General features: G+C 35.7%; 2 protein-coding genes and 1 pseudogene across 2 annotated transcripts in view; 2 read left to right on the top strand and 1 right to left on the bottom strand.

Annotated features, from left to right (window-relative positions):
* Positions 1-1,722, bottom strand: part of LOC132606852 (expansin-A3-like) — a 3,290-nt gene extending 1,568 nt beyond the window's left edge. The window contains exons 1-2 of the mRNA XM_060320508.1: positions 1,466-1,722; positions 125-443 (exon numbers count right to left, since the gene is read on the bottom strand). Coding sequence (XP_060176491.1) covers positions 125-443; positions 1,466-1,619 — 473 coding nt within the window. The 5' untranslated portion in view covers positions 1,620-1,722. The remainder of the gene's footprint in view (positions 1-124; positions 444-1,465) is intronic.
* A 32,099-nt stretch (positions 1,723-33,821) lies between these two features.
* On the top strand, positions 33,822-53,749 carry LOC132608197 (scarecrow-like protein 9; annotated as a pseudogene).
* A 4,315-nt stretch (positions 53,750-58,064) lies between these two features.
* Positions 58,065-62,002, top strand: LOC132606851 (scarecrow-like protein 9). The gene is made up of 3 exons (XM_060320507.1): positions 58,065-58,222; positions 58,607-61,038; positions 61,135-62,002. The coding sequence occupies exon 2, from the start codon at positions 58,669-58,671 to the stop codon at positions 60,949-60,951; it is 2,283 nt and encodes a 760-aa protein (XP_060176490.1). The 5' UTR covers positions 58,065-58,222; positions 58,607-58,668; the 3' UTR covers positions 60,952-61,038; positions 61,135-62,002.
* The last annotated feature ends 10,087 nt before the right edge of the window (positions 62,003-72,089 follow it).

Here is a 72,089-nt window from a genome sequence, read left to right as displayed (position 1 = left end):
TAGTATATTTTGATCCTGTACGCAAATCTCTTCACATAAATTGGGACAGACGGAATACTTGATTTAGCAAATAAAATCCCGAAAAGAATGAAGGAAAGTGCATGATCAAAAAGGGAATTTATACCTTCTGTAATTAACAGGAACAATACCAGAACGGTAGACAGCAATTTTGAGGTACATTGGCATGGCAAGGTCGAAATGGGACCTAGGTGGATTGCACCATCCTCCATTGTCGTTAGGCAAAGCGAAGTTTGGTGGGCAGAAATTAGTACCAGTTACAAAAATGGAAGGGTTTCCAGGGGTGCAATATTCCTTAGAGTTAGTACATTTTATCTCAAAGCAAGCACCACAAGTCAGGCCATTGTTGAAAAGAGCTGTACTTAGTGCTGCGTTGTTTACTCCATAGCCCTGACTGTACAAATTTCCATAGCCACAAGCTCCACCTACAAATTTAAAAGATAGCCATTATAAAACCATTAGTAATTAGTGATAATAATGGGTTTAATAGGGCTTGGAAAGTCAGCTATTATTAATATTCTGATTTTGAGGAGAAACCAGAGGGCTCATTAGGGTTCCTTCTGCCATGAAAATTGCGAAATTTGAAAAATAAACAAATTGGAATTGTTTTGAATTTTGTGAGTGATTTGAAGTAAAAATAAATTCTTCCGAATTCTGGAATTCAACTTCGAAATTTTCCGAATTTTTACGAACATACATGATTTGCAAAAATATTCATGACCAAACGGCCACTTAAATTTAGAGATGAATGTTATTGTGGGATTCACGTGAATAGTAGAAAACAGAGTAAGGTAAAGAATACACCAAGGAGCCGTTTGGTTATGAGAATGATACACTTTTTCCAGAACAAATTTCCATTTTATTTCAATTAAAGTGAAAAATATTTAAAATCTATGGCCAAAAGCCTACTAAAAAGTTAAAGACTCACACGAGTATATTAAAATATGTGTAATACTACTTATTACTACTGATGGTATTTGACTGAGCATCAAACTTAAGAAATAAATGAATACTTTTGCAATCAGTCGCCTAAAATAAGCTACTATGAGTCTGTTTGGTAGCTTTTTTTTTTTTTTTTTTTTTTTTTTTTTTATAAGCTGTTTTAGACAAGCCAAGCCAAATGAGTTCAATTATTTTTTTGGGCTTATTTTAAGCACAAAATGACTTATAAGCTGACCAGTCAAACACTTAAAAAAGCTGAAAACAACTTATAAGCCGATCCAAACGGGCTCTATATATATTTGTGCAGATAGAAATAATCTCAGTAAAAGTAAAATAATCATTTTCAAGTTAAATTATCACAAAATACAGAAAGATGACATTTTTTTTTTTAGGATTGACTAACCAGAAAAGAGTGTCACATAAATTGGGACGAAGAAAATACTGAAGTGAAAACACGATGAAATTTAGCGTAAAATGGGAGAGAAGAGAGAGTAGAGGTAGATACCCATGGTGCCAGAGGCATCAGAGCCACCATAGAAGGTGGCGTGGGCACTTTGCCAGGGGCCACCAGCGTAATTGCCGGGGATCCTTCCGTTAACGGCTGTCAGAAAACAGAAGAGAAGACTAGCAATGCAGAAGACTGTCCAATTCACTGCCATTTTCTCACTGTGCAAGTGTTCAGTGTGAAAGAGGAAAAAACTCAGAGAGAGAGGGGGGGAAAATGGGATTTGGGGTGTTAGCTGAGAGTGAATTGAGAGGGAAAGCAAAGTGGAGTGGCTATTTATTGACGAGTTACAATGGCAGGGTATGTAATTAACTGCTCTGTTTTCGTTAGTTTAATTTTTGACTTTTAAAATGTCAGAGGTATATGAAGTTTTCGTACGGATGGGACTTCAAACTCATTTTTTGTTGGTCTTTAATTTTTACCGCTCGTGTGTTTTTTAATTTTTACCCCTGTTGATTATTTAATTAAAATATATTGACTTACTTCGTTAGGCATAAGTTGTTTAACACTTATCTTCAGAAAACTTAACTTTTGCTTGGCTCAAGTTCTATAGGAATTAAGTTATGCGGTATAAGTTGTGTAGTATTTTCAGAAATTATTGTCGTGTTCAAAATTGCAATTATACGCAGGGGCAGCTCAATAAGATCGGTGACCTAAAGTCAACTTTAACGAGAGGCCTAATTTTTTCTACTCCATTTGAAAAACTAACCTATAAATTTATTATAGGTAAAATTTAGGCCTCATCCTCTGGTTATAAGTCTTGGGTTTGGGTCTCAGAACAAAATTAATTTTGTTAGACAACGCTTCCCTCTTTAATTGTCGGCCTTGCGTGTCTCGAAATTGAATTAATTGAAAAATTCAATACGAGTACCGAACACCGGATGAAAAAAGGGGGGTCCTAAAATTTGGGGGCCTAAAGCCCCTGCTTTAGTGGCTTGGCCCTCTGGCTGGCTCTGGTTATACTTTTTTTGGGTACACGTTCTTTATCTTTTTTGAGTTGAATATCGTGCCTGATTTTGTGAAATTTGATGCGTTTTTAGCCATTTTTATGTTGAGTTTTGAAAATTTTGCCGTGTTCAAAATCACTTGTGGAATATTATGATATGAAAATACAAACTTATGTCGCGAAGAGTGCTGAAGGACAAAAATTAAAAATCACAGATTTGTGAGCCAAAAATTCAAGACCACCCGAAATAGGGGCATCAGTGCGAATTCGACCCGTAATACATTTACTCATACATTTATCATGGGCTTAAGTATGAAAGGGGAAAAAATTGAACAAAAATTACCGTATGACGTACAAGGATACATGTGAGGTGCACGTGGTCCTGAGAATAGCTAGCAAGCTCAAGCTAAGGCACATGGAAACATGGTAATGGAGTAATTCAGGCTAATGATTCATGCTTAAACTTATGGCAAAGCCTAAAAGGAACTTTGAGCTTCTTGATTTCGTGTTAGTAAAACTACCTTAAGTGCTAGTGAAACAAGTTGCTAGTAATGTGATAGGAGTAACTAATACTACTAGCTACTTGCTAATAATAGGTTACCAATTGGCAACTTGCAAACAATGAGAGAATAATATAGTGCATCTTTAATTTTCCTAGATGTATATAAAATTTTCAAATTACTTAAATGGATTTAAACTAACTTATTGTTTATAGTTCATATGAATATGTACGCGATAATTCCTAATTAAAGTTTGATTATAATTTCACACAACCTGAACTTTAAATCTAATTGAACGATTTCTCTATTATTAAATTAAGAATAAATAGGAATACATTAGAAATTTAATTTTACAGAGAGCACATGTGGGTACTTCAAGAGATTTGCTCAATACGTACGTACGTACAAATTCAAAGCTTGCGCAAACATAAACAAGATCTTCAATTTTAGGCTACCAGGTTTTAGATAAATGTGTTGGTATATTGAGTCATGCATACAACTGAAACCATGTGATCTTGTAAATGATAATGATATATTCATATTTCTACTATATTATAATAATACTTGTTTCCGCAAACGGATAGAAAGAGACGAGTTGCTTTCTCGAATTACTTTTTCCATTTTCTACATTTAGCAAGTCTTGAAACAAACATTTTTACTTTTTTACCTTAATGACATTCGCTTATAAAAAATCACATGTCATGTTTTAAATCACAAAATTCAAGGAGAGCGTATTTTTGTTATGTTATGTACACACTTTTAGTTTAAAATCTCAAGATTTAAAAAATCCTTTTTTACGTTTTGAAATTTTGTGTCCGACCAAATTAATTAAGATACATAAAATGAAAGGCAAATGATTCTCTGAACTATGTAAAATGGTCTAATTTTGCTTTCCTTTTAAAAATTAGGATCGTCCATGTCTTCACTTTTACAATTTTGGCTTGAAAGTTAAATCATTTCGCATAGTTTCTCTTTTCTCGACATTTTTGGTAAAAGGGGGCAACAAAACAAGAAAACCTCTAGAAAAGGGAAAGAAACAAAAAGGAAGATGAAAAGTCGAAAACCTTAAAGACACACTGAACTGAGCTCCGAATATAGCAACTAACCGACTATAGATCTCAATTAACATCATGAAATGGACTCGTTAAGTTCCTGTATTTTCATAAATAATTAAAAAAAAATGCTCCATATTCTTTTAAGCTAAGTATAAAAGGGATATAATAAGAAGAGAAAAGAAGGTCTTTCTGTCAAAACCCAAAGTTATAGAAAATTGTAAATTCAAAATTGTTTGTGTGCTTCAATTCTTGTTTGGTTCATGAGGTAAGGTGAGGTATTCCATGATTAAGTTTGCGTATAAATTTATACTTTGTTTGATTGAAGATATAAATTTATTTAAAAATAAATAAATTTATACTTTCAATCGAAAGACAAATTATACCAAACTTATTCCTGGATATCTCACCTTATCCAATCAAACTAGGTACATTATTTTATCCTACCTCTCAAGTGGGATAAATTAGTCCGGGATTATAATCCCGGAATAACTTAGTCCGCGAACCAAACGAACCCTTAAAAGTACAATTTTCTTTGGATACAATTTTATTTGAGGGAATGATGTTGCAACTTTGAGGATAATACTTGTAGAGGTTTTGCTCTTAAAAAGCTCAAACAATATACTGAACTAGTTGTATGTTGTACCTAATTTAGAGAGTAATTAAATGTAGGATCAATTTAAATTAGGCCTTCAATGAGCCTTTAGGTTGGCCTGATTGCACAAGTTACAAGCTTTTATAAGAACAAAATGAATGTTAAAAATGGATCTTGATCGATTCTAGCTAATTCAATCTCAAAATCTAATTTGTGAAGCGAATATTTTTCAAAGACCATATAAAGATGATAGATAATACTATTTTCACCGATAAATCCTAATGGCAAATAGCCATCCAAATCCAAACTCACATGTGAATTGAATAACTCATGTAGAATTATTCATCATCCATAGCCCACTGCTTCTTCCCTTTTGTTCTTCTATAAAACTGAAAACCCAAGCACCCAACCTCCCATGTGCTTACACTTATTGCAGTCTTTTCTCTTTTTGTTTACTTTCTTATTAAATTATTATCACTATAATATGTTATTTTGGTTGACGTTGTATGATGCAATTTCTTACGTTATTTGTTGTTCACCCTTTGACCTTTGATACTTTTGTCATAAGAAAGCACATAATTATGAAGCGGGCAAAAGTTAATCATGGCAAAATGCTGTACTGTCACGTCTAAAAATTTAATCAAACATGATACTACTTGGTTTTTTTTCTGGCCTCATATTTGAAATGGTAAATACTAGGTAAGTCCATCACCAGATCATTAACAATATGTATACCTCAGAGGCAACAAACATTTGTTTCATTTTTCTAAAAAATACACATGTTATCAGCTATACCTTATACTAGATGTTTTTATTTTTTATACATCATCGATTTAAATCTTCAAATGTTAATTACACAAGAAGAATTAAGTTTGATTAGCAACTTGAGATTTAATCAATTTCTATATCGAGCGTACAAGTTGAACTTCCACCATGATGTCATGTGTGCAAGCAAATAGAGATATAGAATAGAAGAAGTATTTTTGTAAATACAATTAAAATCGGGATAACCCAAAAAAGTGCCATGTACCGTGACCAACCGGATCTGGTATATCTGCCAAATCATGAAAAAGGCGTAGTGATAATACCATATTTTACGTGCACATCAATTTAATTTGTCTACAATCCCTTAATTCCAGAAGATGATGAGTCATGATCCCATAAAAATACATGTGACTTTTCCACCAAGCTCACTTAACGAACAGCTTCACCTAGCTATCATTAAGGCCAACATATCAAGCATGACTCCTCTTCATAACTCTACATCATTAAGGACAAAAATGGTAATTAAATACAATTGAACCCAAACACAACACTAAGGTCCGCCCTGTTCCCGGAGGCGGATGTAATGTTGCGGTATCATATTCATCTTAACCGAGTATTTTCGTTGCAAAATATAAATTTATGTATAAAATTTACTAAAATTGCAATAAATAATGAATATGAACCCAAAATTCGGATTAAAAATATAGTAATGTAATGCTAAACACATTAAAGGTTGAACTAAGAGTTTAAATTCTGAATTCGCTTCTGCTTCCTCCCTTCCGGCCCCAAAAGAAAAAGGCCCACCAAGCTAGTGTAGGAATCAACCCCTTATGTGTGTACATGTTTAGGCATGTGAATTTGAAACAACCCTTTGCTGACCAATTTATTATCCTCTCTTGAGTAGTGTCACTTGAAGTTATTGTTGCTTTCCGCACACAGAACACTCGTTTGTTATTTTCTTCAACTAGAAGCCAAAAAGAAGTACAGGTTGAAAGATCTTGTCATACGCTCTAAATTACCTTAACTTATCATTAGGGGCGTACAAAGCAAACAGATAAACTGCACCAAACCGATAATCCGAACCAAATCGAGAAAAAATATGATTAGTGGTTTGATTTGACTTGGTTTGGTTTTAAAACGAAAAACCCGAACACTATTGGTTTGGTTTGGTTTTAACTAAAAAAAGTCAAACCGAATCAAACCAACCCGGCATTACATTTATAAAATTTCAAACATATTTTATACATAAAAATAATTATTTATAATGTAATTTATAAATGTTTCTATAATTTTTCATAGTTTTTTGTATTTTAACATATTATTTCAAGCATGGAATTAGAATTTTAAATGGTCCAATAAGTTTTATAGTCCAATGATATTAGTAACTCAAATAAAACTCAACAAAAATCAAATCAATACTAATGCTAGCAAAAGTAATTCATATCTAACACCAGTGTTTTAAAAGGCGTTTTTGAGGCGAGCCTCGGGGCGAGCCCCGGGGCGGGGCGTACCAAAAATGCCTCGGGGCGATGGGTCGGGGCGCAAGTCCCCAAAGGCGTACGCCCAGCAATTTGGGGCGTACGCCCAGGCGTTTGGGGCGAGTTTTTTTTTTTGTTGGGGCGTAAGCCTAGGCGTTTGGGGCGAGTTTTTTTTTGTTGGGGCGTAAGTCCAGAAAACTTCTTCAAACTAAAACGAAATTTGTTAAATAAGTCCTTAGTATAATGCCCAAATTTTCAAAAGTCAACATGTAATTACTCAAATATTTTAAAAAGGAACTGAAACATTAAATTTAAAAGTCAAGACCTTTTTTTATTGCTAGAATGCCTAATATATGTTCTTTTCCAATTATTTATCTTGTCTTCTACTATCTCAAAAAAGTAACGAGCAGTCACTTATACTTGTAAGTACGTATAATAGATTGTTCTAATTAGTTTTTTTGTGGGGGTGGAGTATGTATATGTGTGTGTGTATATATATATATATATATATATCACTTATTTATTGTTTTCTTCAATTTTTTACGTTATTTAACCAATTTAAAAGTATTTATTATAATTATATCATTTTATAAAATACTAAAAATTAAAGTCCCATGAGGCTTACGCCTCGTGCCTCGGGGCTTACGCCTCGCTGAGGCAGACATAAAACGCCTCGCCTTACGCCCCCGCCTTTTAAAACACTGTCTAACACTAGAATGACAATAACGTTGATATCTATTCTTTAGTTTTATATTAGTTTAGAAAGTGAAAATACATTACTTAATTTTATTTTTTTCTTTAATATCTAGTCATGTAATTAATACTTATTAGCCGTACTTATTTTAGCATGACTTAATACTTTTAGATTATGATCATTTTCTACATGTCTTATAAATTAGTCGTATTTAATGTAGCATGACTTAGTGTTTTTAGATTATGATTTTATTTTATACAATTTCATTAATTTTTTTCGTTGAATATTTTAGTACAATGCCATCTCTTATCTCACATTTTGTGTTATTTTCTTAATAGATATCTTAATTAGATAGTCATATCTTACTAGGATTAAAGAAATATTTGAAGTACAAGTTATATGTTTTGTATGAAGACTTTACCGGAAAAAAACCCGAAAAACCTGAAAACTCGACTTTTGCTGGTTTGGTTTGGTTTATAAATTTAAAAACGCGATGCAATTAATTTGGTTTGGTCTTTAGAAAACCCGAACCAACCCGGTCCATGTACACCCATACTTATCATAGTATGATGTCATGAATGTCATATTGGCATACTCTTTTAGAAAGAAAAGCAAAGGATTTTTGATTATCTAAACTAACATACGCATCTACAAGTAGTCAAGTTTAATTAAACACACCTACTTGTCCTTGTACATATGGGGTATCCTTTTTTTTGTTTTTCCCCCAGATACAGATTCAGGATTTGAAATATAAGGGAAATTCCTTCAATAACCTCAAATTAATATACAATAATAATTGGGTTTATATTCAAATTAATAGATATATATATATATATATTGAAATTAATTCTTATATACATATACATGGTTTGGAAAAAATATACTTAGTTCAACTACGTGAACCCATGTATCATAAGTTAGATTGCCTCCGCTTAAACTATAGCAACTAAATTATATTGCTGGAATTCAACTTCTCAAGTTTTAAATTCTTGTCGTCATTAATTTACTTCTCGTCTATACTGAAAAAAATATAGAGGAAAGAGCATTTAATAAAAGCCTTAGTAAAACAGAGGAAATAACAAAATATATTCTTTGCCAGTATAACATCCCATGGTACATCTATACATGACCTCTAATAGATAATCGATAAGCAAATGGCAGACCGACTAGCTTATATGATACGTATAAGAAGATTTCTTCATAAAAAAGGCTAGTCAAATTGATTCCATATTTTTTATTTAAAATAGAAGATGACTTGATCAAAGATGAATTTATAATGACAAAGCACATTCTAAGCTATGTACCCATCACAACTTGATACGAGAACTCTCGCTTTAAAATTAACGTTTACATATATATATATATATATATATATATATATATATATATAAAAGAATGGAGGTAAGGTCTGGGTACATTTTACCCTCTCCAGACTCCACACTGTGGGATTTCACTGGTTATGTTGTTATATATATATATATATATATAAGAAAACATTGCACTAAATGCTTGGGCAAAATTGGATGAATAATCAAAGCTTATAATTACAGTAGGATAGCTTACGAAATGAAGAGAATATTATCAGTATTATATACCGATATCTATAATAATAAAATTATATTAAGAGTATGTCAAAAGTCAAAACGAGTACGTACCCTGCGGATTGGTCACATTGTACCTTCAAGTAGTTCAATTATTCTCCATGTGCTTTCGCAATTTTAGGGTATTTGCAAATATATTAAAATGTTGAGTTGAACCTCAAAGGGCTTTGACTCTATATATGTATGATCAAGGGATCTAAAATCACATGCAAACGAATAATTTCCTAAAGAGTATTCTTTTAAGACCATAAAATAAGTATACGTTCAATAAATTATTAAGTGCCCTTTTGGATCTACTTGTTAATTTTGGGAGTCAATGCTTCCCATATTCTATTCATCATAACATTAACTAAAAATAAGGTAGTTGCCCCCAATCATAACAGTAATTCCATTATTAAGGCTTCTCAGCAGCCAGTTGGTACTCCAACTGAAATCTTATTTTTATTTGAACAAAAAATGATGCAATATATGGAGCAATGACAACGTAGAATATTTCTATTGTTGATATATTTGATATAAATATCTATAGGTGGATCGAGGATTTAAACTTGATGAGTTTAATTAACCTTCGAGGTTACAATTTATGAGTTTAATTTAGATTTAGTGGGTTTTCTCATGTATTATGCTCGGCGCGCATCAAAAATACTAAGTTGGGATGAACTTGTTATCGAAGGGCTAGATTTGGCCCTAGATTTAAAGTCGTTTGATTGGAGGGTTTTAAGTGAACTATCCCGGTATTATAAAATTTCGAATTAAATCTATCTTGTGTTTTTGGTTTAAGATATTAGTTAAAATCAAAGATAAATTTATTGCACATTTATGGGATTATTTATCCCATATCAGAGATGGTACTGTATTATTTATTCTGCCTTATAATTCCAGGATAATTTGATTTTGAACCAAACGATTTAAAACTAAACTTCACCTTTCAATCAATTTTTATGTCTTCTTCATGTTAGTACTATTCAGGAATTATGATTCCCTGATTACTCATCTATAAACGCTTACCAATAAGTTAAACAAAGCTTAAATGCATCCTTGTTCAATATGTTTGAATCTGACATAATTAAGTAAACTTAAAAATGATCTCAAGTAACTGAAACTGCTATCGAATTGGTTGTGATTTTAAAATTGAAAATGTCAACCCACAGAAATGTAAACATCATCACGTAATCTAATCACAACATGCATGGTAGTGGAGAATCCAATTCAATTTATCTACAGCTAGAGATAAGAGAAAAATAACTTTTGAAATTATGTCGTGCCAATCTCATCTGATTGAATGCACTCATCTAGTCAGTTTTATTTCATATTTCTGCTATTCATATAGGGAAATAGACTAATTAAATTTTCATTCCTTAAAGAACGTTATGGGTTTATTTTTGTGAGTATTATGTAGTGTTCCAGTCTGTTATCTAAGCAACGACCGCACTTGTTCCGTACCACTTTTTCAATGGAAGAGAACGCCCATGTGATCCAATAGCCAAGTAGTACTAATTAATTTGTTCATAAATTAATACGTACTGCGTCTGTTTTTCAACAAAATTCTTAAAAAAACATCAATTTGTTAATAATTTTATGTCATTGTGAGTTGACCATCATGAAAATAATATAATTTTCCTATTTCTGAAAGACTTTATTACTTAATTTATTTTTGTAGAAACATATGCTGTCGTACATAATTCATTACGTCCAAGATTGATCATTGGGTTCCATGACTCGTTGGACAAAAGTAATTCTTTCTTTCTTTCGTTTTTTTTTTTAATACTTTAAGTTCAAGGATCATTTTTATTTTGGTTTGATACTTGGTATATATGACACTCTACTTCTCAACGATTTCAGCTTATAAATATTTTTGGACAAAGATAAGGTTCAAGAAACAAATTAATCAGCATTTATCGTTTTCTAAATGACAAAGATACGTGATATGTAACAATGATGAGCATCAGTGCATTGAAATCAAGAAAATCTCTAAACGCCATTTAACAGTTTGTTGATAATACAAAGAGGCCGGGGACGAAATAGGAAAATAATAGGGAAAATGACATAGGGTACCTAATTAAGACTCTTTATTATAAAATATATAGATAGTTTTTTTTATATACAAAATATAACGATATTTTACGAAACATGAAGGACTTTTATATATTTTTCATTTTTTTTAAATTTTTTTTCAGATTTAAAAAAAAAAAATTCTTGATTTCGTTATATTTTGTCATTTAACGAAAGAAAGAAAGAAACCGAAAAATCTGAAAAAAATTTAAACTTTTTTTTTTTTTTTTAGAATTTTTTTTTGGCACAAAGGCTAAAAGAATTACCTCAAATTTTTGTGTATGAAAGCTGTATAAAAAATGTATGAAATGTGTATGTGTGAGCAAAATTTTTAATATAGTTTTCATACACAAAATTGTGAGTGAAAACTTTAGCCTTGAATATTGTATGAAAATTGTTACAATATTGTTGTAGTTGTATTAATTTTCCAGAAACATAATATGAACTGTATATACAAAAAATGTAAATGAAATTCTAAGTTTTGAGCAAGATATACACATTTCATACCATTCTCATACATAAAATTTTGAGTGTAATGTTTAAGCCTTGATCGAGATATACACATTTCATACGTTTTTCATACACAAAATTTGAGCGAACTTTTAAGCCTTGAGCAAGATATACACATTTCATACTCAAAAATTTGAACGATTATTTTTAGTCTTGAATGTTGTATCAAAGTTGTATACAATGTTGTTGTAGCTGTATTAATTCTATAGAAATCTAACATGAACTTTATACACGAAAATGTGAGCGAAATTCTAAGCCTCGAGCGAGATACAAATTTCATACCGTTTTCATACACACAATTTTGAGCGGATTTTTTAAGCCTTGAACGAGATACACATTTCATACACTAAATTTTGAGCGAACCTTTTAAGCCTTGAGCGAGATAACACATTTCATACAACTTTCATACATAAATTTTTGAGCAAAAAAAATAATTTTTTTAATTTTTTTTTAAAAGTATGTTTTGTATAGGATTTGTAATTTATGTTTTGTAAATAGAAAACTATCGTCACGTTTCATAAATATTTCTTCTTAATATGTATATATATCTACTTTACCCAAAATAATATAATGAAAAGTTTAAGCTCTATCTACTGAGTACTGACAGTTAAAAACAAAAAATTACACAATCAGATTACTTCAAACCAATTGCAGGAAAATTGCACGTTAGAATTTGTATTGGTGACCTATTAATTATAAAAAGGTTAGTACGTAAGTTACTCCAATAGGTTAAATTGCGCTCATTGTATAACAAATGTTTTACATGATCAATGAATAAACTTACAGTCTATAATAGTTCTCACTAACATTGACTAGAGGTTGAATTGTCAGCATGTACATTATCCAACTTCGCATATGCTAAGCCCTTTAATTTGGAGCAAGCCATATATATAAAATATTCCCACTGATTTTGCTGTTTTCCTACATAAGTACAAGCATAATCTTGAGAGTGAAAGGTTAGTTGAATTGCTTCATTAACCTTAACCTTAACTTTTTTGTGGCTAATTGTTCTTTGTTTGGAATTGAGTGATTAAGGAATTAAAAAGGTAACAAACATGTCAAACCAAGCGAGAGTTCATAATTACTATGTATACCTGCGTTTTCTTGGATTTGGTTAATGGATCATTAGATATTTGTGGCCCAAAATTCATGCCAACAGATCATTTGCTAAACCCAAAGTCAGAAACATTTGGGAGAATTGTCTTGTAGGAACGTAGTTTTTCTTATTGGGCCCTAGCCCAACCAACACAAACTGCTAAATCAACTCATATTGGGTCAGTCCATTTCACGGTACCATTATTAATCGAAGAAATTGCATGGTTGGTCCTTCAAATGGCTGGCCTTTAATGTTTGTCCCTCATTTGTTTACACAATTTACTTTACTTTACTACTATTAATAGAAATCTAAGAGCAGGCAGCTGTTCAACAAAATGCTTGCTTGCCGACATAAGGCTACTTTTGATATTTCATAAGATTTTTGCTTTAACATTCTTGTAATTGATGTATTTTTAGTGCCTTTTCAAGTATGGACTAAATAACTTGTAAAAATGTCCATGCGTCACTTTTAAGCTCCAGTCTTTTGAACCATGCATCATAGTCTTTCTGCTTCTGATTTGTTCTTCCACAAGGAAGTTTTGACGTAAGGGTAATTTCTTATCGTTTCTACATGTATCGTATCTGTCAAAACCACATCGCTCGCGATGAAGATTTCAGCATTAAAATACTCGGTAATCTTTTTCCTTTTCCTCTTTAACCCTCTTTCTTGATAATTGCCATAATTGAGTCAAATTAATCAGGTTTTATAATTAGCACATCAGATACGTAATATGCTTATCCATCATTTTGACGAGTTTACTTAGTGAATAATCATTTCATAAACCTTTGCCTTTTCTTTTGTTAATGAAAAATCAAAAGAAACAATTGAATTTTTCTTTCTAATTTGTTGTGTCAAAATCATTGTCCGATCGACGTATAGAAGATGCCAATGAATCAGTTTACCATATATAATTGAAATCTAAACTTAGTTAAGCGCCAAGGAAGTTTCTTGCACTTCAATATAATTGAGTGTTTACATTATTTTTTTGTTGAATGTTTACTCTCTAACTTCTGTTTTCCTTCAAATAAATTTATGCAGATAAAAAAGTATCAAAAAGCGGTGCAATAGAAATATAACAATAAGAGTGAAAATATGGATTTCCTTGATAATTGTGGTTGAGGACGAGGACGAGGACGAGTTTACTAACAGGGACTGATCTGTTTTTCTTTTTCTTCTTGCCTTTCTTTGGCTGCAATTACACAAAACTTAGAATGTATATGTTACAATCCTACACTTTCAGAGGAGGTATGGGTATATTTCGAGCCCGGCACTTTTATAACCCAATTTTTTTTTTTTGGAACCAAACTAACCCATTAAAAAAAAAAAAAAACTAACCTAGGCTTCACGCACAAAATCTGTGCGTGAAACCCTTGACCCCCACCACATGCATTCTCTTCTCTTTCATTTCCTCCATCTTCACCCTTTCAACACACTTTTGCACTTCCAAAAACATGTCTCAAAGTTTTGAAACTTCAATGTTTCTATACAACCCGATATTTGCGAATGCAGTTATTAATGTAAACTAAAAATATCAAAGACCCAAGATAATCGGGGTCGCCGTTTTTGGAGTTGTAAAGTGCCCGAAGTAAGTGTTTTTACATTTTTTAGTGTTTTTTTTTTCATGTTATCCATATATTTTACTTTAAAAAACTGATTTTCTTGTAATGTTTATAGGATATGAGCGGTTGCAAATACTTTCGGCGGGAAGATAGCATTCACGTGGATAAAACGGTGGCGGCATGCAAAGTTTTAAAATCCAGTTTTGGATAGAGATACCGCGATTTCATGTATCTCTAGAAATACCGCTAATTTGGACTCGGAATTTAAGCTTGTGGAAGGTGAAGAAAAAATTGAAGGTTTGGAGGTGTTGCTCACCGATTTCGAAAAAACAAAACGAAATTTGCTGAAGGCTAAACTTAGAGAGGCTCAACACGAGAAAATAACTTTGAAAGAAAAACTTAAATTGTGGAAGATTATTTGTGCTATCTTGTTGTTGTTCATTATTTATATGTATTTTGTTTATTAAGTTTAATATTTCTATGGATTATGTTTTTTTTACTAGTTGTACCTTTTCCCCTATAATGTAATCCACACCCTTTATGTACTAATTTATTTGTGTTTATTTGTGAAATTGTCAATTAATAATAGACTTTAACAATAAACATTGAAGAATTAAAAACATGCCAAACTAATTCAAATTTATGACTTCATCATAAAATAAAAATACAAATTAACAACCTTAGTCTGAAACTTAAATGACCCATAATCTAAGACAGTGAACCTAAATAGACTCTAATCGTTCTCAGAATAGAAGTCCTCAATATTGTCCTCAGAATGATATTGGCGGTCTCTTAATGCACATCTTTTTTCAGGAGATGTTAGTTCTCTACCGGTTGATGATGCTTGTTCTTCAGCCAACTTTAGCATGTAAAATCTATGTCTTACCAGCATTCTGTTGTTTTCTTTTCTAATCCTTGTATGGCCATCTCGCAAGTTGCTGGACCTACTCGAGGCATGGTTAGTGAGTACCTTGTTGGGATTGGAGCGTTGAGATTTTCCAAGTCACGAACAAGACGTTCTGATTCGGCAATCTGATGTGACCATTCTCGGCATAAACCGCAATAATATTCTCGCGGATCTGAATATTTCACACTGCAGAAATCATCATTACGCTCTACAAGAAGGTGGGGTGTAGCTCGTCTAGTTTGAAATCACTGGTATCACTCGAAAAACTGCTATGATTTGAACTTTCATCATCACTGCTATTTGGTTCTTTTGGAAGGAGTAAAGACCAAGTTGAGTTTCTACTACTCGACATTGAATATGATGTAGTCTAATAACAAAAGAAAGGGCTACTTATATAGTTGCAAACCCCCAAGTACCCTCACGCGGGGGGGGGGGGGGGGTCTTTATGACCCTACCTACTTACCTTATTATAAGAAAAATATTAATCTTCATCGGACAATTCACAGTCCGAATCCCACTTGGATCTAAATCTTGTGCTACCATGTATACCATATTCTACCCCATGGTAACGTATTTGCATCCGATTGTTCTTTTCGCGAAAACGATTAAGAGCAAAATTAAACTCTTGTGGAGTTCCGCGAGGCATTGACATAGCACCTTTTTTTGGGCATTTAAGCCCTATTGAAGCTAACTTTTGCTCCAGTGCTACAACCTCCCTAACACGCCAATTCCACTCCTCTTTCATTGTTTTATTGTATTCATGATTGAATCTTTTGTTAGGTTATTTGAGTAATGAAAATCATCATCATCATCTAGTTCCCATGTCTTACCCATTGCAAATATTTTTGCTGGGGTAAAACATGTAATTGAATCAAAATTTCCAAATTGGTTGTAGAATGTCATGATAACTCGTTTTAAAGTGAATACTAGTTGTTTGTCAATCATGTTATATATAGTACTACATTTTTTGACCGTTTATTTGAATTAAATTCATATTACGCAATGTTCTTGTGCGCAATAGGACATGATTTGACAACACATTATGCATGCCAATTTCAGCTTTTTTTATGACACGTAAAGGACCGATTTGACAACACAATGCTGCATTTTTTACCGTTTATTTGAATTAAATTCATAATTTGACAATACATCATGCATGCCAATTTCAACCTTTTTATGACACCTAAAGGACCGATTTGACAATACAATGCTGCATTTTTGATCGTTTATTTGAATTAAATTCATATTACGCAATGTTCTTGTGCGCAATAGGACATGATTTTACAACACATCATGTATGCCAATTTCAGCTTTTTTATGACACCTAAAGGACCGATTTGACAATACAATGCTGCATTTTTGACCGTTTATTTGAATTAAAATCATATTACGCAATGTTCTTGTGCGCAATAAGACATGATTTGACAACACATCAGCATGCCAATTTCAGCTTTTTTGTGACACCTAAAGGACCGATATGACAACAAAATGCTGCATTTTTTACCGTTTATTTGAATTAAATTCATATTACGCAATGTTCTTGTGCGTAATAGGGGTGAATATGAATCTATTTAAGAAGAATATTGGACGAGGTAAAAACTCATTCATTTCATAAGTTTAAGTCTCTTAAGTCATTCAAAAAAACCTATCTTAAGTCATACAAAAAATGGCTCAAGATATTCCACCAGTTAAGGTTTCAATACATGGGATGGTATTATCCTTGATGGCAATAGTACAGTTCGTTACAATAAAATACCAAACGTTCATATTAAATGTTCACTTGAAATGTCTTATGAATCACTAGTCACTTACATATATGAAAAAATGAAGGTTAGTACAGATGAGTATGAAATCTCTATAATAGGCAGATATCCACAATCAGTTTCTAATGGTATAATGCTTTATGGTAGGCATTATAAAAATGATGATGATTCTTTAAGGGATTATTTGAATGCGCCAGAAGAATTAAAACATTTAGTCGCCCTTAATGTTCTGGAGATGTATGTTGAAAAGATACCCAAAGAGGTCCTGCAAGAACAACCCAGTCAAGCTAACACGTATGGAGATTTTAGTTCTTACGGGGGTATTTTGAGTTGCCAGGTGCCGCTGGAAAATCTTACCCAGCAATTAAATCAAACTTGGTAAATATGCATTCTTATATTATTATTTTGTGTATTAGCACGTGTTTATTGTATGTATTGATAAATAACCATTTTTAAATCTTTGTAGGGGTTATAAACCTGATACGAGTAATATTGGGCAGTCATCTCAATTTAGTGGAGCAACTCATTATTATCAGAACTCTTAGTTCAGTAGAGCTGATTATCACAATAATTCTCAGTTCAGTGGAGCTGATTATTATAATAATTCCCAGTTCGGTGCAGCTGATTATTATCAAAACTCGCCAGTGGTACCAATTGTGGATGAAAGGCAGTCCTCTCAGTTTGGTGGAGTTGATCATTCTCCACACCATGCTCATAATCAATATGTGTAGGTTCATCACCTAGATGCTAAATATATATATATATATATATATATATATATATATATATATATATATATATATATATATTTGTGAATTTGGAATTTAACATATGCTTTTTATCATGTAGGAGGAGGCCTTTCTTAGATGATGCTGATTGTCCAAGTTATGTGGATACATCAGAGAGTGATGGCGATGGACCAACTAATAATGTAGAGGTAACCGATGATGAAGATAGTGAAGGGGATGTAGAAGATACGCATTGTATTCCCCAAAAGCAACCAGAACCAACTCACCACCACATACCACCTCCGATGGCCGAAAACCCAATTCCTAACAGCTCAATGCAATGGCATTCTGACTATATTCCATATCTTGACAGTCTCCAATGTCGTGAGGATGCATTTGTCTTCACAAGAGATGATTATCAAAGTCACCAAAAAACATGGATTGAACCAAAAAATCCCATGACTGATGAATGCATCATTGCAAAGGGAATACAGTTCACATAAACAAAATGTTGCAACAGGCTGTCAGAATGTATTGTATAAAGGATATGAGGGAGTTTAAGGTTGATGACTCAAACAAATCGGTATGGAGGCTGATTTGTAAGCGACATACTCAAGGCTGTCGGTGGTTGCTTCAGGGAATTGCTAAGCCGGATGGTCTGTGGGAAATCACAAAATTCCACCCGAAGCACACTTGTGATATGGGACAAAGTCGAGCAGATCATTTTAATCTAGATATAAACATGATTGCTCGTATGTTACTTAAACACATTGAGGAAACTCCAAGGTAATTTATTTGACCGTTTACATTATATATCTTATAGCAATTAAAATATCATTGTTAAATGTTGTTTGTTTAAACTTATGCAGGATGCCTATCAAAACTTGTATTAACATAGTCCACTCAAAATATGGTAAAGTCATAAGCAAGAGAACGGGATTTCTCGGGTGTAGATGCGCTTTTTAAATGATCTTTGGAACTTGGGAATCCTCTTTTCAGGCATTGTCGGGGTATATGGCGGCTCTACAACATGCTAATCCTGGCACTGTTGTATAGTGGCGGCTTTTAAAGGGCATTCAAACCAAGTATTGATGGTTTTGTTCACTGTCGGAATGTGATATCGATAGATGGGACCCATGTATATGGCCGATATGACATTAAGCTCCTAATTGCAGTAGGTATGGATGCCAATGGGTCAATATTCGCTCTGGCTTTTGCAATTGCCGCCAACGAGACATGGGGGATGTTCTTGACTCATCTACAAACTCATGTTATTAAGGGTCGTCAGGGCATATGTGTCCTATCGGATCGTCATAAAGGCATATTGCACAATATGCGTACTCTGGAAGGGTGGCAGCCTCCACATGCTTATCATCGATATTGCTTAATGTAACACCCCGTACCTTTACCCTAAGCTTTGACTATGATCCTAGACTTAGAAAATCAGATAAAGAATGTGGGAATTGAAATTTCCCTGTTCAGTTGTAAGATGGTGGTTTACGCCCATGAACAGTGACCGTATTTCAGTATACGGCCCATATTTCAAGTCGTAAACTAGTACCAAAGATTTCTGAGCATTTTGGAATTTGACATTTGGAGGCTACATTGTTAAAAACGGACCGTATTTTAAAATATGACCCGTATTTCAAAACGTATTTGGAATTTGGCAAAACTTCCTTGATGAAAGTTGTAGATCTTTGAAATACCTTTCCAACGGTATATTATGGGGGTCAAACGGACATCTGTATAAAGAGTTATGGCCATTTTACTGAAGAGACGCAGTGCAGTCCGTATTTCAAAATACGGACCGTATTTCACAATACGGCCAGTATTTCAAAATACGGCCAGTATTTAACTGGGCCGAAAATCCAATTTTTCCAGAACAGTATATATTCATCCGTATCAGTTCACATCATTATTTTTCATTCCTTGAAGCCTTAGAACGACCTCCTACCCTCTTTCATCATCAAGAACACCAAGGTAAGCCCACTCTAATTATTCCAACTCAATTCTAACATATATCCTAATAATCTGAGCAAGAAATTATTGTTCCTAATCTAGGGTTTTCAAGAAAACCCATCTCAAGGTTCAAGAATCAAGATTTAGGAAATCTTCTTCAAAACTCAAGTCTCTAATTCAAGTTTTGGAGCAATTAAGGTATGTAGAACTTCCATCCACATGTGGGAATCTCTGCGTTCTTCCCTATGATCCGTTTTCTTGATATGCATGAAGTTCAACTCCTAGGGCATTAAACCCAACACATTGGTATCCCGTATTTATGTATTTATGTACATGAATTTTATATCTATACTCGTTATTGTATTCCTAATCTTCCATTACAGTTATTAGGAACCCTAGCTTAATCCATGAATCATGAATTCTTCCTCATGTGTTCTCATTATGTTTATATGAAACTTTATGATTTTATGTAGCAAGTTACAAGCATGTTTTCAAGTCAATTATATATATATATAATTATGAATTATTGTTATTACTTATGAATCAAGAACATGTTTTGCAAGACTATGACAAGATATGTCATGAAACCATAATACAAGATATTTCATGAAACCATGTTTACAAGATATTTCATGAAACCATGTTTACAAGTTATTTCATGAAACCATGTTTACAAGATATTTCATGAAACCATGTTACAAGTTATTTCGTGAAATCATGATTACAAGTTATTTACAAGTTATTTCACGAAAATCATGGGCTTCTTAGCCAACTATATCATGTTCATGTTTTTGGGAATTACTTAGTTAACCGAGAAGGCTCAGATAGCCTGAAACTACGTTGCCACCGTAGGATAAGGGTTGTCAGCAAGGAGGCAACACCTTCATTATGCAGTTTGGATCCTTATATGCTTATTATTACTTAAATCTCATACCCCTGGCAAGGTGTGAGTGTTCTGCTGGTAGGACGCAAGTACCAGAATCATGTTGTCGGTTATACTATAGCGTTCCCCACGTTACAAGCAGTTTTACATACATGTATTTCCATTGATTTACTGTTTTCAGACTTTACTCACGTTTCATGCTCATGTTCAAGTTACATTCAGTTTCAATTCATGTCCTATACCTATGTTGTGCCATGTTCTTCATTTCAGCAGGTTTTACATACTAGTACTATTCACCATGTACTAACGTCCCTTTTGCCCGGGGCCTGCACTTCACGGTGCAGATACCGATTTTCAGGAGCATACATCTGCGCAGTAGGATCACTTCAGTTATCAGCTTATTGGTGAGCCCCACTCCTCTCGGGGTTCAACATGGAGTTTGCATTAGTATTCAGTTATGGTAGTCCAGGGCCATGTCCCGGTAGTTAGTATTCAGACATGTTTTAGAGGTTTCATAGACAAATGTTAGTTCACAGAGTCAGTTATGCTTTCATGTTTGCAGACTATTATGTTTTCATTATATTTCATGCTATGAGATAATTTCAAGACTTTATTCAGCAAATTACATTTTCATAATTTATTTAAATTGCATCATATAGATTACATTGTTTTGATTCCCATGTTGACAAGCAAGCCATGAGGTTCGCTCGGACACATGGAAGCAAGGCCCGAGTGTCGTGTTACGCCCAGGCCATGGTTCGGGGCGTGACACTTAAGGCACTTAAAGGCTAATTTGCAAACAAAGTTTGGAAATAGCACTGTAAACAAATTGATGTGGGGGGCTATGCAGCATCAACAAAGAAAATGGGCTGCAAAAATGGAGCTGCTAAAGGAAGTGAGTGAAGAGGCATATGTTTGGTTGATGAAATTAGAAGTTGAAAAATGGACGCTTTTTGCTGATGGAGGAAGGAGATAGGGGCATGCTCACAACGAACAGCTCAGAGTCTTTCAATGGACTCCTTAAATCTACTCGAGGACTGCCTGTCACCGCAATGGTAAGACTAACTTTCAAGCAGGTCGTGGAGCGATTTGCGGATAGGACAAGGCAGGCAAGAGCTATATTAGCCGACGAGAGAACATGGATGCCAAAACCCTATAAAAAGATGGAACACCATAGAAGAAAGGCAGAGGGTCACCAAATGACCGAGTATGATGTCGTTCAACGAGTGTATGAAGTTAGAACGGGTTATTGCGACGGTAAAAGAGGAAACAAACATATCGTTACTGAGCGTACACAATCATGCACTTGTGGTAAGTGGCAAACGTACCACATGTCATGTTCTCATGCAGTCAAGTGCTTTGAGAGAATGGCCAGAAATGTAACTGATTATGTGGCGGAGGAATATAAGGTTGTAAAATACCTTAAAGCATATTCCGGCCAATTCCGTCCCCTTGGTGATCAAGCTTGTTGGTCAGCCGCGCCGTTTTCTATGATTGCAAACAAGAACCATATTCGTAAATTAGGAAAAAAACAAGTTAACCCGTTATCACAATCAAATGGATGTTAGCGAAGAGACTTACTCTCGTAAGTGCTCGACATGTAAGAAATTTGGGCATGATAAGCGTTCATGTGGGCAAAACTCTCGTGGTGACAGCACATCTGAAAGTAGAAGAGTGTCTAGAACTTGATTTTTTTTAAGTCTATTGTAATTTAATGATGTATTTCGTTGCTAATGGAATGAAATATTTTTCAATTATTATGAACCTCTCGTCTTGAACCAAAAAAGTACTTTCATAGCTTTGGGAGTAAAACAAAAGAGATTAATCAAAACTCTATAAAATATGACACTTAAAGCTAAATGTAACAAGTTTTCAAACGTACTTCGGAGCACTTTATAACGCCTAAAACGACGATCCAAATGTATATGTATACTTGATGTAATGAGCCGATATTATTGTATACTAAAAAAATATTAAGTTCTATATAAAATATTTATATTCCGGTGTTTTGAAACGTGATTAATCTTCGGTCAAAGTACGCAAAAAACCTTGATTTTGAGTTTGATTTTCAAAGAAGAAAGGTTGGGGCGGGGGTTTAGGGACAGGTTTCACGCACAGATTCTGTGCGTGAAGCCTAGTTTGGTTCTTTTTTTTAATGGGTTAGTTTGATTCCAATTTTTTTTTCTGGTTACAAAAGTGCCGGACCCGTATATTTCTAACTAATACTTTTGAACCTCGGAGGTCAATTTTTCAAGTCTTCTTCCCATTTCATTTCCTCTACTTTGGTCCATTCACCTAAATCAACCAAAAGTATATTATCTTCTAAAAAATAAACAGTATTTGATTTAGGTGTAAATATACCCAAATATACCCATTGCTATGTAGAGCGAGAACTTCCAAATGTCAGATATGGTTGTACGTATGATTTCATTTTCTGAAACTTTTTCCTCATTTTCCGTGAACTATCTTTGTTTAATAGTGTAGGAAATTTGGGTCCACCCAAAAGGGGTGCTTAAGGCCCATTAGGGTAATTAAACTTAGCCATAATATTTCCTATATAATAACACTTACGGTGTAAAATAAAATATACTTCTGCAGTATTTTTCTGCTCTTCTCTTCTCTACAATATATTAGGGTTTAGACTGTGATTTAGGGAATTGTTCCAATATATCGTGATAACCACCATCGGCCAGTAATTCCAGCCGCGCTTCGACTTCCGCTTCCGCTACACGAAGAATACGCAAGTTCTCCTTTTATGGTTTACGCGCTATCTAATTAATTTAGATTAATGTGTTATGTGTAAACCTTCATTGGTATCAAGAGCCATAGGGTTGGTTTTCTGGTCTGACAAATAATTATAGATCTGTTCTGATTTACTGTGTGATCTAGAACTGAGTATTTTTTTTTTTGCACTGTGCAATTGGAAATAATAAAACTTTGTAGTATACTAATTTAAAATTACGTTTTAAGTCAGGTTAATGTTTTCTTATATCTGGATATGTTTCGACTCAGAACCTTTATCAATTTTGTTCAACTGATATGAACTAAAGTTTTGAAATCTGTTAAATATTTAGATTTTAACCGATAATAGATTCTGAAATCAGTTTTCAGAAGAAAAAAAAAAAGTTTTTTTGGTTGTTTTCTCAGTAACCGCTCCGTCACCGCCTGAGATCGCTGCCTACCACTGTCAAACGGACGGTGGCTGTGCCGAAGATACGCTTCTTCCTTCCCTCTTCTCTAATGGCAGAAGCAAAATAATAAAAAAAAAAAAAATAGGAACTTTGTGTTCCAACAATGGTGATGGTGGCAGCAGTGAAGAAATAGGAAGAAGAGAAGAGAAAATATGTTTTCTCAATTTTATTAAGAACTGATATATAATCATTCAAAAAAAAAAGAAGGGGAATTGGAACGTGAGCTCCATAGCAGCAAGGCAAAATTTTTTGGGAGGAAAAGCAACTAGTTTAACCTAGCATTACCTTAGAGAAGATATATTCTTTTAATGGGCTTGAGTAGTTTTTTTTTTTTTTGTTGCTGCAGAATAAGAAATCTTGGGCTTAGAGCCCATATCAGTGCTCTGGTTGTTTTTCTTTTGGTTACAGAACTAGTTAATGGGCTAAATGCCCAGTTTAATCATGGCTGATTTTTTTGGGCTAATGGCCTGATTTAAAAGGTTCTATTTTTTTTTAATTAATATCCAGATTAAGAGATTTGGTCATATGGACCTAATATTCAGAATATAAATTTAGTATTTATATTTTCTTAATGACATTAAATTATTATCCCAATTGCTTAAAAAAAAGTTAATTAGTTTAACATTAGATGTATTTGTCAAATTTGTTTAACATGTTCAAAATGTTAATTTGTTTAACATCAGATTTATTTGCTAATTTGTTTAGCAAGTTTAAAATGTTAATTAGTTTAACATTAGATTTATTTGATTATTTTGTTTAGCATGCTTATAATGTTAATTTATTTAACATTAGATTTTTTTTGTTGATGTGCTCAACATGCTTGAAATATTAATTAGCTTGATAATAAAGTTATTTGTTATTTTTTTTCATGCTTGGAAATTTTAATTAGTTTTACGTTAATTTCATGTTAACTTGTTTGATGTGTGCTAAATGCTAATTAGTTTAACATCATTATGGTAAAGTCTATGTTAATATTTTTAAACATGTATAATATGTTATAGTTTAACACATTTTATGTTAATTTAGCATGAAATATATGTTACTTGGTTTAACATTAATCTTGCTTGTTAATTTGTTTAACATGTGTACTATGTTAATTAGTTTGACATTAAGATTTTCATGTGAATTTATTAGCATGCGTATAAAAGTTAATTTGTTTAACTGATAATCCATATGGGATTATAAAATCATGATAGACAATTATGTTGCCTAAATATGATTAAGATGCTAAGCTAGGTAATTGACTAGGCTAATTTTCATAATATTTTAATTTCTGGATGACGATTGGGAACATAGTGAACTCTCGACTCCATGATTAATATGTGTGTTTATTACCTCAGTCAATTGATGCTTAGTTTCATAATATGTATGTGTGTTGAACATAGTGCCTTGCGTTTTATTGTTTTAATGGTTCTCATTATTTTTTTGTGTGTTAAAGAATGACTACTGCTTCGAAAAACATTGTTGCTGAGCTTAACAAAGGGTTGAAACTCAATGGTGACAACTATGACACTTGGAATTTGAAAGTTCAATATGTGCTGGAAGAGCAAGAGGCTCTGGAGGCCATTAACAATGTCATAAATGAGCCTGAGAATGGCAACACGGTTCACCATAGGCGTGACCGTGAAGCGTATTATGCTTGGAGGAAAAAGGACTCCACTGCTCGCATTACGTTGCTAAGCACCTTGGATGATGACATTCTAAGGGAGTTCAAGGATCACCAAAGGGTTATGGAACTTTGGATTGCTTTGAAGAATAGGTTTGGTACCTGTTCTACTGCAAGGCTAAGATCTTTGACGATTAAGTTTGACCATACAAGAAACGCCCAGAGCATTCAATGAAAACGCATCTGAGGCAAATGACAAATATGATCGGGGAGTTAAAAGATGTTGGTCATGTGTTGACCGATGAACAACAAATTCAAGTTGTCATACGCTCTTTGCCTAGTTCGTGGGATCATATGAAGATGCACTTGACTCATAATGAAAGAATCACAACTCTGAAAGATGTCCGGAGGCATCTTGAGTTAGAGGAGGAACGACTTAAGTCTGCAAAGCCAATAGCTGAGTTGCACATGACAACAACCTCCAAAAACAAAGGTGATCCAAAGCGAAAGAACTAGGGAAAAAAGAGAGGGCCACCTCAAACTCAGCCAGCTCAGCCAGCTCAGCCTGCTAAACGAGCAAAGACTGAAAAAGGAAAGAATAGATGTCCCAAACGTGTCAATGTTGCTAAAGTGAAGTGCTATAATTGTGACAAGAAGGGTCACTATGCTAAGGATTGCTCTGAGTCTTCTAGAAAGGTATTTCATAAAATCCGAATTAGTGAACTTTGTGTTTCTAGTTCTGTTTTACTAACTGAATCTAATCCTTTGTGGATTGTAGACTCGGGAGCAACGGACCATATAGCTTGGGAGCGCAATGCTTTTGTTGAATTTCGGCGAGTTTCACGTGTAGCAAAGTGGATATATGTGGGAAACAACAATAAAGTTGTTGTTGAAGGGATCGGTCCATGCAAGTTAGTCCTGCGTGGCGGTCGAGACCTAATTCTACATGATGTCCTCTATGCACCAACAATTCGTCGGAATGTTATTTCTGTCTCTGTTTTGCTTAGGCTAGGATTTAGCTTGTTTTTTCATGACACTTATCTCAAGTTGACTTATGATTCAACATTATTTGGTTTTGGTCATGTGACCCGAGGTTTATTTATTATGGATTTGGATTATGGTTCATTCAATAATAATGCTAGTTTTTCTATGTTTGCTTCTACAAATAAATATGATAGTGATGTAAACATATGGCATGCTAGACTTGGTCATATTGGCCAACAAAGAATGCAAAGGCTAGAGAAACAAGGTTTGCTTGCCGTCATTGAACACGTGGAATTGTCCACTTGTGAAAATTGTCTAGCGGGAAAATCTGCACGAAAACCTTTCGGTAAAGCGACTAGAGCTAAATATCCTTTGCAATTAGTCCATTCTGATATCTGTGGGCCTATGAATATTAGAGCTAGGCATGGAGCAAGTTATTTCATTACATTTATTGATGATTTTACCCGTTTCAGTTATGTCTATTTAATTTCCCACAAATCTGAAGCATTAAGTTGTTTCAAACGCTATATGAGCATAGTGGAAAATCAATTAGACAAGAAGATAAAAGCTCTTCGAACTGATCGTGGCCGGGAATACTTATCGACTCAATTTAATGGGTTATGTGATGAAAAGGGAATAGTTCATCAATTGACTATCCCAAATACTCCACAACAAAATGGTGTTGCGGAGAGAAGAAACATAACGCTCCTAGAAATGGTTAGGTCAATGATGGCACAAGCCAACCACCTAATTAATTTTTGGGGTGATACTTTGCTTACTGCCACCTATGTACTTAACCGAGTGCCTTCAAAATCAGTTGCAACCACTCCATATGCGTTATGGACTGGAAGACATCCTGACCTGAGTGTATTAAGACCTTGGGGTTGTGCTGCATATACACATGATTCCTCTCACAAATATGGAAAATTGGGCCCGAGAGGAAAGAAAAGTATCTTTATAAGGTACTCTGAAACCTCAAAGGGTTATGTGTTTATAGGTCAGCAAAACAGTGGTAGTGTAACTGAATTTGAATCACGAGATGTCACATTCTTAGAGAATGAGTTTCCTAAGAAGGGAGAGGTAGGTCAAGACCTATCATTGTTTGAGCTAGGGGATCAAGACGTACAAGGATCTCTTCATTCGAGTGGGAGTATTTCAGCAGATGATGAATTAGTTTCTCATCAACAACCTCTTCCATCCTCAGGTGCGAATGAAAGTAATCCTTTTACACTTAATGAAAGTGAACAAATGGATCTTGTTCCAAGTGGGAGCGAGATGGTCACTGATCTTGTTCCGAGTGGGAGCAGGTTAAGTGTTCTTGATCTGAGTGGGAGCAACGTTGATCCAAATGGGAACAATGATGAATCACAAACTAGACGTGGTTCTCGTAAAAAGACTCCCCGCCGACGATTTGACATTGAAGGCGGTGAATTATTTATGATGCTCCTGCAAGATGAAAATGAGCCTAAAAATGTAAAAGAGGCTCTCTCATGCCCTTCTAAGGACAAATGGACAAAAGCAATAGAAGATGAGTTGGAGTCTATGAGAGTCAACAAAGTTTGGGAACTAGTTGACCTCCCTCAGGGACACAAAACTATTGGGAGCAAATGGGTTCTCAAAATAAAGCTCAAGGCTGATGGCACAGTTGAAAGATATAAGGCTCGACTAGTGGCAAAAGGGTATACACAGCAGAAAGAAATAGACTACGACGAGACTTTCTCGCCTGCTGTTAGGTTTACCTCTGTTCGTCTTGTTCTAGCTATAGTTGCAAGCTTGGATCTTGAGTTACATCAAATGGATGTAAAGACTGCCTTTTTCAATGGAGAATTAGATGAAGAAATTTATATGGAACAACCTGAATGTTTCATTGAAAAGGGCCACGAACAAAAGGTTTGAAGACTTTTGAAGTCTATTTATGGCCTCAAACAATCTTCAAGGCAGTGGTATATACGTTTTCAGAATGTTGTCGTATCCAATGGTTTTACCATGATGGATGAAGACCATTGCGTTTATACCAAAAGATCAAGAAACAAGTTTGTGATTTTAACATTGTATGTAGATGACATACTTATAGCTGGAAATGATAAGGAGTTCATTACTGAGATAAAGTCATGGTTATCATCCCAATTTGAGATGAAAGATATGGGTGAAGCTGTATATATTCTTGGAGTTAAGATTTCAAGAGATCGTCCAAAGAAACTATTGTATCTCTCCAAGAGAATTACATTAGAAAAGTTCTTGAACGATTCAATATGCAAAATAGTAGCCCTGTTGATAATCCTATCAGTAAAGGCCATGCCTTGGGTAGTCAAATGTGTCCTAAGACTCCTGAATAGAAAGAAAAAATAAGCCAAGTTCCTTATAGGAGCGCAGTCGGAAGTCTAATGTATGCTATGGTGTGTACCAGACCTGATATTTGTCAAGCAGTTGGCTTGGTAAGTAGATATCAAACCGACCTAAGTTTAGCACATTGGCAAGCAATAAAGAGAATCATGAGATATCTGAAGGGAACTGCTGATTATGCACTTTGTTACCAAGGCGACAAAGATCTGCGATTAGTTGGATACAGTGATGCTGATCATGGAGGAGTTCTAGACGAGAGGAAGTCTACCTCAGGATATGATTTCTTACTCAGTGATGGCGCCATATCATGGAGTAGTAAGAAACAATCATGTATATCACTATCTACTATGGAAGCCGAATATGTGGCTCTCGCATCAGCAGCACAAGAAGCTGTTTGGTTGAAAAGGTTCTTGGAACACTTATTGGATATCACAGAAGATGCTGAACTAGTGTTAGTCTACTGTGACAGTGAGGCTGCAATTTCCTCTACCAAGGACCCTAAGTTTCATTGCAAAACCAAACACATAGATATCAAGTATAACTATGCGAGAGACATGGTTAAACGCAAGGTAGTGAACGTGAAGTATGTGTCTACAAAAGATATATTAGCAGATCCATTGACCAAACCTTTGTCTAGAGATGCATTTGTGAGACACACTAGGTCTCAAGGCTTGCGTAGATTCTGAGATACTTCATTTTGTTTAATTTCCCCATGTTCACAAGACTGATGTTCTTTAATTATCAATAAAGTTGATTTACATACATACATATTTTACATGTTGAATGTCATGTGCATTCGTTACTTATTTGTTTTTTTAAGTATGTTGGGTAGACAAGAGGTTGACCTTCTCACACAGGTAATCGCCTCCTTATCTTAGTGATGAGTGGAGATGAGACTGGATTTTAAGAAAAATTATCAAATGGATAATTTGAGAGCTTTCAACTTAAAATCATGAACATCGCATAAATAATGACATAAGGTCGTTAAGGTGAAAAACGTTCACCTAGTCTACTTACTGAGCCAGATGTGAGTTAAAAATGATATAGTAGATAAGGAGCTCAAATTTAGATACTTATGGTGTCTAAATATCATTTGTACAACATTCTTTACGAGATAAAAACATACGCTCCCTGTGAAAGGAGAAAATGCTGTAGCATGTGTTTCATACCAGATGTGCTAATGTCGACCAATTGGGTTAACATAAGTCCATTCTCAACTTATTGTTGTGTGAGACCCAGAGCCTTTATGGTGGCTCAAGATTTGTACCCTTTGTGACTCGGATCAGATACTTGAGACTTAGTTTGATGTTAGCTATCTTAGTGTGCTTCCAAAAGACCATGCATACAGATTCGGTCTGGCAGAGTATATCTAGAAAAGCAGTTAACCTAATGTTAAGAGGATCGTGAGAAGAGGAAGATCATTGATAAAATCTCATTAATTTGTATCCACTGGTGCACCAATTATAACTTATGAGTTACAATTGTGAATACAAGAAATAATGATATATGAGATTTTAGAGATTATATCAAATGTGATTCATATGATCTGGGGTACTGCATACTTTATGATCTACTTGCAAGTTTGCACTCAACGAGAGGCTATATACTCCTAACAGATGTATAGCACTTAACTCTCACAGTATGCTGGTCGCACGGTCTACTTCCCTGTATGAATGATTGCGAAGATAGGTTGAGAAAATGTTTCTCAAATTAGATGAGCACTTCCATTATGTGTGAGTAGGAGATGTAGGAAATTTGGGTCCACCCATAAGGGGTGCTTAAGGCCCATTAGGGTAATTAAACTTAGCCCTAATATTTCCTATATAATAACACTTACGGTGTAAAATAAAATATACTTCTGCAGTATTTTTCTGCTCTTCTCTTCTCTACAATATATTAGGGTTTAGACTGTGATTTAGGGAGTTTCTCCAATATATCGTGATAACCACCATCGACCAGTAATTCCAGTAGCGCTTCGACTTCCGCTTCCGCTACACGAAGAACACGTAAGTTCTCCTTTTATAGTTTACGCGCTATCTAATTAATTTAGATTAATGTGTTATGTGTAAACCTTCAAATAGTTACTCTCACCGTCTTAAAAAGATTGTTTTAGTTTGACTTGACACGAAGTTTAAGAAATAAAGGAATTACTTTTGAAATGTGTGGTCCAAAACAAGCCTTAAATATTTGTACGGCTGTAAATCATCTCATAAAGTTAAATTATTTCTAAATATAGAAATGTGCCAATCTTTTTGAGACAAACTAATAAGGAAAGTAAAACAATCTTTTTGGGACGGAAGGAGTAAAATATTTAGGCACGTAGATAGTTTTAGTTACTGGTTGTGGCATTCAGTATAAGAATATAACACATCTGAATTAATTGGTGCTCCATTTTAGATGTGTCATTCTTGGAATAAGGGAGTGCATTTGTCTTCTCTGGTTATCCATCAGTTTTAGCGTTTTTTTTTATATATAGTTAGAATTGCGGCCATAGATTATTAGAAGTAAAGTTTTCAAGATATGAATATGGATGCTCAAGGAAATCTCTCTCATGAGTTTTAATTATTGACTATAAAATTTTATTATGTTAATTAAGGGGAGTTGGTGATCCTCAATTTCTTTGCATCTATATGGAGTTTAGTTAAAATCTCTGAATACTTTCATATAGTCTTTTGGTTCCCCAATTAATCTTTCGAATGATAATGAGCTTTTTTCATGAATGAATGTCGCTTATTGCTGTGTCTGAGTTGATGCTAATACATTTACAGTATTTCTTATTGATCCTGAAATACATTTACTAATATTTCTCACGATTGTGAATTGTGAGATAATATATGCTGCATACAATCTAAATGAAAAGAAAAGGAATAGCTTTATGACATAATATTGAAAATGTTGTAGTCAGCAAAGTCTAACACCAGAGTTTTTGGCATGGTCAATGACAGATTCTTATACAATTTGCTTTGCTTTCTTTCTTTTTTTGTTCCTTAATAGAAAAGGATTAGTATTAAATTCAGCGAGGTTTAATAAGACCGCGTGAAGCGCGGGCAATTTTACTAGTATAGTTTTAAAAATAGTCTAAATATAACAAATGGAAAAGAGCGTGAATCAGGTGTCCTCTTGGATGTTCCAAACCAATTGATTCTTTTTATTTATTTTAAATTCATATACATATAAAAATTGAATCTATATATAATATAAAGCTAGGCATAGACAAGGTGATGTGACACCTTTCTATGGCCACCAGTAGTATTTATCTTTTTTTCTCCTTTTTTTGGCTTTTTTCCTATTTTTTCCTATTTATGTGCTATGTAAAAAAGAAAACAACACCAATTACTCATTAAACTCTCTTTACTATGGTAAATGTGCTGAAGTTTTTACTTCCACAGATGAATGAATCATTTTGCAACAACTAAATGGCACATCACTTAAGGTAGCAAATAGAAGTTACGTCGCCAGTTTTTTCTTTCATATTGTGCAGTTACTTACCCATTAATCTTGAGTATTTACTTGCCTATTAATTTTTGAGTATTTAGTTTCCCATAAAGATTCATCTTTGCTCTGCCTAATAAAGCTAACCGTTTGATTTTGAACTGGAAAGCCCACGTAGAAATATTAGCACAAACACATTCTTTCAATCAGTATGGAAAATGGGAAGACTCCATTCTTAATTATGGAAGTTCAAAGGGTTTTTAGCATCAAATCTTGAACATGTTATATATACAAACTTATCTTTCAGCTTGTTTTGATACGAGTAAGTGGATTTCATCCCTTTTTTGTTTTCAGCTTAAATTCTTATAAAGTGTAAATCTTCTATTTGTTTCATTTCAACTAATGATCATTTTATGCTTTCTTATAGGTGCAAGATATGCGTAGAGTGGTACATGTATCTTTTAAAATTCAGCTCACAAACTCATGCGCTCCAATTGTGTTTCTATCTCAGATTTCAAATGTTTTGAATAAGCAATAATCATTGTGGCATTGCACTCGCTAAATACTTATCCACTCGATGTTTATGCCAAATCATATAATTTACTGTAGTTAAGTGATTTAATGAGCTAAGAATGCATTTAGTTAATCATGTTAAACTTCTATATGCAAAAACATCATGCATCTATTAACTTGGTATAAACACCGAGTACTGATGAATTTTTTACCTTTGTACATATGGTGATTACTTGGTTCACGGATAAGTTATAGATGGATTCTAATACTGATTTTACGGTCAAAGAGCAATATTAATTATTGTGTTTCAAAAATTGATTTTGTCATGTTCTATAAATTTTTGCAACTTATGCTTACAATAGTTGTGATGAAAGATTGTTGATATTGTTTCCTAGACTTAAAGATAAAGTCAGTTTACCCTTTCTTTTTTCTTTAGAAAAAAAAAGTAATAAAAAGAATGGTTGAAAAGAGTATGAAAAAAGAAGCAAAAAAGAAAGTAAAACACAGAAGGGAAATAGCAAATTTCCTAGAGCAGGAGCTTATTTATGAATGGAGAATTGAGAGGGAGATCAAGAAATACGAAGAGAAAGAAAAAAATAAAAATATATAGAGAAGGAAAAAGAATATGAAAGAAGTGGTTTTCTTTCATAAAGCGAATGCATATTTTTTTTTTTATGACCGCGCGAAGCGCAAACTATTTTATTAGTTTAACAGTAAGACTAATAACGATTGGGTTCCACATAGTGTACCTTTTCCTTAAAAAGAATTATACTGACAAAATAAGCCACATAACAGCTTTAAAATATTCTCTCTCTCTTTTTTTTTTTTTAGTCTGAATTTATAGATATTGGATCTTTGGTGTAATTATTTAGAAGTATAATTTAGGTGGAACTTTTCCTTTTTGAGAATGAATCCCACGAATCCCATTTTTTAATGATATTGGTGCTCAAAAGTAGTTTATTTTTCGTCATGCTAATCAATGAGATTATAAGTGCTACAAAAGTTTCTTATATTGTTGTGCTACAAGAATTAGGTGCGACAAGCAAGCCATTGTGTTTCAAGTGACGAATTTGGTATGGTACTCTTATAAGTAAAAATAAATAACGTTGAGTGTTGAATCCCAACACCATTTTGAATATAAAATATTTTTATTTATTTAATTGTATTTTTAACACGAGAACCATTACCAACTAAGAAAAATGTCAATATGCCATAGTGCAAAAGAGATTCCCTGTTCCTATGACTTTTCTGGAGCTGCAGACAAAATATTGGAGTATTTAAAGTTGAAACAAACATTTAATATCTGGTTTTGAAAGCTGACAAAGGTAAACTAATCATTTTCATAACGATCAATAATTTGCTATTTCTTTAGTAAGCTGACCAAGACTCATAAATTTCTACAATTTCAACTCTCTTCTTCCAAATTTTTCCCAGTCAATCTATCACTCTGTTCCCTAAGGCTTGTTCCTTTTTAGGTTTGAGATATGTCCTTTTATCATTTCCTTCATATTCTTCATCTTGAAATAATACCATCGTTCTTATATGCGAGCTCAATTATATGCTGAAATCATTAACTACGGCTGCTTATGGAATGTAGAATTGATAGAGTGATGCATGTTTTATCTACCCTCTTTATTTTTCTTAAATCTTACGTAAGGCGAAGCTAGAGTTCAAAGTTTATGGGTTCTGAAATTGCCACTGAACCCACAATTCCTTTTAGTAACCGGATTAAATATTTATGCATATTTAATGGATTTCTAATACAAAAATAAGGTCTAAGCAAAAACTATTGGGTTCGTCTTAACTTGAAGCCAGAGATTGGCTCATTACTTCGCGAATGGTCTGGAAGCACACTTAACTGGCGCTGACAGCGATATTTATAAGGCCCTTATCGATAAAAGAACATCAGCCGCTGATTTCTTGAAAGCCTATCATTTGTGTCTTGCATCGTGCCTGTTTTGGAAGATTTCGAATTTCATGTCAAACAAGACGATCTTGACAAAAGCAGAAAGCGCTACGAGGGTCCATATCATTGACTTTGGTATCCTTTATGGCTTTCAGTGGCCTGCATTTATTCAATGTATTACAGCAAGAGTAGGTGGGCCACCAAAGCTTCGCATTACTGGTATAGAGTTTCCCCAATTTGGCTTAAGGCCAGGAGAAAGGATTGAGGAAACAGGACGCCGTTTGGCTAATTATGCTGAGAGCTTTAATGTTCCATTTGAGTACAAAGCAACTGCAAAGAAATGAGAAACCATTACACTTGAGGATCTAAAGCTTGAAAAGGATGAGTTTCTTGTTGTCAATTGTTTGTGTAGATCTAAAAACTTGCACGATGAGACTGAATTAGAAGAGAATTCGAGAACTATTGTTCTCAATCTCATAAGGAAGGTCAACCCAGATATTTTCATCCACGGGATTGTCAATGGGGGCCTATAATGCTCCAACTTTTGTCACACGGTTCGGTGAAGTCTTGTTCCACTTTTCTGCACTTTTTGATATGCTAGAAACTGTTGTACCCCGTGAGATTCCACAAAGAATGTTAATTGAGAGAGAGATATTTGGGAAGGAAGCCAAGAATGTCATAGCTTACAAGGGGTGGGAAAGAGTCGAAAGGCCAGAGACCTATAAGCAGAGGCGGATACAGGATTTGGAGGTTCTGGGTGCCACACTGTCACGACCCAAACCGATGAGCCGTGACGGGGGTCTGACCTCTAGCGACCAAACACCTCTGAACACGTAACTGAAACATACTGAACATCAAAAGCCCATAAATGGCTTAAACTATTCTCGTAAGAGGGAAACATCAGAACTCTATACAATCAACATACACATACACAACATGCGGAAGAACAGTGCGAGCCGGCTAGGCTACTACATAAAATGTACACAAAAGAATAGAAGCCAACAAGGCTACATCATCTGACTACTACATACAACTGTCTATAGACCTCTACTAGAATAAAAGCCGTAGAAAAGACGGGACAGGGCCCCGTCATACCTACATGTACACATCCAAAAAGGGGCATACCAAAACTGACTGTAGCTCCGGATCAAATGGAGCGTACTGACCACTACTAGATTTAGAGGTCCTACAGAGCTGGACCACCTGTCTGTCTCCTTGTACCTGCGAGCATGAACGCAGCCCCCCGAGCAACGGGGAGTCAGTACGGATAATGTACCGACTATGTTAGGCATAAGAACAACATATAAACATAAGAATCATGGATAAGATCTGAACTCATAACTGAAATGACTGACTGCATGATCTTGTATGAACTAGTATCTGCCTAAACCTGCATAAATTTACGTAACTGACAATGCCTCTGTGGGCACATGATATGCATGTTCATACCTATCAATGATGGTCGTGCATCTATATGAGTGAGTATATAACGCCTGATGTATGTGCGTATATAACGCCTGTAAGCCTCTATGGCATCTCGTCATATCATATTGGCTCCTATGTGGCCATAATCAATATCATCATCATAGTGGTAATGCGTATATAACGCCCATATCTCTTCTCATACTTTACATATATCTAATATTCGCGTATATAACGCCTGATTTGTGTGCGTATATAACGCCTTCTAGTCATGGGTCAATATACATAATATATAATAAATGTAATGCATGAATAAACTGTATGCACAAAACTGACTACATAAGACTGGACCCATGAACATAAGGATTACTCATAAATGGGGTAAATGAACATCAAAGACTGAAGTACTCCTAATACTTCTAAGAGTAGAGTAATATGGAATCTCGCTTACTCGTTTGTTGGATCATATCATGGGATCATGCCAAAAGAAGGAAAGGTTAGACTTAACATACCTTAAAGTATACGCAATCACCCAACTTCTACCTCTTGAACTTGCAAGTCTACAATTAAGATAATATAGGGCTTAATTAGGTTATTTACTTCGCTTACTAGCCATTCTCAAATGCGTATAAAGCTCAACGGACTATAGACAATAATTTCCTCGTAAGCTTACAACTCTCCAACTTCTCATTCGATCCCACATCAACTACAATACTCACATCAACAATGACAGCACACACACACACACACACACACACACACACACACACACACACACACAGATATATATATATATATATATATATATATATATCAAAATATACGTAAATCCATTTCCAATCATCTCTTAAAACAATCCTATATCACTACATTGCTCTTCATCAACTTAACACTTCCACAATTACCTTCTCTTCACTTAACATCACTAAACTCTTGATAACCAACTTAAATATAAGGGTAGAAATCATGTACATACCTTGAGGGGTCAAGAATCCCAAGAATCGATCCAAATTCAACTCCCCAAACTTTACAACCTTGAAGAAACCCTAGAAGCAACCTTCCTCTTCACCACCTCGGGTTTACGAGGTCCGGGTCTTGTCAAATCTTCACTAATATGATGGAAAATATTGGGAGAGAATATTTTAGGGTTTTTCTGATTTTGGAAGGAGGAAAATATGAAATAGGGTTGTGGACCACCTATTTATACTTGGAAGCCAAAAAGGCTACAGCGTCCGGTTTGACGAGCAGGTCGACGTCTCGTCGACATGTCGACGGTCCGTCGACTTGCCCCGTCGACCTGCGCCTGCAGATACAAGGCTGCAGGATCTTGTGGATGCCGCACATCGATGGTCCGTCGAGCATGTCGATGACCCATCGACAATGACTGGTGTTCTGCAGATTTTTCTGATTCAGTTCCGATCGCGTCGACTTGATTCGCTCAACTTTTAACTCTATAAATTGCCAGGAATATCTGCTGGTACCTTTGTACTCGGGGTAAGCCATTTTTTACCTCCAAACTCGGGCTCGGGTCTCTATTCCAAGGGCATACCCGACTAGGAAACCATAGGTTCTACCACTACGGACACGAGGGGTGTAACATTCGCCACCCCTTAGGAATATTCGTCCTCGAATGTTCGAACAATCCTTGGTTATAAAAATTTTGGCAGAGTTTTCCCTGTACTTATACCAATCTACCCTGCACGCAACAACCCAAAATAATGCCACAGAGGGCCACATACTATAACAAACAATGCCATGGCCTCACACGACCAATCACGACAACTGAAATGAAATAATACCTGGGGGAGATAATGCCTCAGACTGAACCTCTTATACTGCTGGGAACAAATGCGGGTACTCAATCTTCATTGCCTCTTCCGCTTCCCAAGTCACTTCCTCAACATTCTTATTCCTTCACAAGACTTTAACCGAAGCTACATCTTTGGTCCGTAACCGACGGACCTGTCTGTCCAATATAGCCACTGGAACTCCTTCGTATGATAATTTCTCGGTCACCTGGATGTCATTTTGTTACACCTCGGAAAAATTTTCGTTCGTGCACGGTGAGTTGACTGACAAAGGGAAAGTACGAGTATCGAATTAATGATGTCTCAATGACATTTTGGAGAAGAATTATAAAGTCTCTTATATTGGTAATGAAGTGTTAAGTAAGTTTCAAGAAGGACCCATAAGCCCAGTATGGGCATAGGCCATCCAAAAGGGGCGAGTTAAGGAAACATTTTCGGATGATCTGGTTTGAAGGGGCCAAAACGCTATTATAAAGTTGGAATTTGGGAAAAACACAACAGAATGAAAGTTGTAGATAATTGAAAGAGCTTTCCAACCATAGGTCGTGGGCCCTCACAGCATATCGGGATCAAAAGTTATGGTCATTCTACGACAGACAGTTCGAGGCGAAATATCACATTCTGGTGCACTTTGCGGCGCAACATGCGGCTCGCAAGTACGACATGCGGCTCCGCAGTTCCACCGAAAAGTGTGCCAGTGAGAGTTGGTCAGCTGGCAAGCTTTGCGACCCAAGATGCGTCCTGCATAGCATGCTTTGCGTTTCGCAAAGAGTGCCGCATGTTGTGTCGGTCCAGAAATTTCTGGACCACTTTAAATATACCCAACTCGTCCAAAATCATATTTTTTCTTCATTTTTGGCCAAGAAAACCTCTAGAACCTTCTCTAACACTCATCCACAAGAGAACTCAAGGGAAATCCATGATCAATAACACCAAATCCATGAACCCAAGTGTATGAAACCTAACCCAAGTGCATCTAATTCAAGAAAACCCAAAAGAGAGGAGATTGCCTAAAGTATGGAGAGAAATGGTGGATTTTGCCTAAAGTATATAAATGATGATTGTTGCTTGCGATATTGTGAGTTGTGTTGTAGATGTTGGGAGTTGATATAAAATACGGAAAAAGTAGTATAAACAACGGAAGTGCTGCCCAATTTTCTCTAGAATAGTAGTGCGTTCTTATGGCTAATTGACTAATGTTAGTACGACTCCTCTTTTGAAGGTAGAGACGCGACATTGAAGGAGAATAAGCAAACGCTAGATCTATTAAACGCGAAAAGTATGTAAGGCTTAACTCTTCTTTCAAAAAGGCATGAATCCTTGAAGTTCCACAATCCTCCGATAAGATGAAGCTTATGAGTCCTTCTATGTATGAAATCACATATGAGCATGATAATGGTGTTATTATTGTTAACACTCGCCTTATGTTATATTTTCTTCAAGGCGAGGCATGATAATCGCAAATGTCCATAATATCATCGGGGGTTCACGACCTTATGTCACCCCGACATAGTGTGGTTGCCTTAAAGCTTAACGTATGCTATGATAGTAAAATGATCAATGATACTAACTTGTAATACGACTATGGAATACTAAGAAATGATAATATGATGCTATGGCAAGAGATGTATAATGATAATATGTATGATTGAGGTTGTGATGATACGATTTCCACCGCGCCTATATGGCCGGGCATGTCACCGCTAATGCGGGCTGCTATGATTTCCACCGCGCCTACATGGCCGGGAATGTCACCGCGAATGCGGGCTGCTATGTTTACACTGAGCCTAGAGGGTCGGGCATGATCACCACTAGTGGGCGGCATATGAGGGTTACCCGGACGCGGGTGACGATACAGATGATGATGCGATGATGTATATGACAATGTGTGCGATGATGTATGAGATGTACTAACATGTGTGCTATAATTATGTAAAATGTGATATAAGTAAGTAATGTAATTGCCTATGACATTTGTGCAGGTTATATCCTTGTCTCTTGACTCATGATCTTTCCATTATGTTGTTCATTTCATTCCTGCCTTACATACTCAGTACAATGTTCGTACTGACGTCTTTTTTCTTTGGACGTTGTGTTCATGCCCACAGGTAGACAGGGAGGAGATCTCGCTCCGGATTCTTAGAGGCTGCTAGTTAATTGAAAGCCCTCCATTGTCCCGGAGGTGCCTATGATGATCCTTTTGTGTATAATTGTAGATGTCATCTCATAGAGGCTCGTAGATACTCGATGTGGGTCGTGTGGTTTCATGGCAGGGTTATTATGTATATGTATATATGGTATTTTTGCTAGCCTAAGGGCTTATATGTATGAAAGCATTTTGTTTCTAAATGAAAACGGTTTTTATTATAAATTGAGCATGAATCGGGTAAATGATTGTTAAATAAGTCTAAGAAGTAAAAGGAACGAGCGGTGCTCGGTGGTTAGCCCCGGGTACCCGTCATGGCCCCTAGCCGGGTCGTGACACATTCACTGGTATCACTCTTGAAGGATCTCTGATACACTTACGAAACATTGATACATGAAATACTGGATGTACCGATTCTAACTCAGAAGGCAATTCTAGCTCATATGCTACTGTACCCACTATACGAAGGATCTTATATGACCCAACATATCGAGGGCTCAACTTTCCCTTCTTACCAAACCTCATCACTCCCTTCATAGGCGAAACTTTCAGGAACACCCAGTCGCCCCTCTCGAACTCTAGTTTACGTCATCGATTATCCGCATAGGATTTCTGTCGGCTCTGAGCTATTAGCAACCTCTCTCTAACCACTTTCATCTTATCAACTGCCCGCTGAATTAAGTATGGGCCTAGTAACTGATTCTCCTCGACATCGAACCACCCTATGGGCGATCTGCATCTCCGCCCATATAAGGCCTCATAAGGAGCCATCTGACTACTGGAATGGTAACTGTTGTTATACGCGAACTCGATAAGAGGCAAATGATCATCCCAACTACCTTGAAAGTCAAGTACACAAGCACTAAGCATATCCTCGAGGGTCTGTATGGTACGCTCCGCCTGTCCATCTATCTGGGGGTGAAACGCCGTACTAAGACTCACCTGAGTCCCCAATCTCTGCTGAAAAAATTTCTAGAATTTAGTTGTGAACTATGCTCCCCTATCTGAAATAATGGCTAAAGGAACACCATGAAGTCTTACAATCTCCTTAAGGTAAATCTTTACATAATCCTCGGCCGCATAAGTAGTTCTGACAGGCAGAAAGTGAGCTGACTTTGTAGGCCTATCAACTATGACCCATATCGAATCACACTTCTGCTGAGTATGGGGCAACCCTGTAATAAAGACCATATTAATTACCTCCCATTTCCATGTCGGAATCTTCATAGCCTGCAATAGACCTCCAAGCTTCTGGTGCTCTATTTTGACCTGCTGACAATTTGAACACTGAGCGACAAATTCTGCTATATCTCTTTTCATACCATCCCACCAATAAACTTCTTTGAGATCTTAGTACATTTTTGTTGAGCCTTGATGAATAGAATAGTGGGAGTAATGTGCCTCTCCCATAATCTGCTGACGGAGTCCTGCAACACTAGGGACACACAATCTACCTCGATACCTGAGTACTCCATCATCTGTGATCACAAAGGGTGTCTTTTCTTTCTGAGAGGCTGTATCTCAGTAATGAACTAGAACAGGATCCTCATATTGACGCTCTTTTATTTCTACTACCAAGGATGATACCGCTGTGTCTTGAACAATAACTCCTGCATCACCTAAATCTATCAATCGGACTCCGAGGCTAGCTAATCGATGAACCTCACAGACCATTTCTCTTCTCTCTGGCGACACGTGAGACAAAATACCTATAGATTTACGACTGAGGGCATCGGCTACTACATTAGCCTTCCCGGGATGATACAGAATATCCACATCATAATCTTCTAACCTTTCCAACCATCGCCGCTGACACAAGTTCAAGTCCTTCTGCGTAAAGATGTACTGGAGACTGTTATGGTCATTATAGATATCAACATGGACACCGTCTAAGTAGTGCCTCCATATCTTCAAGGCTTGAATCACTGCCGCTAACTCAAGATCATGGGTTGGATAATTCTTCTCGTTCTTCTTCAACTGTCTAGAAGCATAAGCGACAAACCTACCATGCTGCATCAAAACACAGCCCAATCCAACACATGAAGCATCACAATATACCACACAGCCCTCTGCTCCTTCTGGAAGAGTCAAAACTGGTGTTGAAGTTAGCTTATCCTTCAACGTCTGAAAACTCTGCTCACAAGCATTTGTCCATTGGAACTTAGCTGATTTCTGAGTTAATTTGGTCAATGGGGCTGAAAGAGAGGAAAATACTTCTACGAACCTCCTATAATAACCTGCCAAGCCCAAGAAACTACGTATCTCTGTTAGTGCTGTGGACCTTGTGTTGACACCCAATTTTGTCCCGCCTCTCCTCCGAAATACCTATTTACGCTTCTAATATTTTGGAAAAATTAAAAAATATATATTTATATTTTACTATAATTATTAGCCTTTTATCAATACCGGCATTTCATTATTCTATTACAGTTACTAGCCATCATTATTATTATTACTATTATTATTATTATTATTATTATTATTATTATTATTATTATTATTATTATTATTATTATTATTATTATTATTATTATTATTATTATAATTCACAATTTTTATCATTTCGGTATTTTACCAGCTTACGCACACGCATCACATTTATCTTTGCATAATTAAATAATAGTGTTTATTTACTGTGGATTTTCAAAATATTATTGCACGGCTATTACAACGCCATTTTTTATCTGAGCACTAATAATTGCATATTTTATGTTACGTAATATTTTAACGCAAGTTATTTAAGTAGGTCTTTATTTAAACGCAGTATCCCAATCAACCCATACTATTTTCGGACCAATTCATAAATCAGTCCACATTTTAATTTACCAGCCCAATTTAATTCATCTTAGCCCAAAGAATTAACCAACACTTCGGACCAGCCCATTCATTTAATACCCAGCCCAAAAATTGATCCAGCCCATTACCCACGTTACCCGACCCGGTCCAACCCCATTTCCTTATTCTTTTACCCTAAAAACCTTTCCTTCTCTTTCTTTCCCCTTCACCCTCATCGCCGCCTCCCTCACTCTCTCTCTCCCGCTCCCTTTCCCTTTTCCTCCTCCTTTCTCCCTCTTTCTCTCCCTCCACGCTCCTCTGTCACCCACTATTCCCTGTTCCCCGCCACCACAGCCGCCTACCCCACTCCCATTTCCCTCTGTTCCCCATTCGTCTTGTCCCCCCGCTCCACTCTCTTTTTTCTTCAACTCAAAAGAACTCCCAAATCCCCATAAATAGTAGGGTTAGAATCGCAGGAAAGGATCGAAGGATCACAGTTCCTGAACCCCCAAAAAAACCCCCCCTATTTTGTAGCTTTTTTTGAATCACAGAAAAACCCCTGGAAAAATTAAGTTCTGAAATAAGTTTTCTTTTGTTTTCTTTGAAATCCCGAAAAAAGTCTCTAAAATACAAGCCCTTTAACCGCGTAGAATTCCTTAAAAAATCAGTTTTCTTCAGCAATCGTAATCTTATTTCAATATTGGGTCAAGAATACTAGTTCAGTTCGTATTCGTTTGTTTTGTTGTTGTTGTGAATCCGAGCCTCGCAAGCTCGGATTTGGTAGTCTTCGAGGTAGATATCGAAACCCCTGTACCCACTTCGCTGCACCCGAAGAAGGTAATTCTCCATTCCCCTTTTTATTTCTGTTGCACTTTTTGTTGTTCTGTGTTATTTTAGTTTGTTGTTCCATAATTCAAGTATGTTAGTTTTAGCTAAGTTATTCTAGTTCGATAGAGAAGTCGGTTTCTGTGTTAGTCTGTTTGTGTATTTAAGCATGTTCATGTATGATAATTTAGTGTAGTTAAGTATATAAACAACCCTTCCTTAGTTAGCTTAATTTCAGTTTTAGTGATGTATATGGGTTATATGTTCATATTAGTTTAGGCTGATCTAGCTACATGTTGATTCGTCATTAGCTTTGCTTATAGTTAGTCTAGTAGTTCGTACCTGCTTAGTTGTTAGTTTAGTTCAAATTTAGTTTAATTCAGTTATTCGCCTGTATAAGCATGTTTCTTTATCTTAAATAAGTAATAGAAATGTTTACCCAAACTACTGTTTCTTCTGTTGGTCAGATATGATTTTAATGTGACAACATGTCGTTGGAATAGCCAAGTCAGTAGTGTATACAATATGTTCTAAGTGTTTTTGTTAAATCAGTTTGATTAGTTAGCCACTATTATCGTGTCTATCATGTTCCGTTTGGGTTAGTATAAACTAAATGTCTCCTACTTGAATATGCGCTATGTTGACTCTCAGTATGTCATAGTTTAGCCAAATCCTTGTTATAAACTCTGGCCAATCAAAATGATGGCAAGTCTTGTGTTTCGGTTGGAATTTGGTTTGAATCAGTGGGATGTTTAATATGGTTCAATCTAGTCTATAAGTTGTTTCGATTGAGTCCTGTTTGATTGTGTGTCATGATCATACCTATGAACTCATTGGGTAATCTGTGAAATCTGTTGAGGTCTCTGATCATCTTTGTCCTCTAATAATCCTAGTTTGATGAATAGTTTAAGTATATTGCACTCAAGTAAGTTATGTTTATGGTAAATGTTCAAGTTTGGAAAAATATATGATTAAGAAGTCTACATGCTTTGCCCATATCATTGTGGTAGTGTAGTCTTGCCATGAATCCTGTTTAAGCTTATATCCAAACTTCGGGTGAGATTATAGCAAAATGAAGTCTCATGTGTGACCATTCTGTTCTTAACCCTGTTTAGCTTGCCGTTTATTCAAATAGCTGTGGTAACCTGTTTGTTTAAAATGTGATTAGTGTCAACTTTTTTTCGTTTACTGCTTTCGTAGATAGTTGTGGTAAGTTGTTGGGTTGGAACATGACGAGTGCTAATATTGCTGGTTTGCTGCTTATTTGAATAGTTATCATGAGTTGTTTAGTTAAATATGATAAAGTAATCTTGTTAGTTTGCTATTTACACAGTTATCATTGTTTAGTCATTATTCATGATGATTTGGGAATCCCATAATATTAACGCGGCTAGGACTAGCTCATGGACCACCTGAAAGTCGAACTTATGTTGTGTGGTGTCTCCGCAAAATTGAATGTGCTATGAGGGCCATAGCGACCTATTTGGTTGTTTAGATGGGTTCCATGATAGATTGTTGATGTGTGGGCAGCTTCTTCTGGGGCCTGTCTTTGTGTTAATTCTTATATAATTGGAATCCTCGTACTATATCTTTGAAAACTCGGACTGTGACTTGAAATCTCAATAATACATATGCTGTATCGGACTGTTTTTGGTGTCATGGTTTCCATGTCATTCTCAAATTCAAAGCATGGTATGTATTTTTTTATTCGAAATACCAGATCGCGTCCAGATGTTTTCTGCCCATATCTAAGGCGAGCTGGCTCCCTCTACATGCCACATATATTTTATATTGTTGTGTGATGCCTCGCTGCATATCCCATAATCTCAGTTTTCTCTCCTTATGCCTATGCAATGCCATTGTTCTGGTACTTCCCCTGGTTGTTCTAGTTTCTACATGCTCTGTCCATTTTTTTGTTGTCTAATTATCGTCTTCTATAGTTGTGTGTTATCTCTTAAGTTACCTATTCTGTTTAAGTGTGATAGTGAGGTTACGAATCCGAATTCTGTGACTATGTGTAAGCTTCGCTTTTGATAGTTCCCTGGATATTAGCATATTACTTCCCTGTTAGGGATCTGTCCGAATTAGTCCAAAACAACGTGAGATGAAACATTGGTTTTGATATAATTTTTTTAGTCTTGTTTATATGTTTGCTTAAATCCAGGTTCCCTTCACTTACTCATGTCCACTTTTTCCGAATTATTCCTCTGTGTGTGTCCTCTATTTGCTCTTATTTTTAGGACGAAGCATTGTTTGTTTGATTCAGAATTATGAAATGCACATTCATGATGATTATCTGTTGACGTCATCATGTTATGAACTCAATAGGAATCAAGCAAAATCTATGTGTAGCTTGATACATGCTTAACATGGTGTACATCATGTTCATTACTATTTTCTGTCCCCTTGGCTGCGTTAAGCTACTGTGAATAAACTATATATAGGCGGATGTACATGTGTTTATATATTTCAGTGTATATCGCCTGTATCGGGTATTATTTTCTTGTATATCTTCACTTTACTAATCCGTTCTTTTCATTTTTTATGCATGACCATCGCAATACGAGTCCGAGGGACTCGTTCTTCTTCCGCATTCAATGTTGGGCTAAAAGCCCAACGAAATTTGTCGAGTCAGCCCTCATCAGTTGCTGGGCCACGGCCCAATAGCAGAAACAGTCCACAACAGCTATTATAAGAGGATATCGGGGCTAAGCCCAACAGCTTGCATGATCACAGCAGCCCAAAATGGGCTGAGCCTATTAATTTATTTTGTGCCTTTATCTTATTTCCTGTGCAGTTAACTTGTATTATTTGACTGACCCTTTACTTTGTTTTTTTTTGTTTTCTTAACTTAGATGAATCTTAGCAAAATCAGTGGGGTTAGTTTAAGTAATGGGTAGTTAGTCCAAGGAAACTAACAATTAATTCCATAAATTTATAATGTCTAATATTTATTTTATTTAGCATAATTGATTTGCAAAATAGCATGAGTTTATATATTGAGTTAAAAGAATCACATTTCATGCTCACTATCCCAGAAATTTCAAAACATCACTAATAAGCAAATATAAGTTCAAATACATTCTATGAATAATTTTTCCAAAGTTTATCCAATAATCTACTTCTTTTAGTCAAGTACAGTTAATATAAAAGAACGAAAACTCATACCCTATCCATCACATTTTAAAGAAAATAAGTTTAGGTATTTTACATCATCATATTGATATAATACAAATTTTCTCTAAAGTTCACATTCTGCGAGTTATATTTTTGCAAGTCTTATTTTCAAGAACATTATTACATTTTCAATCAAGGTTTTAGCATGTCCAAATTTTATTTTAAATAACCTTTAAAATCTTCTTTTATGCAATACATTATATTTTCTACAGGTATTATTTCAAACAACATCATTATTATTTTCATTTAAAGTCTTAGCAATATTTATCAGTCCTATTTTAAAAAAAAATGGCATTTTAAGTTTTCTTTTATATTATATTTTCTGTAAATCTTATTTTCACTAATACTATTTTCCATTTTTAAATTTAAACATTATATTTTACTCTCAATTAATTAACCTAAGTTTGATCGGATAACCGTAAGTTAACGGATTCTAAAGGATGCCTAAACCCTTCCCTTTAGGATAATATAGAGCCCTTACCTAGAATCACACTGGTTAAGCAGACTATTAACGGAGGTTTAGTTTTAACTTTACCTTAGTTAACATCTAGGTGTCCTAATTCACCGTTAAATTAATTAGGTGGCGACTCCTTAAAACGAAATAAATAGGAATCACCAATACGTCATACCCTTAAATCTACCCGGTTAAAACGGGGTGTGACACCTTGGCATTTCTTCACAGCCTCAATCTTCTGGGCATCCACTTTAACGCCTTCTTATGAAATAATGTGACCCAGAAAAGCCACAGAGTTCAACCAGAACTCACACTTAGAAAACTTGGCATACCACTCTTTACCTGGAAGAATTCCAAGCACTATCCGCAGATGTTCTGCATGATCGGCCTCTGACGGTGAATAAACCAGAATATCATCTATAAACACAATCACAAACAAATCTAGAAAAGGCCCGAATACACGATTCATCAGATCCATGAATACAGTTGGGGCATTAGTTAGCCCGAATGACATAACACGAAACTCATAGTGGCCATATCTAGTCCGGAATGTCGTCTTAGGAATGTCCTCTTCCTTGACCCTGACCTGGTGATATCCTGATCTCAAGTCTATCTTCGAGAAATATTTAGCGCCTTGTAACTGATCGAACAAATCATCGATCCTCGGGAGTGGATACTTATTCTTTACAGTCACCCTATGCAATTGCCTGTAATCAATACAAATTCACAAAGAGTCATCCTTCTTTCTTACAAATAGTACCGACACTCCTCACGGCGATGTACTGGGCCTGATAAATCCCTTCTCGAGCAAATCTTTCAACTGTTCCTTCAACTCCGCAGGTGCATCCTATAAGGAGGGATAGATATTGCTTGAGTGTCTGGAAATAAGTCAATAGCAAAATGAATCTCCCTCTCTGGGGGAATGCCTGGAAGCTCATTTAGAAACACTTCTGGAAACTCATTAACCACAGGAACAAACTGAAGATTCGGCGACTCTGTTTGCACATCTTGAACTCAAACTAGGTGAAAAATATACCATTTTCTGATCATCTTCTCTACCTTAAGGTAGGAAATAAACCTACCTCTAGGCGAAACAGCATTTCCCTTCCACTTTAGGACTGGCTCACCTAGAAACTGGAATCGAACCATCTTTGCCTTACAATCAACATTAGCGTAACAAGAAGTTAACCAGTCCATGCCCATGATAACATCAAAATCAATCATATCTAACTCAATTAGATCTGCTACGGTATGGCGGTCACAAACTATAACAACACAGTCTCGGTATACTCACCTAGCTATAACCTGATCACCAATTGGCGTAGACACCTCAAAAGGTTTAATCAACTCGGGCGCTATCCCAAACTTACCGGAAACAAAAGGAGTAATACACGATAAAGTGGAACCTGGGTCAATCAGTGCATAAATATCGTGGGAGGAAACTGATAATATACTTGTAACAACATCAGGAGACGTCTTGCGGTCCTGTCTACCAGCCACAGACCCTGTAGGCTGAACCATACCTAAACCGACCCTCATCGGGCACTCCTTCATCCTGTGGCCTGGCTGTCCACAAGCATAGAAAATATCTAAACCTAACCGACACTGGCTTGTATGTAACTTGCCACACTGAGTACATCGCGGCAAAGGGGGCCTCATCTGGCATGACTCTGGTCGGTACTGAGAACCTGACGCTCTAGAACTCTGGCCCACTCTGGAATAAGAAGACCGGTCAAATCTCGGACCTGGAAACCGTGGAGGTGCATTCCCTATCGACTGATAAGAATACTTGGAATGTTGTTGTCTCTGTCCTCCCCTGAACTCACTAACCATATCAAAAGATCTAGCCTTCTTACCACGGCTTCGGTCACGCTCACGCTCTATCCTCCGCTGGCGTTTACCATCCTCCAAATTCTATGCATATGCCTGTATATGGGAGATGTCTATGCCTGGCTGTAATGCAGCAGTCGTACACTCCTCTATCAAGTGTGGCTCTAACCCAGCCACGAAGCGATGAAAATTATCCTCCATCTCAGCCACCATAGATGGGGCATACGTAGCCAAGGAATCGAAGTGTACACAATACTCTTGCACATTCATACTGCCCTGCTCAATACGTAGGAACCTGTGTGCTCGGGCCCGTCAGACCTCTGGAAGCAAATAATGGCGAAGGAAAGCATCTGAGAACTCTCGCCACACTGCTGGGGGGCATTTTCTCCCCTAGATAACTCTCATGCCTGATACCACTGTATCGAAATATACCGGAGTCTATATGAAGCCAACTCTACTGACTCAACCTCATCCGCGTGCATAACCCTTAAGGTCCTCTGCATACCATCAATGAAATCCTGGAGGTCCATGTTTTGCTTTACCACAGAAAACTCAGGAGGACCTAACCCAAGGAAAGTCTTAACCCTCGAACTACTGGCCCTATCTGCTGGGTCAACACCAACTCCCTACCACTGTTTCTGGGCGACTACTAATCTGGTCAACAACAGTGCAGCATCCCGTACATCCTGGGCCTCTGTATCCGGCTGAGGAACTGGGGCTGGTGCTGGAGGCGGGGTATGCGATATCTTAGATGGCCTCTCACTCTAAATCTCATCCTAGGCCCTCGTGGCCTGCCGAGTACGACTAGTGGCCTCACCGGCCACCCTCTTGCTCTTCTGGGCAGCTGTAGCTTTCTTGCGAGGCATCGCTGAAATCAGAACAATTCATCAGAAGCGAACGCTTAACACAGGACTCTATCGCACAATCTAAGAGAGAAGGAATGACATCGTCCTAAATGTCATATAGCCTCCTGTTTATAAGTGTGGTGCACAACACGCCCATAAACAAGACTCTACTAGACACGGTCTGTAGACAACCCTAGGACGAAACTGCTCTGATACCACTTCTGTCACGACCCAAACCGGTGAGCCGTGACGGGGATCTGACCTCTAGCGACTAAATACCCCTGAACAGGTAACTGAAACATACTGAACATCAAAAGCCTATAAATCGCTTAAACTACTCTTGTAAGAGGGAAACATCAGAACTCTATACAATCAACATACACATACACAACATGCGGAAGAACAGTGCGAGCCGGCTAGGCTGCTACATAAACTGTACAAAAAAGAATAGAAGCCGACAAGGCTACATCATCTGACTACTACATACAACTGTCTACAGGCCTCTACTGGAATAAAAGTTGTAGAAAAGACGGGACAGGGCCAAGTCATAACCATATGTACACATCCAAAAAGGGGCATACCAAAACTGACTGTAGCTCCGGATCAAATGGAGCGTACTGACCGCTGCTAGATCTAGAGATCCTACTGAGCTAGACCACCTGTCTGTCTCCCTGTACCTGCGGGCATGAACGCAGCCCCCTGAGCAACGGGGAGTCAGTACGGATAATGTATCGAGTATGTAAGGCATAAGAACAATATATAAACATAAGAATCATGGATAAGATCTGAACTCATAACTGAAATGACTGACTGCGTGATCTTGTATGAAATAGTATCTGCCTAAATCTGCATAAATCTGCGTAACTGACAATGCCTCTGTGGGCACATAATATGCATGCTCATACCTATCAATGATGGTTGTGCATCTATATGAGTGCGTATATAACGCCTGATGTATGTACGTATATAACGCCTGTAAGCCTCGATGGCATCTCGTCATATCATATTGGCTCCTATGTGGCCATAATCAATATCATCATCATAGTAGTAATGCGTATATAACGCCTATATCTCTCCTCATACTTTACATATATCTAATATTCGCGTATATAACGCCTGATATGTGTGCGTATATAATGCATTCTAGTCACGGGTCAATATACATAATATATAATAAATGTAATGCATGAATAAACTGTATGCACAGAACTGGCTACATAAGACTGGACCCATGAACATAAGGATTACTCATAAATGGGGTAAATGAACATCAAAGACTGAAGTACTCCTAATACTTCTAAGAGTAGAGTAATATGGAATCTCGCTTACTCACTTGTTGGATCATATCATGGGATCATGTCAAAAGAAGGAAAGGTTAGCCTTAACATACCTAGAAGTATACGCAATCACCCAACTTCTACCTCTTGAACTTGCAAGTCTACAATTAAGATAACATAGGGCTTAATTAGGCTATTTTCTTTGCTTACTAGCCATCCTCAAATGCGTATAAAGTTCAACGGACTATAGACAATAATTTCCTCGTAAGCTGACAACTCTCTAACTTCTCATTCGATCCCACATCAACTACAATACTCACATCAACAATGACAACGCGCGCGCGCGCACACACACACACACACACACACACACACATATATATATATATATATATATATATCTAAATATACGTAAACCCATTTCCAATCATCTCTTAAAATAACCCTATATCACTACATTGCTCTTCATCAACTTAACACTTCCACAATTACCTTCTCTTCACTTAACATCACTAAACTCTTGATAACCAACTTAAATATAAGGGTAGAAATCATGTACATACCTTGAGGGGTCAAGAATCCAAAGAATCACTCCAACTTCAACTCCCCAAACTTTACAACCTTGAAGAAACCCAAGAAGCAACCTTCCTCTTCACCATCTCGGGTTTACGAGGTCCGGGTCTTGTCAAATCTTCACTAATATGATGGAAAATATTGGAAGAGAATATTTTAGGGTTTTTCTGATTTTGGAAGGAGGAAAATATGAAATAGTGTCGTGGACCACCTATTTATACTTGGAAGCCAAAAAGGCTACAGCGTCCAGTTCGACGAGCGGGTCGGCGTCTCGTCGACATGTTGACGGTCCGTTGACTTGCCTCATCGACCTGCGCCTGCAGATGCAAGGCTGTGGAATCCTGTGGACGCCGCACATCGACGGTCCGTCGAGCATGTCGATGACCCATCGACAATGACTGGTGTTCTGCAGATTTTTCTGATTCAGTTCCGATCGCGTCGACTTGATTGACTCAACTTTTAACTCTATAAATTGCCAGGAATATCTATTGGTACCCTTGTACATGGGATAAGCCATTTTCTACCACCAAACTCGGGCTCGGGTCTCTATTCCAAGGGCATACCCGACTAGGAAACCATAGGTTCTACCACTACGGACACGAGGGGTGTAACACACACCGTCCAAATAGGGTAAATGGGTCAGTTTGATCAATTTTAAGCTACAGTTCGAGTTATTTATCTTTATCGATTTATATAGAGAAATCGATTTAATATGTAGATTTGTTTAGTAATGTTCTCTTTTAGATACTCCTGAGATTAAAAATCTCTAAGCATTCCAACTTTTTAAATTTGGAATAAGAGGCCTTATTCTCTAAAACGGGTAGAAAGAAAAAGATTTTCCACGTTAAAAATTACAACCTATATAAATCATCTAATATCGTTACCTCTATATATTCATACTCCATTACCTTTGTGTGTTGTTGCAGATATATAGTTGAGAAATAATAAAGAATTGTAGCTTTTCAATCTAGTTATTTTCAATTAGCGGAAATGTCGGTAAAAATTCAAAATAACCTTGAAATTTAAAAACACTAACATAATCAATATTCATCATATTTTAAAACTTCAAAACTTATTTAACTATTTATAATTTGCTATTTAAAAGTTTTATTACTACTTGTGTGATGTTTTAAAATTTTGTACTCATTAATATTCGTGTGATGTTTTAAAATTTAGTACTCAAGAATATTTGATGCGCACACAACGGGCGTATCAAGAAATTAGTATGTAAAGAAAGAGGAAATTAGTATGTAAAGAAAGAGGAAGAAAAAAATGTCAAGAACTAATTATAGCAAAATAAAGTCAATTTGGATTAATATAGAATAGCAAGTAAAAAGATTTTAGAAGAAGACAAAAAATGAACTCTCGCAACAAGCCAACAAAAGATGAAGCAAAAAGTAAGTGTTGCAGACCAGATTCGAACTCCCATCAATTTTGTGGCATGTTATGTCATTTGCCAGTGGCACTATCGCCTCATTTGTTATTCTGGGTGGCAAGATCTTTATATACTCTATTTCTTATATATATACACCTATATACAAAGTTTCATCCGAGGCGTCCGGGTGCCTTGACATCCCACCCTTCCACATAGATCCGCCCCTGCCTATAAGCAGTAGCAAAGCCGTAATCTGAGGGCAATGTTTACAGATACCTTTTGAACGGGAGATCATGAATAGGGCAATAGATAAGGTGAGGTCGAGCTATCACAAAGGCTTTGTAGTCAAAGATGATGACCAGTGGCTACTGATGGGATGGAAAGGGAGAATAATCTATGCCCTATCTTGTTGGACACCTACTTAAGAAACATGCAAGGTAAGCTTTTTCATGAAACTAAAGTTACCATATATTTGGAGAATTCCACAACAGAAGTCTCCTTACCCGTTTACCATGTTCTCAGGTTTCCGTCTGTATTCTTGGCAAAGATGATGAAGTTGAATGACTAGAACATAATCATTGCCATACTGTGTTTCCGTCTATGTAGTATTGTCGTGAACCTGAAAGTTTCAGTACGAATCCGACTTGTATTTTGTTTGTTTCGTTTCTTTATGCATCATTTGGATTTGCATTATGAGAAGAGAGAAATTTTAGATATCCTTTATTTAGGCTGTCAAAGGGTGTGTTAACTGTCAAATAGCACAGATGCAGAATTAGATGCAATGAGATCCCTTCCCAGTTCAATCCGACCATATGAAAAAAGCTGTAAGTTCGAAGCACATAATCCTTTAGATTTATTAAAGTTGATCACATATAGTCCACTTAACGGAAGGCCTAACAGAATGGTTAAAAACGAACGGAGCCTGTTTCAAGAACTAACAATGGTATCATTTTAAGAGCTAACTATCAAATTTCACTGAAGCATCAAAGCTATATAATCAATTTTTAAAGAACCTTATCTTCTATCTTGAGACTAACAAAAGATGTAGAAGGAGAGTAAAAGTTAGTTGCTTTAATTGTTTCCTTTTGATCATTTGAAGATGGTTCATGATCATTTTTAGCATAGACCAAAGTAATATGAGTAAGATAATTACTTCATTTGGTCAAACTCTTTTCAGCTTCAAGCTTTTGTAGATTGGTTGCTTTTATTGATTCAGTCAAATCTAGTCTGATAGCAAGATTGCTACTTGGTCCGGGAGTGCTTGGCAGTTGTATCATATTCTGCTACATCTGTAAATGTTCTTTTTGTTTAAGTGTTTATGAATCCTCACTGAGCATATTCTAATTGTTTACTTATGATGGATTATAATGGGTTGGTGCTGCTAGTGCTCACCACAAAAATGTTTTGGATGAACTAGCAAATCTTAGAAGCTCAGCATTAGGATATTAGAATTTGGATTTACGTTAATTGGTTATAGCTTGAGAAGGATAGTGGCTTGACGTGATGAATTTAATAAAAGGCATGATATCAAAATATTGTGTGTGCATATGTGCATACTATTGGTCGATGGATACACATTCTTTATAAATAGAGGTCCACCCCTTTTTTCTAGCTGTTAGAATCACTGTGATAATAGTCTCGTCCCATCAATCGAGTTATTCGGCTTGTACAAGCGCGATAACTAGTAAATTGTAATAATTGGTTTTATGCTTAACCTCTGATCGCCACGATATAGTAGTAAATCGTAATAATTTGTCTTATGCTTAACCTCCGATTGCCACTATATGCTGAGTTAATGGAGATGAACAATAATTTTATTTAAACCTAAGTAGGTTCCTTTTTTGCCAGTGGACCAACAACATAATTTGTTAATGGATTCCCAATTCGTAATTCTTATATTTACTGAATTTCTCAATACAAATACAGGATCAACGTAAAAGTTACTGATTCCCTGAAACCCCTACCCAATACCCTAAATCCGCCCTGCGTGGTGCGTCTATGGTTGCAAATCTTACAAAGGAGTCAAAAAGAGCATTATGTGATTTCCAACTTTTTTGCTTCAATCTATACACTATACGCGTGGAAAGGACACTATCATAAACTGGTTGGAATTTATTCCAAAGGTAGTTTCTAACCAACGGACTGCTTTTCATGTGCATCTCCGTTAGGTTTAAATCAATAGAGTTTGTGTTTAAGTGCATTATATGTACTCAACTTTTTGCAAATTGAAAGCATACACGTGCTCATGATAATATAGTAAGGATTAACTTAGATAGAACCGTCCTCAAAGAAAAACTTCAGTTAAAAAGAGGTCGAGTGGGGTGGTCCCTTTCAACGTTTCTTTTTGCAAAGATCTCAAAAGTATAAATAAATTGTTAAAAACATAGAGAGATGTTAGAATTATGCGAGTGCCTAGGTTCAAAAATGAGTCTAAGTTCATTTAACTTGAATCTGATAACATCTCTATGCATTTGGAAACAATCCAACAACCTTATATCTGGAGAAAATAATTTCTTAGGAACATTTACAATTTGAACGGAAAAAAATAGTTTTACAAATATCAACATTACTATATTTTAATTTGCAGATCATCTATAAAAATGGTCATATAGCTAAAAGAACATTATTAACTCATCATAAAATTGATTTCCCCTTGCCTATAAGTATATGACCCTCATTAGATAAAGTCAGATGTCAATGGTAAAATTATTTCCGTGTGACCTATAGGTTACGAGTTCGAGAAGTGAAATGAGTCACTAATACTTACATTAGGACAAACTGTCGACATCATACCCCTTGAGATGCGACCTTTTTTCAAACCCTACTTATGTGGATGCTTTGCTTTCAGGCTGCCCTTTTATTTGGATACCTCAAACACCAAACATTAGACGACAACAAACAATCAAACCTACGACGCACAAACAAAGGAGCAATATTTATTTCGTCTTAGTGGTCTCTGTGGCTAATCTCAATCTCCCACTTTTTTTTCCCTCTTTCTCCTCATTGACTCAGTGCACTTGGAATCAAATATTCTAATCAGTTATATAAAATACCATATTATTGCATCTCAAATTCGTTGCCGACAATGAACATGTGGGAGTTATTAATATATACTTTTATTACAAGTTAAGTTTTATATGGAAACATTTACTAAGAAACGCATCTATATAACTAAATCACTCAGAAGACAATAACAATTCATTTCTAAGAAATTAAGTATCTTTATGACCTAAAGAAATGAAAAATAATCTACTATAACTGATTAAATTACATAATAAGCTAATCACTTCACCTCTCTTTCTAACCCTCCTTGTTTAATACAGTAACAAGAAACCTTCGTTCTTGGTTTTCTTCCATTTTTTTAGATAAAAGTCTAATAGAATTGTGATTTCTTAGTAGATTGCCATTCATTACCAATTTGTTAATTTACCTTTACTCATTTCTTTGATACACTTCACTTTCAGACATGTGTAAAATATATTAAATCAAAACGAGCTATCTTTCTACTGAATATTGACATTGTTACAAACAAATTAAAAGGGATATAACGCGATTTGGTAGCATTTTGTGCTCCGTAAGAAAGTAAGGGGTTCAAATTTTGTCATCCCTACTTATTCTTGTCCGTTGGAGTCTTGATAGGAACAATATCCCTTCTAATTTTTAATAAGCGGAATTACTCTGAACCTAAGGAAAAATCATTATCCAATCGGTATAACTTAAATCTTACTTCTTTCATTTCAATTCATTTATTTTACTTTCCTATTTAGTTTGTTTTTAAAAATAATCTCTATTTTGCTATTTAATGAATTTTTAATCTCGACATTTACATTTTACCCTTAATAATATTATCTTCTAAGAATATTGTGCTATGTGTAAGATCACAAGTTTTAAAAATTTATTCTTATTATATTATAAACATTTTTCTATTTAATATCACAACATTCAAAAATAGCTTTTATATTCTTAAACTTTGTAGGCTGTCAAATTAAAACACTTAAAATGAATTCAAGTATACTCTTGAGGGACATTCCGGTACACAAAGTATTTTTGCGTTAGCAGAATCTGATGAAAGATCGCATTTTAAGAAACGTAATATAGATAATCTAACCTAATACAAATTTTAATAGCTGCTTTCATAGCTCGAACTAATAACCCATAAGTCATATGAAGTAATTTTACAGTTGCTCTGGGCTTCCTTTCTCGAATATACTCTTGAGATTTATTGAAAGTTGAGCCAAACTTAAAAGTAGGCGTCAAGGGTTTGTCAGCACCTTAAGACGTGCTGAATACAAAACAACATTTTGTATTGAGCACATGCACGGATGCACCCCACTTTCTGACACTACAATTAACGTGCCCACTCACCATTGCACCAGTTTTCATATTCCCATTTCCTACAATTCATTGTGAAGCTGAAAAAAGGAGGAGAAACGATTGGATTCTTTGCTTACACGTGGCTTGCAATCCTTGGTAAATCACAGCAGTTGATCTTCCTGTCTTTTTCTTCTTTTTCATTGTGCTCGTATTTGAAAGCTGACAACATTAAACATCATTTTCACGACCACAATTGCTGACCTCCCGTTCCGATTTAAGATTCTTACCTTTTTTTTTTTTAATTGTCTCAAAAAGAATATCTTTTCCTATATTTATTAAATTAATAATTTAAATATTTTATATGATAAATTTAAAATTATAAAATTCAAAAAATATTTTAATACATTACATATGTCTTTAATTTAATATCATAAAATTTAAAAATCTCTTGTGTGACACTGTTTGGCTGAGCGTAGAATTGGGATGGAGGAAGTATGAAGTATTTCCTCAGTTTCAATTTTATATGTCACTGTTTGTTTGAGCATAGAATTCGATGAAAAGTTTTAAAAAATTTTGTGGTCTTAAATTAGTCTTATACACTAAATTATCTCAATAAAATAAAAATTTCAAAATCAGATTATTTCTAAATATAAAAATATAATACTTTTCTTAAAGATTAATGGAAAATGTGCTAAAATTGAGATAGTTGAGAATACCACCTTTTTCAACTGTTGATAGCTCCGCTTTTCTTTCATAAAAGGTTTACACAGGCTTTTAATTTTTTTTAGTATAGTAACCTCTTCTTGCAGTGTTTCCCCATAGTGCATCTCTCTTTTTCTCCCAACAATTCTTGATCATCCATTAAAATTTGAGGTATGCCCTTTACATCTTTTCCTCCATATTAACTGCATTTTTTTTTCCTTTTTGGCTTTATGCTTGCCTGTAAATTCTGGGGCTTTCTTGATCATTCAAGTACTTTATATATGAGCTCAATTTTAAGTCAAATTAGTAAGGTTGCACATAGAATATTGTACTGACTGATTAGTGATGCAAGTTTTTGTTACCCCTCTAACTTTTTTTGTGAAAAAAGAATCTGATGGTGGCAAGAATCTGAAGATGTCCAGATAATCTGTCATAAAAATTCAATCTTGTGTGAATGCTTGATTTTATGTTTGTTTTGTCCAATAGCCTTGTCTATGTGTTTTTCTTGTGTATGTTTTTTGGAGAATCATGTGTTTCTGTTATAACCAATTACAGGTGGTAGTTGGTGTTATTGACATTGAACTTTAGTATGAGAACTTATGAATTACTAGGTTAAAATGGATCCAAGGTTCAATAGATTTTCAACTTCTGTGAATGGATTCACTCTGGAGAACCAATCCTTACTCAACATTTCGGATAATTGGACGAATAATGAACCTATATATCCAGATCAGATGCTACTCAATGGTCCAAGATTTGAAAATAGTTTTGTCCAACACAATGTTGGTGGAGTTCAATCTCTTTCAAATGACCCTTTACCAACAACAAGCAATATAGCATTGACTTCTGAAATTGGTCATGTTGAGGATGACTATAATGAAGACATTGATTTCTCCGATACGGTTTTGAGCTATATAAATCAAATGCTTATGGAAGAAGATATGGAGGACAAGACACATATGCTTCACGAATCATTAGAACTTCAAGCGAAAGAGAAGTCATTTTATGAGGCCCTCGGTAAAAAGTATCCCCCTTCACCTCAGCAGAATGGTGAGATACCGGATGACTATTGCTCGGGAAGTTTATATAATTCTACGAGTAATGGCATTGACAGTAGTGGTTACCTAATTGATCCAAGGGTGGTAAATATTTCCAATGATCATAGTTCTTCTTATGTACAAGGCCTTTCTGTTTGTAATGGTACTAACTCTTCAATTAGTTCATCGAATAGCCTAAATAATCTTGTAGACGGGTTCTTAGGTTCTCCTGTAAGTCCTCTTCATATCCCTGATATATATAATGATAGCCATCCGATTTGGAACTTTAAGAAAGGAGTGGAAGAAGCAAGTAAATTCCTCCCAACTAATAATAATTTGTTGGACAATGTGGCCATCAATGACTTGCTGCCTCTTGAGGAAAGAGGCGAAATTGGTTGTGTGGAAGCTCAGGTGGAGAAAAGATATGACGGAGAGACATCACCTATAGGGCCGAGAGGGAGGAAAAATCCTCATAGAGACGATAAGGATTTAGAAGAAGAAAGAAGTAGCAAGCAAGCTGCAGTTTACACAGAATCAACAGTTCGTTCGGAGGAGTTTGATGTAATTTTGCTGCATAGCATGGGAAATGGAAGAGAAGCATTGACAGCTTATCGCAAGACCTTGAAGAATGCTAGAACGAAAACCACGGTGCAGAAGGGGCAATCAAAAGGATTTACTTTAGGGAAGGGAAACCGCGGAAAGAAACACAGTGGTAAAAAGGAAGTCATAGATTTAAGGACTCTTTTGATAAATTGTGCACAGGCTGTTGCTGCTGATGATTTTCGGAGCGCAATTGAACTGCTGAAACAGATCAGACTCCATTCATCTCCTTTTGGTGATGGCAATCAAAGATTGGCTCATTGCTTTGCGGATGGTTTGGAAGCACGCTTAGCTGGCACTGGTAGCCAGATATATAAGGCCCTTGTGAATAAAAAAACATCAGCAGCTGATTTTTTAAAGGCCTATCATTTGTATCTCGCATCGTGCCCATTCAGGAAGATTTCAGGTTTTGCCTCAAACAAGACAATCATAAGAAAAGCAGGAAATGCTACAAGGGTTCACATCATTGACTTTGGTATCCTCTATGGTTTTCAATGGCCTACGCTTATTCAACGTATTGCAGCAAGAGAAGGTGGGCCACCACAGCTTCTTCGTATTACTGGTATAGAATTTCCTCAACCTGGCTTCAGGCCAGCAGAAAGGATCGAGGAAACAGGACGCCGTTTGACCGATTATGCCAAGTCCTTTAATGTTCCATTTGAGTACCATGCAGTTGCAAAGAAATGGGAAACCATCAGACTTGAGGATCTAAAGCTTGAAAAAGATGAATTTCTTGTCGTCAATTGTTTGTATAGATTTAAGAACTTGCACGATGAGACTGTGTTAACTGAAAGTTCGAGAACTCTCGTTCTAGAACTTATAAGGGAGATTAATCCAGATATTTTCATCCATGGGATTGTCAATGGGGCCTATAGTGCCCCGTTCTTTGTCACAAGGTTCCGTGAGGTCCTGTTTCACTTTTCAGCACTTTTTGATATGCTGGAAGCTAATGTACCTCGTGAATTTCCGGAAAGAATGTTAATTGAGAGAGAGATATTTGGGAGGGAAGCCCTAAATGTCATAGCTTGTGAGGGTTGGGAAAGAGTTGAAAGGCCAGAAACGTATAAGCAGTGGCAAGTTCGACATCTAAGGGCAAGGTTTAGACAAATACCTTTTGATCAACAGGAGATCATGGATAGCGCAGTTGAAAAGGTGAGAACAAGTTATCACAAAGACTTTGTAATCGATGAAGATAACAAGTGGATGTTGCTGGGGTGGAAAGGGAGAACAATCTACGCCGTATCTTGTTGGACAGGTGTTTAAGAAACTGCCAGGACATGCTTTTTAACACGCTTCCTTTTGATAATGAAGTTGTCCTTCCACATCTTTGGAGAATTTAACAATAGAGATGTAAGTCTCATAACCGATTTTTTCATCACATATTTTTCTTCTTATTCCGCTTCATCTCTTAACATTTAAAAGTGACAACTGTTTCCACCCATGCAGGTATCTGGTAAGCTCGCTCATTCTGTTATCAAAGTTAGTAGATATTGCTCAATACTCAATAGATGATCAGACTAGTGAAGCTTGAGAACAGATTCTTGCCAATGATGACGAAGTTGAATGGCTAGCAGATAGTCATAGCCGAAGAGTGTGTAACACGTTTTTTTTTCTTCTTTTTCTTTTATAACATAGTATACGCTTGCATGCACTTTGACTAATCTTCTGGATACCTGCTACAACCCATTAGTATTGGTACCCAATAACTATACTCACCAAGACCTAGGCATATGCGAACAAATCACCTAGAGTATTTTTTTGTCCCTAGCGAGATTTGTTTCCTGGTTGTGGGCTTTTTCCAACTTCACGGGCCACTTGGTCATACTCTTGGGCGCTTATGTCTATCAAGTTTGTTATTGAACATTACTTTCTTGTTTGTTTCGCTTCTTTGTCCATCATTCATTCATTTGGATTTCCATTATGGAAAGAGAGCAAGTTTTGGATATCCAAGTTTCTTCTCAAGATTTGATCACCTTGATCTTTTGGTTCACAATATGTAATATGGAATCTAATAATGTTGCATGTTGCAAGTAGGGTGGTCCCTTTTCTACCTTTCTTGCCAAATACCTCAAAAGCATAAAATTTTTAAAGATCAAGAATATTAAACAACCGGATAGAAATAAAGTATTTAGAAATAACGAAGAAACAACTTTATGATGTTATCATTTTTATTGATCATTTTTGGTGTTTGTGTAATACGACAGCTTCAAAAAATAGTGACAGAGGATAGCATGAATGAAAATAGAGGTCATCCATTTAAGTGGAGTTAATTTTGTGTAATCTGATATTGATGTGTTGTTCCATGAATCATTTATTGTGACTCATTTAATCGAACATTTCCGCTATTATCTTTTATTGTTTCTTTTCAAGCTTTTTGCATTCCTCAAAGTATATATAAATTGATATAAATAAAATTATATTCTTTTTAATTGCATTTTTCTTTGTTCATAGAACTTTGTTTTATTGAGAATAATTGTGCATTCCGTGAAGTATTTAATTGAATCTCACAAAGTTCCTTTTCTATTTGTTTAACTAGTAAATTTTCCCGCTTTTTGCGCAATCATAAAAGATCGCATTAGATTTATGATTTAATTTTTTTGGTACCGCAATTTAAATAGGAAAATTTTAGATACTTAAAAACTAAATTAAAAGCAAAAATAAATTAAATCACCACTAACATTTTTGTGAAAATAAAAAGATGTTAGTACGGTAGCACAATAGCAAAAAGTCCAATCTCAAAGTATCTCTCATGTGACCAAAATATATTAGATGATCAATTTGTCATTGTTGGGCTTATGTTAGTGTATCATTATTATTTGGGTTAACTACGAGATATAACAAACATATAGTGGGTATTGACATTTAGTAGCTATTGTTTAACTTAATTACTTCTCATAGCAAACATTTGTATATTAATACCATTTAATAACTATATATATATATATATACACACAAAATAGAATACTCATCTCACTATTCACTTCCAACCCATCCCTCCCATTTCTCCCCCCCCCCCCCCCCCGCCCCCTCTCCCACTGCTCCGCCGCTGGCCACCACCGTCGTCGGAGCTCCGGCCAAAATGTCGTGCCCTTTTTTTCCGGCGATGATCGCCTGTTACCTCCTGACTGCCCGCTGCTCATTTTGCTTGTGAGTCTTCTTTCTATTGCTTCATCTCAAAAAAGAAGAAGTAAGGCTGTCTATAGAAAATGAAAATGTATTGATGAGGTTAATTGCAGCCAGGTCTGACTTGGGGAAGCGACGACTCGTACGTGAGAGCCAAAAAAGAGATCTGCTCACCGGTGCACTCAGATCTGGTTGCTAGCAACGACGTCATGCCTCCTATCGCCGCCGTAGCTCCGTCGTGACCACGGCCTGTGCATCCTCCAGATCTGGTTGGTGGTGTTGTTGTTGTGGTTCGTCGGAGAAGTAAGCTCCGGTGATGGCTGCTGTTGCTGCTGTTGGTTGTGGTTTTATCTCTCTCTGTTGTTGGTTGCTGTTGCTGCTGTTGGTTGTGGTTTTATCTCTCTCTGTTGTTGTTGTTATTGTGAAATTTCCGGCCGATCTAGCCGGAATCGTCGGTAGATCTGGCCGGAGCTAATCGTTTGTGTTGTTGTATACACGAATACGGCGGTTGTATTCACTTTTTTGAGCTTTTTTTAGTTAAATGTTTAGATTGTATTCATTTTTTTTATAGTGTATTTAATAATTTTTGTGTATATATATTTTTATGTATTCAGTTTTACTTGTTGTATTCATCAATATAGCGAGCTCGTTTATGAATATAGATAGTTATTTCATGAATACAGTGAAAAAGTAGCTACAAATGAATACAGTTGAGTTTCATGAATACAACAGAAAAAAATTATATACAGTGGAAAAAAATGAATACAACAATTATTGGTGTATATATATTCAATTTTTACTCGTTGTATTCATGAATACAACAAGTCAATTTATGAATACAGATAGTTATTTTATGAATACAATTGAAAAAAAAAATTGTTGTATTCATGAATACAACTAAAATAAAAAAATTGAATACACATGTGAGAGCTGGACTGATTTGCTACAGAACGTAAATATTAAAACATTAGCTATGCAGCTTGTTTAACCCCCAAATGTTTGCTATTTATGTAAAATGCCCTTATTATTTTTCACAAACAGCTACCTTTTAGCTCCTTATAACAATTTATAATTATATGTTCTACATTTACAATTCGTAGCTGGAGGACCTATATTTAGCTAGTAGACGCATCGACTTAAATATAGGATAAATATAACGGAAATACACACGCTGAGAAAACTGAAAGTGCTATATTTATGGAAACAAAATCTATTCCAATTTAAATTAAAATCAGTTTTTAATGTTCCCTGATTCACGCAAATATCCTCCCATTCTATATCTGATCTCATATCTCATTCAAACAGCTAACAAATTCAAAAAAAATTGAATTCAAAAAGTACATTCATATTTTTAACCAAAAAAAAAAAGATTCAAAAACTAGTTCATCAAAAACTTTGAAAAATAACAATATCAAACCAGTGAACAGAGCTCGTTTTAAACGACGAATATATATATATATATTTGAATTCATCTATTGAAATATCTAATTAAAGTTGAGTTCATAATTGAGGTAACAACGTTTTCACTGCAATGCGGGTACCAGATACCGGGTGGGAAAAAAAAAAAAATCATGGCAAAATGGTTTAAAAGATTCCATGATAAAACAATACTCATAAATCTAAAGTAAAATTGAAAATAAAATCTTCATTGTGGAAAATTTCCTTGTGAGTCCATACCTGGTTTATTGCCCTGGAGAGAACTATTGTAAATCCATGAGTAACGGCAAGCAACCAAAATCCTCAAGAACTTTGGTTTATTGCCCTGGAGAGAACTATCGTAAATCCATGAGTAATGGCAAGCAACCAAAATCCTCAAGAACTTTTCAAAAGTCTACTGCTTTCACTGTCGAAAACCACTTGATTGAGAGAGAGATAGGCTAGCATACTCAGAAGGATGAATAGAAATATCAAATCCTTTTTATGTTTAAGGGGATTGTATAATAAGTGTACGTGATATTCAAATTATATAACTACTATATATGTTGACGACATACAGAGGCGGATTCATGATTTAAACTTTACAGGTTCAACCTTTCAAAATTCTTAGTTGAACTCATTGTATTTTAAAAGTTATGGGGTTCATGTTTACTATTTATTACGAATTTTAATAAATTCTTACACATAGTTTTATGTTTCGCGTTGAAAGTTAGGGGTTCAGTTGAACCCCCACCTTGAATGCTACATACGCATAATTAACTAATTTTCCCTGTTTGATTTGTGATGTTCAGAATTTGAAATAGAATGATTTGAAAAATAAATAAATTGGCTTTGATTCGTCTAAAAAATGTGGTTCAACAGATTATATGATGTATTGGGCATAAGTTGATGCCAACTCCAACTCCTCAGCATTTGGTAATAACAACTCTATTGATACTTGATAGTTTTTTTTTTTTTTTCAGAACTATACTTGATAGTTCGTATCAGTCCCTTTTCAATTTATACTCACTAATCTCAAGTTTTGAACTAAATTTACCATGAACTAGATTTACATGATCTGATCGAAGTGAACCAAATTCATATGAAAATTCCCACCTATATATTCAAACAAGTGCCGGCTTTGGTGTGAAGCTAATAAACAAAGGCCTTAGGCCCCAAAATTTTTTAGGGGCCCATTTTCACTATGAAAGGTTTATAAATCAGTTTTTGAAAAAAATGAGTATTTTAAAGTAAAAAGTATAATTTTTTAATTAAAAAATAAAAGAAAATTTTAAAATAGATTTAAACAATTCGAAACATATGAAAATTCATAACTAGTGCTATCCAGAAACCGGTTGGTAAAAACAACGAGTGTACATTTCATGCACGAAATATCATACTGGTCATATTCCAACTATGTTTATCTCATGAGATGCACGTGCAATGCACGTGTGTGAGCTAGTTTTATTGAATATACTTGAGACCTCTTGTTAAGATTTGGCTTTAGACCATCAATTTTATTAAGCTGCCCCTAAGCAAGGAATGAAGCACTGTGAAAGATGCAGGTTCCTCTACCAGAATTGATTTGTGAGCAGATCAAACAGGATGTATATATCGGACTGAATAGCAAGAGAAAGAGGAAGGAAAGCAGGCAGGGTAGGAGGTGAATAGAGAGTTTATCCCAACATACATAACTAATTAGATTTCTACTTTATGTGTTTGCATATAAATAGACACTTGAGGAATGCCTTGGTCTCTCAGGCAGTAGTGGATCAGTGTAATATTTGTTCTGCCGATTAATAAAGCATTCTGTTCCCAAAAAAAAAGAAAAGAAAAGAAGACTGCTTCTATTCATAATAAAACGTTCTACAGAATTCTTATGAAACTTTCATTTAAAGCATATCACATGTTGAGTAGAGGTAATTTTTCAATTCAATATCAATGGATGCCTAAATAGTATATGTCACATGTCATGTAGAGTTAATTTATGAGTCCTAATCATCCTATTAGTACAAGGGTCATCAATTTTTACTCAAGAAGTGAATTTTTGAATGATAATATGAAAAGGCTAATCAATGTCATACTCGGTGAGTTCCTTTTAAAGAATTCGTTTTGATAGAAAAGAAAATATTTATAGAATAGTATTATATAGGTGGTACGGTTTCCATAAAATATCAATATCTAATATAGTAGCATTACATAGGTCGACCCTTTTATAACATTTTGATGGGATATGTACCTAAAACATTTTTTAATTGAAGAAACAAAAAAAAAAAAAATATGTGGCTCAATATTGAACTTTTTCCTGGCCTAATTTCTTATCGTTATTGACTTGTTTACTATGTATAGATTTGTTTGACAAATTGAAAATTTTGGTTCTTCAATTCCATATTTCTAACAATGTACATTTGTACTTCTCAAGCACCTCAAGTAACTTTGTCCCAGTAGAGATAAGTTTTTACCCCTCATAGTACAGATAAGGAGACATATCAATTAAGTTCAATATCAACTCTTTCGAATGGGAAACACTAAAAGAAAGTTATAAATTGTAAAAAAAAAAAAAAAGAAGTTATAAGTACAAAAATTAATCAACTATTACTCTAACGGAAATTAATCAACTATTACTCTAACGGTCTTCTATCGATCAGTTATTTTTGCTAGCTTTTTGATTGCTCATTAAGATAAATACTACATAATTTTGTCATCTATCAGTAGCAATCCAATGTTGATGTTGACATGTAATGTTACTTCATTAATATCTCTTTTAAAACCTCATCGAAAGTAAATACACAACAATGATGAGAGACTAAAAGTATTTATCATTTTTCTTAAAAGAGTTAATGATTTATTTGTCGAAAAATTAAACTATAACTAGAATTTTTTCCTATGACCATGATTCATGAAGGTGCATTATTAGGTATTTGAATCTTATCAATTTCGCTCTATTCCTATTTATTACGATCATAATTATAACTTGTTCAGAAAGGAGGCGGAATTAGAAAGAGGAAAAAAGAGAGCTGAGGGAGAGAAGGATAGATTTTCGTTCACTATAACAAGACACTTGTCCTTCAAATTACAGCTACAACCACAACATTGGATTCCATAATCTCTAACTTACTCAACTGGACTAAATGAAATACATGAAAACTTAAGTTGGGTTAAATTGAACAATTAGAAAATTTACCAAAATATAATAGGACTTATGTGTAAAATATAAAAAACCTTCTTTACTCCAATTGTCAGCTACACTTCAATAGTTATGCACCACCAAATAAGCAACACGTACAACCAGGGGAGGCTCAAGAAAGATTGTGGCCTAAAGCCAAACTTTAAGAAGAGGCCCCAATTTTTTTTTGAAAACTTCATGTATATTTTTTATTTGAGGTCCAATAACCTTTTGAGATGAGCTTTAGTAGAATTGTAGAATAATAGAACATAATTCAAGAGTTTAAATAACCTAATATCGCGATATGTATATATATATATATTTATATATATAGTTATTACAATGCCTGGAACCTTAGAAAACATTCGAAAGAAATGCGCAGTATTTCTGTTCAACAGCTTTAATTTTTTTTATTTTTTTTTAGTAAATACTACTCGTATATAGGCTAAGCTTAACCGAGACTTGAACTTAGATAAATTAAGAAAGGCAGGGAGTATAAAAATCAGTTGAACACATAAAAATCAGCTGCAACGCATGTATCTGATGGGAACTTAAAACTCTTAGGCGAACTAAGGAAGGAACTTTAAGATTTATTTTCCATTTTAAAGCACTCAATATTTCTTCGGCAATTTGCAGGATTGCCCTTCGCTGGGAGTGGTCTTTAATTTTTGTCCCTCAAATTGGTGGTCTTTAATTTATGTCCTCTGCCCATGCAGAATTTGGGCCTTAAGGCAGAATTTGCATGGACAGTTTTGCAGTTCTGCCTTAAGGCCCAAATTCTGCCTTAACGGATGATACGCTCAAATTACACCTATGAGTGGCGTAAAACGGTCGTTGTCAAATATAATAACCCAAACAAGGTTGGGGTCGAATACCACAGGGAATATGGAGAGAAAAGGGTACTAATTGTATGCGATACTAGTCTTTAAAGGCTTTAATCCTATTCCGAATAGTTTGAAATATTTGTTGTGTAATGTAATTGAATACTTTGACTTGAATTGTACTTAATGCGAGAGAGAGACTAAGGTTGTGTTCCCCATTTTGATTAGATATTATGCTTCAGATTTCAATGTGATATACTTCTAATGGTTGTTCTAAGAGTATGCACTTAATCTCTTAAGGACTTCCTAATGTTTCCCAACAGTTAGACCGTATTTCCTCTTTATAATTTTTCCAAATGTAAAAGAGTTGAACTCGAAGAGCGACCAATAATGTCAATTAGACTTGTTCTTATGCCTAAGTTAGTCTATTAAACGAGGGTTAATGCCCCGAGTCATTGTTATTTAATCTTACCAATACTAACTCTCTTTCCTAAGAAAAGTTAGTATAATGGCTTAGGCTAATGCTTGCAATCATTACCCAACGCTAACGCACAAAGATAGAATAAATACCAACAACCATTATGCATATAACAATAGTAGAAACCCAGTCACATAATACCCATCATGGGATCCACAACCTTAGAATTAAAATTAGCTACTCATCATTTTGGTTAACAAAGAAAGCTTAAAAGTTAACATAATATACTTACAATGCTAATACAATATGGAATGAAGGTGAAGTTGGTGCTTTAAATGCTCCAACCACTTCACAAATATCCAAGGCTTAAAGTTAATGCTCCAAAAGATCAGAATGAATGTTAAAAACCTAACTTTAAGTATTTATAGGGCCAAAAATCGCGCCAAAGTTCTGGACAAAAACACCCTTTCGGGGCATCGTTATTGACCGCAACACAGGTTACGGTCCGTCCTTCGGTTCCGTCCTTTGTCAGCTTGATATAGGTCAACCATTACGGCTTCTTGCGACGGACCGTAACACAGGTTACGGTCCATATCTTCCAGCGGATCATGGCTTCAGTGTTCAGTGGCCGATGCGTTACGCCATGATGCGCCATGATGTTACGCCCCATAACCTGTGTTACGGACCGTCCTTCTGGGCGTAATATGTGACACTACTTAGGCTTCTTACTGGAAATTTCCTTCAGCTTACGGTACACGTTACGGCCTGTAACATGAGTTACGGACCGTCCTTTATAACGACACGTATCTGGATCTTCCTCTCTGGTATGGATCACGTTACGGTCCGTAACTCGAGTTACGGACCGTCCTTTTTATCCAAATTGTCCGTTTTGCAGCATTTCTTATCATTTCCGTTCCTTAGTCAACCAACTCTACACAACACCAAAATAACATAAGAAACGATGTAAAAATACTTAAAAACAAGCAACATTTCTAGTGAAAAAGACATAAAATATGCCGAAATTCACGGCACATTAACACCCCCAACTTAAGCTTTTGCTTGTCCTCAAGCAACTACAACAAGACTCACTACTAACACACGACATCTAGCAAAATAAGAATGCCTGCGGTAGTTTTGGCATGTGCTTCTAACACAGACTCTTTAATCCAAGAAAAATATTGGGCTCTTATCCACGTCCTATTTGTGACACAAGACGCACATTTTAGAACAATTGCAATTCACTATGCAACCTCAATTAATGACACAATCATAGTATTGGAGTCTCTATGCACATGAACTTCAAATTCCGGAAAGCCAGTTACTTCGCAATCTACAATCCTTACGCCCTCACAAAGACCAAAGAATGTGACAACACACATTTACAAAATAAATGGGACAAGAGACTAAAGAGACAGAAGGACACTCACACTCACAAAGAAATTTGCATACCATACTTGCACATATCATAGGCTTGCCTTTATTTTCCATGCCTTCAAATTTAAGCAGTTCGACTGCGATCACATTAGGACTTTTGAGGCTTGTAACATTGGTTTAGGGATGAGTAGGATAAGTATTTGGATAGTGGTGACTCACCCTCCTTGACACTTCATTCACCTTTCTTCCTTTTATTTCTGACCCTACAGCTCCGGCGTGGATTTATTTAGAATTTATATATATATATATACACCATTTGTTTTTATATCTATTCTAACCACACCGAATCATGCCCCGCAATACTCACGATCACCCCCAACAGGACTTTGGCCTCATTTTCCCCAACATAGGCTTTTAGCCTCATTTTTCGCATCTTTCGCTTATCACCCCCAACTTTGGCTTTTAGTCTCTTTTGTCATTCTTTAGTGTCGAGGAGGGACTTGGTGCCAAATGGTTTTATTCACAGAAGGGGTGTAGGTTAGTTAACGGCTAATCAAAGAAAAAATCTATAGGCTCAAAATGGGAGACTAGGGATCATTTTCTATGCAGGCTAGGCTCATTTAAGATAAACAGGCTCTGGAGTCAATACAAAGAAAGCCTAAGATCACTTCACAATCAAACTCTCCTTCGAATTCACGCACGACCAACCGAGCAAGTTCAAGATTACAAGCATCATACACACATAGAAACTAAGAACTCACAACACAATGGCATAAGGATTGTTTTAATACTCTGACTTGACTTCCGTTTGAAGATTTCACACACATGGACACCCTTTATTTGCAATGTCATTAAAATAACCATACATGTCAATATCAACAACCCATTCTTGATGTACATCACAAATTATTTTTCGGAGGGATATCATTGACTCGTAAAACACTTTTAGATATACCAGAAAACACAGACCACCACCACTTAAGTCATCCTTACTTTACTTTTAACTAAACATCCTAAATGCCAGGTTCAACATAAAATAACACTCTTCGGGAAAAGAACACATGGCAAAGAACAGCCGAAGAGGGTCCTAAACACATACTTAATATCACAATTTAAGATAAAAACAATACCAAAAAAAACAAAAACAATACCAAACAATATCCGATACCAAAACAATACCAGCAATTACCCTACACCTCCAACTTAAAAACATGCATTTCCCTCAAGGCATCTATATAATCCATCAATAGAATGTAGGGCCATCCTGGAGCGCACTAGGTGCTTGGATCTGCTGCAGCATCATGAGGTTGGATAACCTCGGAGGCAAGAGCAGCGGTGGTATCAGGCTTGCCAACACTAGAAGTCCCAGTCTCAGTGGGTGGAGCAGAAATATGGTGAGCCAGCTCAATGGGATGGGCTGAGCTAGAAGTCGCTCCAGTGGTGTCAGAACTCAGCCGGGACTCATGTCGAATCTTCTTCAATGTTCGCCGCTCCTCCTCCTCATTCTGTATGGATCAAGACTCTTGAGAATGGGATCAAGGTTTTCCTCATCTAGCATGACTCTCTTGCACTTCCCTTTAGCCAAAGAGTGGGTATCCTCTTCCAACTCCCCCTCTTGCTCATCCCCAAGTAGACTCTGAACCGGCTGATATAAGGTCTGTACCAACTCTGTATGTACTTTCAGAATCTGGTCCGTCACAACAGCCATTTCCTGTGCCTTCAATTTCTGCATATCATCCTTTAGTGTCCGCAACTCACTCCGAACAGTCCCCAATTCCACAACGGGGTGTGTTTTAGTCAGCTCCATCATTCTGTTCTCAATACCATCTATCCGAGAGTGAATCTGTAGGTGGTCATCAGCCATCTGTTCTTTTATCGGCCTTAACGCTGCATCAATAGCCTTTTTGTGTACAATTTCAGCTCGGTCATGAGCTGCTTGACCTGCCTATCTGTTCTATCTGCTTACAGGACCATTGCCCCAAAATTCTCTCGGTTGAAAATCATCTTTCTTGCAAGTTCGGCTGGGACTCCTGGTATGGGCTGAGCCGGTGCCGGGAGAGGTAGGACCACCCTAAGTAGGTGG

The sequence above is a fragment of the Lycium barbarum genome, chromosome 8 (genome assembly GCF_019175385.1).
Source record: "Lycium barbarum isolate Lr01 chromosome 8, ASM1917538v2, whole genome shotgun sequence".
Taxonomy (NCBI): Eukaryota; Viridiplantae; Streptophyta; class Magnoliopsida; order Solanales; family Solanaceae; genus Lycium; species Lycium barbarum.
The sequence above is the reverse complement of the archived record's forward strand: the minus strand, read 5'-3'. Positions and strand labels throughout refer to the sequence as shown.

What these genes read in the sequence shown, in the direction of transcription:
- LOC132606851 (XM_060320507.1), top strand. Translation starts at nt 58,669, where the DNA reads ATGGATCCAAGGTTCAATAGATTTTCAACTTCTGTGAATGGATTCACT.